Source organism: Lagopus muta, chromosome 5, assembly GCF_023343835.1.
Source record: "Lagopus muta isolate bLagMut1 chromosome 5, bLagMut1 primary, whole genome shotgun sequence".
Classification (NCBI taxonomy): Eukaryota; Metazoa; Chordata; class Aves; order Galliformes; family Phasianidae; genus Lagopus; species Lagopus muta.
Genome location: NC_064437.1, coordinates 50396029 through 50468117, shown reverse-complemented (window position 1 = coordinate 50468117; position 72089 = coordinate 50396029). Strand labels below are relative to the sequence as shown.

Below are 72089 nucleotides of genomic sequence, written 5' to 3'. Positions count from 1 at the left end.
TCTTTTTTTTTTTTTTTTTTTTTAAACCAGAGTTCAACATGTCTTGTTGTTCATATCAGATTCTGTGTTCCGTAATTTTATCTTATTTACTCATTCCCTGATGATGATACAAGTGAGCTAATTTTTAGATTTTATCACCTTAGAGGAGAACTAACAACCTGACATTCAAGTTTATATTTCTGTTGGATCAACCTACCTTTCTCTCCTATAGTTTATCACCTTTAGCTTCTTAGACAGCAGACCTGTACTTTAGTACTTCACACCTTCCAACTACACTGAACAACACATGCCCTCGCCCATACCCATTGCCCCATTTCAGATTTGAAATTAAGTATACCTGTGTGAATGAATACTGCAACAGATAATAAATCTCCTTTATTATAGCTGCTTGTTGTTGTCTCGTAGCATCTGATCCCACACAGCAGTTTGCCAGCAGGTTTGTATGGGTCTGAAGCCCCGGCGGGCGCGCCGCCTCGCCTCGCGAAGCCCCGGCGGGCGCGCCGCCTCGCCTCGCGAAGCCCCGGCGGGCGCGCCGCCTCGCCTCGCGAAGCCCCGGCGGGCGCGCCGCCTCGCCTCGCGAAGCCCCGGCGGGCGCGCCGCCTCGCCTCGCGAAGCCCCGGCGGGCGCGCCGCCTCGCCTCGCGAAGCCCCGGCGGGCGCGCCGCCTCGCCTCGCGAAGCCCCGGCGGGCGCGCCGCCTCGCCTCGCGAAGCCCCGGCGGGCGCGCCGCCTCGCCTCGCGAAGCCCCCCCGGGCGCGCCGCCTCGCCTCGCGAAGCCCCCCCGGGCGCGCCGCCTCGCCTCGCGAAGCCCCCCCGGGCGCGCCGCCTCGCCTCGCGAAGCCCCCCCGGGCGCGCCGCCTCGCCTCGCGAAGCCCCCCCGGGCGCGCCGCCTCGCCTCGCGAAGCCCCCCCCGGGCGCGCCGCCTCGCCTCGCGAAGCCCCCCCCGGGCGCGCCGCCTCGCCTCGCGAAGCCCCCCCGGGCGCGCCGCCTCGCCTCGCGAAGCCCCCCCGGGCGCGCCGCCTCGCCTCGCGAAGCCCCCCCGGGCGCGCCGCCTCGCCTCGCGAAGCCCCCCCGGGCGCGCCGCCTCGCCTCGCGAAGCCCCCCCGGGCGCGCCGCCTCGCCTCGCGAAGCCCCCCCGGGCGCGCCGCCTCGCCTCGCGAAGCCCCCCCGGGCGCGCCGCCTCGCCTCGCGAAGCCCCCCCGGGCGCGCCGCCTCGCCTCGCGAAGCCCCCCCGGGCGCGCCGCCTCGCCTCGCGAAGCCCCCCCGGGCGCGCCGCCTCGCCTCGCGAAGCCCCCCCGGGCGCGCCGCCTCGCCTCGCGAAGCCCCCCCGGGCGCGCCGCCTCGCCTCGCGAAGCCCCCCCGGGCGCGCCGCCTCGCCTCGCGAAGCCCCCCCGGGCGCGCCGCCTCGCCTCGCGAAGCCCCCCCGGGCGCGCCGCCTCGCCTCGCGAAGCCCCCCCGGGCGCGCCGCCTCGCCTCGCGAAGCCCCCCCGGGCGCGCCGCCTCGCCTCGCGAAGCCCCCCCGGGCGCGCCGCCTCGCCTCGCGAAGCCCCCCCGGGCGCGCCGCCTCGCCTCGCGAAGCCCCCCCGGGCGCGCCGCCTCGCCTCGCGAAGCCCCCCCGGGCGCGCCGCCTCGCCTCGCGAAGCCCCCCCGGGCGCGCCGCCTCGCCTCGCGAAGCCCCCCCGGGCGCGCCGCCTCGCCTCGCGAAGCCCCCCCGGGCGCGCCGCCTCGCCTCGCGAAGCCCCCCCGGGCGCGCCGCCTCGCCTCGCGAAGCCCCCCCCGGGCGCGCCGCCTCGCCTCGCGAAGCCCCCCCGGGCGCGCCGCCTCGCCTCGCGAAGCCCCCCCGGGCGCGCCGCCTCGCCTCGCGAAGCCCCCCCGGGCGCGCCGCCTCGCCTCGCGAAGCCCCCCCGGGCGCGCCGCCTCGCCTCGCGAAGCCCCCCCGGGCGCGCCGCCTCGCCTCGCGAAGCCCCCCCGGGCGCGCCGCCTCGCCTCGCGAAGCCCCCCCGGGCGCGCCGCCTCGCCTCGCGAAGCCCCCCCGGGCGCGCCGCCTCGCCTCGCGAAGCCCCCCCGGGCGCGCCGCCTCGCCTCGCGAAGCCCCCCCGGGCGCGCCGCCTCGCCTCGCGAAGCCCCCCCGGGCGCGCCGCCTCGCCTCGCGAAGCCCCCCCGGGCGCGCCGCCTCGCCTCGCGAAGCCCCCCCGGGCGCGCCGCCTCGCCTCGCGAAGCCCCCCCGGGCGCGCCGCCTCGCCTCGCGAAGCCCCCCCGGGCGCGCCGCCTCGCCTCGCGAAGCCCCCCCGGGCGCGCCGCCTCGCCTCGCGAAGCCCCCCCGGGCGCGCCGCCTCGCCTCGCGAAGCCCCCCCGGGCGCGCCGCCTCGCCTCGCGAAGCCCCCCCGGGCGCGCCGCCTCGCCTCGCGAAGCCCCCCCGGGCGCGCCGCCTCGCCTCGCGAAGCCCCCCCGGGCGCGCCGCCTCGCCTCGCGAAGCCCCCCCGGGCGCGCCGAAGCCCCCGCCTGTTGCACCTCAGTCCGGCCCCGACCCCATCACGCCTTAGCCCAAATTCGCCGCACCCCGTCCCCTCCGTACCTCTGCTCTGGAGACCGCTTGCCGCCGCCGCTTCTACGCTCTGCCTTTTCCTCACAGCACCCCTCTTCTTCTCACGCACTGTGGAGATTGCGTTTCTCACCTGTCCGCCCGCGCACCTTATATAGATGTCCGGGCTGCCGGCCAGCCAATAGCAGCCTAGAACGCCTCTGTCGTTTCCCGCCTTTGTCGTTTCCCGCCGCTTTCTCTTCTCACCTGAGCGTTCCCACCCTTCCTAGCTGAGGGCGGCAAGGCCGGGGTCACCCAAAGGTCACCGCCCTTCTCTCGGGCGTTGCTGCCCGGCCCCTCGGAGCAGAGCTGCCTCACAGGTGATTTCACCCCACAAACGGTCACCTGGCAGAGCTGCCTGTGGGGAGCTCATTTCTTCCATTTCAGTGTTTCTTTTAACAGTCGTCTACACATCAGGTGTTCCTTTCTGAGCTGTAGATACCCACGAAAGTAATTAAAAAATAAAATAGATGTATGTATTTTTAAAGGAATTCTTCAGTGTGACACCTGCCACCTCTGCCCCTATAGCAAAAATCCCTTCTGAGCTCTGGGATACTGTTATGGAGGAAAAACAGTGAAAAAAAGTGATACCTGATGTAGGAAAGATACAATTTATTTGTCAACTCAGGATATCCTTGTTCTGTAGACCTGCTATAGACTGTTTTATAACTCATTTACACACCGTGGTTGGAAACACTCACGTAATGGCTGTGCCCTGCAGTTTGTGTTTGCTAAATTCGTTTCATTCTGTCACTGGCTACGTTCTTTCTCATTGTAACAATGGTAGAAAAGGGGTCTATGAAGGCGACACATGATGGATACAGCACATAAGGTGCTTCCAGAGACGGGTGATGCCAAAACAGCCTGCAGCAGAAATGGCTCTCATCAGCTGCGAGGAAAAGGCCATTGACCCTTCATGTCAGCCAGGCAAAGGGACTGCCTGGAACAAGGCTCCCAGGACCTGAGCGAAGTGGCTGTGGTACAGATGGTGCGTAGCACAGGCGTCCAACCTGGAGATCAGAACACAGTAGGAAAATTAACATAGGATTTTACTATTTTTCAAGTGCTTTGTTTGAGCAGTCTATTCATAAAATGCAACTTCATTTAAGAGCCATGATAGGCAGTAGGTTTAGGCTGTGCTGAAGTTGCTTCTGGAAATGTGGGGAAAATTAATGTTTATGCGTTGGAAGACATAATTCAGGGCATTCATTTTCTAGTTTGAAGTTTACTTTTGTTTGTAGTTTGAAGTACTTTGAAAAATATGGTGTCATACAGTTGAGATTGAAAAGACATTAATATCATGTAAATTGATTTTGATGTGCATACAGTTCCTGCACGTTCTAATAGAACTGGCTACATAACATCAGAATAACAATACTAATGATCCAGTAAAGGGATTTTTCAGGCTAACACAACATCATCCCAGAGGTTCTCTTCATGATATTGTAAGACAGTAGTTTTGTCGTAGTATATAATACTGTACTAAGAAAAGTAGGGTTATAATCTGAGAAAAAAAGAATAACTTTTCCCGGGATATATAGTAAAATAGAACATCCATTGTTCCATTCATCTTTTCTTAGCAATAATCTCATTCCATTACTCATGGAATGCGTTTACTTATCAAAAGTGTAAATTGATTAAACCCACAAACACTTCCCAGAACTCCAAACTAAGTAAAAGATTCAGAAAAGGCAGCACCAACTGCTATCAACACTGGAATTCAGAAATGTTCTGTCAAATAGCGTACAAATTGCTCAGTAATAAATCCACTTTCCCTTATTACCAATATCCTATCCTGTTTTACTTCCCAGGAAAAAACAAATAAACAAACAAAAAACCAACAATACATCCCAAACCCGCAGAGTAAGGACATGGACAATGGTTTTTTTTGTGTGTGTTTTTGTTTTGTTTTGTTTTGTTTTTTAATCTCATTGTTAAAACAAATAAAAATAAAAACCAGAACCGAAGAAAATGCTTCTGGACTTTGTCAGTTCTATGGTCATTTACAGACTCTCATCAACACAGATACTTTGTTGAGAAGGGTGAAACATCCCCCTCTTGCAATTGTATCGCGTGTGAAAACAATATTCATTTCCAAATATTTTGCTAAGATTTTCAAAAACCTGGACCACCAAAGAAAAATGCTCTAAGACCCCAACATTACATCTAGCTGTCTAAAATATTAAAATAAGCTTTTCATGTATGCTACATTCAAGTACATTCTTCTCTAAATGCACTTTACAGTGCTCACCCCAAATTGGCAACAGTAGTTATGGCATACTGCTATGTACCAATCCCCACGAAAATGCCTGGAAGTATTCCATCTGAGGGTTTAGGTGACATCCGAAGTTACTGGACGCTTCAGCAGCTGAAATAGAAATGCTGTTCAGCTCCACAGCCATCTTCTCAGGACCATGCCTCTAACAAGAATACTTGCACACATTGTTGAACTACAGTAGGACAGGACAGGGATTAAAGTAACGAAGATTAGTGCAGTATCTCTCTTGTAACGTACATTAAATATGAAATGGAATACAAAAGGAAATGAGATTAACTTTGTACAGCTCGCCTTAACTAAGTCCCAATGGGGATCAATTTCAATATTAAAAACATGTATAAACGTTGTCTGAGCTTACTTTCAGCGCCTAGTTCAAGCCCAGACACACTGCCCTGGGTCTGCTAGTTCTGGGTGTTCACGTACGTTCTCCTTTTCATCCAGCTTGGCTGTCACGTTGTATCCAGTAAGTGTTTAACAGCACATTCTATCAACAGTAAGATTTACAGTTTAGCACTTTTACAAACATCTGCCTGCCACAATGTTTCAGTCCGACCAAAGGCTTTTGAATTTCATGCTCTTCGAGGGCATTCCACTGTGCTTTATTAAATTAAGAATGTGGAGCACCATGTTTTTGCTGGCCCTTTGTTCTACTTTGGTTTGCAATCCACCTGAGCAGTGAAGATTGGCATGTTTGTTCCAACAAGTCTCATTTTTCTTAAAAAAAAAAAAAAAAAAAAGTACTTGTGGATTTCACATAACATTCATAACATTGGTATTGACAATTGATGATTTTGTGATTTTATATCCTCTTGGGATATAAAATATCTATTCTGCTCAAACACTGCTCCTAAAAGGAGATGTGTATGTATTGTTGAAGTTGGTTGCGGCTTTGTTCACTTGACAGTTTTAGATTGTTTTGGATGGAGTCGATTCAGTGGACACCTACATATGACACAACCTGCTTCTTCTCCTGGAGAATGGCAGGATCTCTCACCTCACTCCACACATTCAGATCTCTCTTCTTTTCACATCTGAGAGAAAGAAGGGCTGAGGAAGGTGAGGGTCCTCTCAGTACCCACTTTAGGAGGGGGGTCCAGGCTAACAAAAGTTTTTCAACAGAGAAAAGGAGACTAGAGAATGTGTGGGCCTCTGCTTTACAAGGTGGAGGCCCTGGTAATGGGGATGTGTTTCTGCACTGAATGCCTTTTTGTCTTCAGTTGTTGCTGCGAGACTGCTTCTCGGGAACCCTGGATTCTGGAGGAAAGATAACTTCCTTTTGATTGTGGAGGAGCTGGTCAAAGGTAGTTTTGGCAAGATGGATGCCAGCAAATGCCTGAGTGTGCTGAGGGAGCTGGCAGAGGTGACTGCCAAATAGTGCTCTATCACGTTTCCTCTGCTCTTTCCTACAGAAAAGGTGCCTGAAGACTGGAGGATAGCTGACGTCACTGCAAGCCTTCAGAAAGGGTGAGAAGCATGGCCTCATCTCTGTTTCTGGAAAGGTGATTTAACAACTTGTTCCAGGCGTCATCTCCAAGTGACTGGAAGAGAAATTTCCAAGGAGCAGACAAGGTGGATTCACTGAGGGGAAATTGTGCTGGACCAAATGGTAGTTTTGTATGTTGTATTGATTGTCCAGGTAGATGAGAGAAGGGTGGTAGCATTGGGGGGGAAGCGTTCATTGTCTTGAACACCAGAAGGTCTATGCAAACAGAAAGGAGAATGAACAAAGTGGGAGGGATGGAATAGGCTGCTCAGCCCCCTTTGCTGGGGCTCATTCCAGTAGTCTGGATGCTTTCCTGGGTGATGTGTGGTAGGGAAGTGGGCCAGATGTTTTCTAGAGGGGTGTTTCCATTCTGTATGGCTCTGTGATGTTGCTCTTGTTGCAGGGTGAGGACTGGCTGTGAGTGATGTGAACCCTCCCACTAGAGGGTGGAACTGGTTCATGACTCTTCCTGCATGTTAAGGGCTGGAATGAGGAGCCCAGTGGTGCCTCTGTGGAGCAAGGTGAGCTGTATCTATTCATCCCTTACCTGTGTGCTGCCTCTGGGATAGAGCTTATGGCCGGGACTGAGTGTGGTGTGCTTTTCTTGCAGGCCTGAAGGAATGGAGTGAAGTGTGAGCAGCCCTTCCGTGCTGGAGTGTGGGGTCCTGATCTGGTGAAGGAGCAGAGGTAACAGGTAGGCATAAGATGTTGGCATGTGCCTGATTGGTTTTGTTGCCTTTGAGGTTTGTATTAGTTTCTGGAAGTGTCTTGTGTGTAGTTAGCACTTGGTGTGGCAGGTTGGTTGTCTCTGTGTTTTGGAGCTGTCTGGTTGGTGTGTGTTAGGTGGAGTTGGCTTTGAGGTTATTGATGACTAGCAGCCAAAAGCACAACACCCCACTTTGTGGGGGTTGTACTTTTAGCTGCTAGTTTGGGGCTGTTTGCTGGGATTTGCACTATCTTGAAAGAGATTATTTTTTGAGGGTGGGATGGTCAGTCTCAGAAATTTTTTGGCTAGAGAGGAGTGGCTGAGGGAGGCCCAGTTCTACTAGTGTTATACACTTTTTTTTTCTTTCTCTCCTTTTCAGCATCTCACTGGAAGAGCAGTAAATGGTTCTGTCACCAGTTTGGAAAACGCTGAGATGAAGCAGTGTTTCCCCTTGGGGGAGACTCAGGATCCCTCAAAAACATCACTAATGTGTTCCTTCAGGTCAGCCATGTCCCTAGCGCGTAGGTTTCTTGTCTGGAATCCCAGCAAAACAGACCTGAATGACTGCCTGAAGAAGGTTGATTTTGAGGGTCTCTCGTTTTCTTCATTAGGTGAGAAGTTGTGCATTAAATGAAGGAAAAGTTACCAGTTAAAGTTGTCTGAAAACATTCATTTTTACAAACTGAAAATAAAGAAGAAGAGAAAGGAGCAAAATAGTTTCAGTAGAACATTTTTCAGCAATGGTTTCTTATGAGGAAACATTTCCAATAATCTATAGTCTAAGTCTAAAGTTTGCTGTCCAAACCTCACACTAGAGGACCAAGATTCTGCTGGCTTTTGGAACATCTCTGAAGTCACGTATAATCTACAGTCACAGTGTTTTCATGAGAGAAAAAATTGCTGAACTTTATTTCCTATCTGTTTACCCAGGTGAAATTCAGGAACTGCTTCTTGGCAGAAAACGTTACCAAAATATCTTTATTTAAATTTGCACAATTCCTACAGTAATTGCACATGTATTACAAATAACAATGTAACTTACTGCCCTCACAAAAAATAACAATAAACTGATAAGATCCTGGAAACAGATTGTCAGTCAAATATCTTTCAACTGTATGAAAAGTTTATTATTGAATTCAAGGAATTCGGAGTTAAGCTCAGGTACAGCACGAACTGTGGGACAGAGTAACAGAACTTCAAGGAAGAAAGGTTATTGTCAAGCATATGAGGAAGACAACGTTTTCCTCTGAGTTGTGACTAGACAACCTCTATTAGATGGTGTGAACTATCATGAAATTTCTGCACCCCTTCTAATACAGCCACTTAAAATTGCTGGAGTAATCAAAACCCAAGAGCGATAACGCTGACACGCACCTTTGTCTCATCCACCTGGCAGCATATCTAAAATATACACTAATTACCATAGACTGTATGTTTATTCTCTTCAGCATCTTATATCATCATTCTTTTGTTTTCCACGTTTTCTCTTCTTAGCAGTCTTCAGTGTCCAAAAAAGCATTGCGAAGATCAGTTGCTTTGGTTTTATTCCCAGTCACAGTCATATATTTTACTGTTTATTCATTACTACACAACTTAAGAGCACAGTTGAACAAATGCTCTTCCTTGGCACATGATAAATTTTGCAATTTTTACTTTTCTAAAAACACAGGCAGTGGATGGTTCTGAAAAACTTTGTTTAAAAAAAAAAAAAAAAAAAGAAAAAAACATCCATTTTACAAAATCCAGTCTGTTGTGAACTTCATTCTTAGCATCTAACCACATAAGCAAAAAATTTATTACAATGCATAAAGCATGAAATTAATGTAAAGGCTGCTAAGTGACCAGAAGAAAGGGTGACCTTTGATGCTGGAAATCACCAGAGGCATAGGTATGTTATGGAATGTTTCACTCAAGACATTTTAAGCCATTGTTCGTTATGTATTTGTTTATTTTTAAAGGCAAATTTAGATGTGTTCTATATGTACGTATCACTATAAGACAAAGCAGAAGAGAGGTGAACTGCACTACGTATCATTGTGATCATTTTTCACAATAAAGAGTAATCACAAAAACAAAGTGTTGTATTTTATTAAATGGGCTGAGTACTGTTCTATTATTACTGTAAAGTAATTACAGTAATACTGTACGGTATTCTATTAATACTGTTCTATTGCTTTGTCAGTCCTCAGCAGAAAATTCCTTCTTCAGTGAAAACAAGATTTTCAGAGTTTCACTCTCATGGCAACAGTGTCAAAAAAAGACAGAAGGAAGACACTTTTCATGTGTATCATCAAGTATGTGGACTTTATTTGCTAAATACTTACTTTTTTTTTTTCCTCATTCTCACTCAATGTGAAATGGAACGTTTAATGTAAAACAATTTCCTTTACCTTTATTTCACAAAAAGAAGAGGATCTAAAATTGAAGTAACGTCACCTGTCGGTCTGCTGAGGTCGCTATTCCTTTAGACGTCAGTTTACCTCCAGCGAAGTCTCATTGCTTACTCGAGAAACCGAGACAGAACAGATCCCTCCATTTCCCCACTCCAAGAGGTGATACAATACATACAAGATGCTTATGCAATAAATACAAGACACCTATGGAAACCCCAGCTATGTAATGAGGCACACCTAGGATAGTACTGCATTTTGGCCTCAAATCGCAGTTTTGCAGGAACCCTCTCTGTTTCTATGAGCAATTCACTGGAGTAAATTCTGTAAATGAGCCTTTTTACATCATCCTCACAACAGAGGTATTTGAAGGACTTTCACAACACATCTCCAACTTTGACATGCCGCATAAGGAGATGCTGCATGCTAACATGCTTCTATTGTCAGTGGTACCACAGCTACTTCAGCAATCAAAATGTGCTTTATGAAATGCTAAGGTAAAAACAATATCAGTAAGGCTTCCTTAAAAATACAGGTGAGCCCTCCTAACTTTTACCCTGCTCATTCAAAGTCACAAAAAGCAGAGTTCAACACTTTGAGACAAGACAAGCAAAACGACGCTCATAAATTCTCGGGTCCAGCAAGGATGTCACAACAAACTGTGGGCAGTGCTGTAGGGCTGCGAATTAGCCTTTGGAAGAAGGAACACCTAAACGTGTTTCTTTACTTAGAGATGTTCTGCTGCCTTATTTGTGAGAAATCCAACAAACACAGAACTCTATCATCTTGGTTCTTTAAAACTGTCATTTTGATATATTTTTTTTTCTTTTCCATTCAAAGGCTTGGGTGACCTTGCTAATGCTGAACAAGAGTACAAAACCCGTGAATTAACTGGGTGTAATGAAACTACAGCCAGTGCATCTTAGAGAGCCAAGAGTCATGGCCTGATCTTTCATCTTTTACACAAAACAAGTCAGATCTTCAGCTTGCTGCCACGAGTAATTCACCTTCTCAAATTCCTTGTATGGAAAGAAGGTTTTCTTTTAAGGGATTATTCCAGTGTGTAAAATTGGCTAATTCACCTATACAGTAATTAAATACTTTCATAGCTTCACGCAAAACTTTCTTTCAACATGCAAACATAATAATAATAATAAAATAATAATAATCTGAGGCACAGGACCCAGAGAGATCTTTTCCTCACAGTTTCACGCAACAGTTCTCTCATCAGCTCTGAACCCATCTGCCTCTGTAACTCAGAAAGCTTTCTTTTTTTCTTTTCCTGTAAGTTCAAGGATATAATACCCATTTTCTTGGCAAGTTTATAACTTCAGATCTCTGTCCTGCCTACACAGATTCTTCTCTAAAGAAATGAATATCCCTTCAGTGAGACAGAACAAAACCTGAGCCCCTCTTTGGATTCCAAATCCAGAAGTATTTGAATCTGCGACTCTGCTGAGCAGTGTGAAACAACGTATTTGTACCCATCTCACGGCTCTCTTGCCCGAGCTTTTTTTCCTCCGCGTTAAGCATCAGTCTGCAATCTTCGGTAGTTTCGGTAGAGGGCAATACAATAAAGCCATTTATCGAAGGCTTTTCATGGCAGTTGCCCTAACCAGCTCCTACAGAGCGCCTTAGGCTTTCTTCTTGTTCTGGATTGGTGTTCTAATGCCAAATATTTACAATTAAATCTTTTTTTTTTTTTATCCTGGAAAAGCTTATATTGCTTATTTCTTTTCTGACTGCACAAATGCACAGGCACATTCTCAGTGCCTGAAAACATCTCTATGGAAAAAACAAGATATAACCCTCTTTGCTACCACTTTTTTTTTTCCCCTCATCCTCAGCCATCCGTTTGAATGTAAATGTTACATTGTCTCACATTTGTAAGGAATCTTTACATTCATATGTAGTTTCAAAAAGTCTCATAGGAATCTCTTGCAATAAATTAATGGGCACATCAGAAGTAAATCAATTGGAAGTACAGGATAAATGTTATTTAATTCTCCCTAGGGCTTTGCTATTCACACACTCCTGTATGCAGGTAGATATTCACGTGTGTGAGATGAAATGAGAACCCACCTTCAAAGTGTTACAAAGGGAAACCTGCACTGAGATCATTCATAGGCAAACATTTCACAGTACATAAGTTTATGGATCGTGAGAGACCAAGAAACATTTGTAAGGATGATCCCAACAATAAGGCTCTGTGGTTTTATTTACTGAAGTCTAAATACATTTAGTCAGTGATGGGCTCTTTGAAAGATAACCACATCTCCAAGGCAAGAACAGAAGAGCCACCTGGCAGATTTCACCCAAGCTCATCACAGTACCATGAACGTATGAGAGTTTCATAATTCATGAAGGAACAGTATTCCCTCCTGGGCATTAAAACCAGTCCAGATAACACCAAGAACAGCTGGTAAGTCTGATAGTGTGATTTCCCCTCTCCCAAGTGTAAAGAGACAAAAATTTGAAACAGCTGGAAAATATATTCAAAGTATGACAGGCACCATGTCACAGCAGAAGTGTCAGGTAAGCTCAGCACAAAACAGTACCTTTACTTCTTCCTTCCTTCCTTCCTTCCTTCCTTCCTTCCTTCCTTCCTTCCTTCCTTCCTTCCTCCCTCCCTCCCTCCCTCCCTTCCTTCCTTCCTTCCTTCCTTTCTTTCTTTCTTTCTTTCTTCTGTAACAAGATTCGTGAGTGGATGGAAATGCTTAAAACGATAATGAATCTCTCTGAATGTTTACATAGTTCCCATCAGTGCAAAGACTTGCCCTGTGCTAAAACTAATTTACTACAGTGTGTAAAAAATAAAATAAAATAAATTGACTTTGCTCTGTTGGTTGAAATTCCTATCCTACATGTACGTACTTTTTCATGCGCAGAGATATTTTGTCAGAAGATTCTCAGCTGACCTTGACTCTTTTAACCTCTGCTCAAGCATGTGAAGAAGAGTTCAGGAAAACTTAGTAGACAATAGAAGAAGGTTTTGTTAATTATGGAGATTAACTTCATAAATGCATACCATGTCCTCTCCACAAATAATTTACAATGAAAAATAAGAATCATTTTCAAGACAGAGTGTAAAATAACAATTACATATAGGTACTCAAACTATATGTAGTATTAATTTAAGTATGGAGCACAAATAGGGCAAATCTTATTTTCAAAATGGTTGCAGGGCAAAACAATGGGATACTTACACCTGCTGCTTCCCTTAAGTGCCTGCATACCATTGCGTGCAGCACAGGAAATTAACAGGATAGCTTCTCACTGCAAGCACAGATACCTGGTGGGACAGCTCATGTGACTGGAGTGCTGTCTGTGGAGGATTATGTTCTTTTTTGGAAAGTCAGGCTGAGGAAGCAAGGTGGAGGAGCTGCCCCTCTATGCGAGAGACCAACTAGAATGTAATGAGCTCCATCTGGGAGTAGGTGGGAAAAAGAAGGCTTATGAAATGCAGCACAAATTCTTGCCCTATAGGGAAGCATAGGGAGTGCTGTCAGGACATGCAGGGAAGTGAAGAGGAAGGCTAAAGCTCACCTGGAGCTGAAGCTGGAGAAGGAGTAAGGATAATAAGAAGGGGTTTTTAAATGTATGTTAATAGTAAAAGGAAGACTAGTGATAATGTGGGTCCCCTGCTGAATGAGGGAGGTGGCCAGGTAATGGGGGATGCTGAGAAGGTGGAGATGCTGAATGCCTCCTTTGCTTTGGTCTTCACTTCAAAGATTCCCCCTCAGGATGCCTGAAGGGAAGACAGTCCGGGAAATTGAGAGCTTCCCTCTGGTTGAAGAGGGGGTGGTTCAGGAGAGCTTAGGTGGGGTCAGTGTGCACAAATGGGCCCTGATGGGATGCATCCACACATGCTGAGGGAGCTGGCAGAGGTGAACGTTGAATCACTATCATCTTTGTCAGGTCTTGGAGAACAGAAGAGGTGCATGAAGACTGGAGGATAGCTAGTGTCAATCCAGTTTCAAAAAGGGAAAGGAGTATTCAGGAAACTCAAGGCCAGTCAGTCTCACCTCTGTCCCTTGAAAGGTGATGGAACAGCTTGTTCTAGATGTCATCTCCAAGCAATTGGAAGAGAAGTTAATCAGGAACTTCTGAAGTTCATTTTCAGCATGGATTCACCTAGGGAAAATCATGTTTGACAAACCCCATAGCCTTCTCTGGTGGCATCACCAGCTAGGTAGATGGGGGGAGAGCAGTGGATGTCATCTACCTTGACTTCAACAACGTTTTTGATACCATCTCACATGATCCCCTGATCTTGAAGCTGAGAAAGTGTGGGATAGATGAGTGGACTGTGAAATGGTTTGAGAATTGGCTGACTGGCTGAGCTCAGAGGTTGTGACTGGTGATGCAGAGTCTGGTTGGAGACCTGCGAGTAGTAGTGTTCCCCAAGGGTTGGTGCTGGGACCAGTCTTGTTCAATGTCTTCATCGACAGCCTTGATGAGGGGATAGCGCCCACCTTCAGCAAGTATGCCTATGATACAAAGTTGGGAGGAGTGGCTGACACAGCTGAAGGCTGTGCTGCCATTCAGCGAGACCTGCACAGATTGGAGAGCTGGGCAACAATAAACCAAATGAGGTTTAATAAAAGCAAGAGTGGAGTCTTGCACCTGGGAACAGGCTGAGGCATGAACTTAGAGAGGAGCTCTGTGGAGAAGAACCTGGGGGTCTTGTGGACAACAGGTTGGCCATGCAGTGTGCCCTAGTGGCCTAGAAGGCCAATGGGATTTCTGGGGTGCATTAAAAGGAACGTGCCAGCAGGTCAAGGGAGGTGATCCTCCCCCTCTACTCTGCCCTGGCCAGTCTGTATCCTGGTCTGGGCTCCCCAGTACAAAAAAGACAGGGGTCTCCTGGAAAGAGTACAGCAAAGGGCCTCAAAGATGATAAAGGGCCTGGAGTCCCTGTGAGGAGAGGCTGGGTGACCTGGGTCCGTTCAGCCTTGAGAAAAGATTGAGAGGTGATCTTATTAATGCACGTAAATATCTGTGTGGGAATCAAGGAGACATGGCCAACCTCTTTTCTCACGGTCTCTGGGGACAGGACAAGGGGAAACAGTCATGACTGAAGTATAAGAAGTTCCACATCAATATACAAAATAACTTCTTCAGAGTGAGGGTGACGGAGCACAGGAACAAGCTGCCCAGGCAGGTTGTGGATTCTGCTTCTCTGGAGATATTCAAGATCCACCTGGACACCTACCTGTGCAGCCTGCTGTAGGGGGCCAGCTTTGCAGGGCAGTTGAGCTTGATGATCTTCGGAGGTCCCTTCCAACCCCCACAACTCTGTGATCATCTTTTTTTGTCTGAAAACACAACTTTCCTCACTGGATAAGGACTGAAGAATCAGCTGTTCATATGGATGAAGGCAATTTGAGACATCATTTTGAACTGCTGCTACTGCACAAAAGAAAAGACAACATAAAATCAACACGAGAAGTTTGTAGAAGAGTCACTCTTCTGAACACAAAGTCTGTCAATCTTCACTGAGTGTCTCAAATACAGAAAAAAAAAAAAGATTTCAGAGGAAATTTTGTTTAACATTGGTCAGATGTGATTAAAGGTGCACAAAACAAGTGACAGAAGATAAAAGCATCAGAAATGTGAATTTCACAAAGTGAAGTGATATGAAGATATAAATTAATACGTTATCTAAGATTAATGGCAAAATGTGGCCACCTGAGCAAGACAAGTAATGAAAAGGGGAGAATAAAGACTTTATAAAAATAGACGGAGTGGTCAAAAATCAGAATATCCCAGTTAACCTTGCTTAATAACAGTGTTTTAAACCTCCTAGAACAAGAAGAAAATCAATATTTTAAAGGTAGAGTACAATGACCTAAAACTCAGACCAGAAGAGGTGAGTTTTAGACGCCATACTCAACTGAATTGCTTCTTTATAGAATTGCTTCCTTACTCAATTCAGTTTTTAAATTCTACATTGCAAGGATTTGCTATTATACATATAAATATCTTAGAGGAAAAAATGGTAGAAGATGTATAAAGAAGTGCTGGCAGCAGTATTAAAATCAGATATGAAAAAACTAAAATCCTTAGACTTCCTGTGAAGAATACAGTTATGCATATTCCAACTGAGTGGCAGAAACTAGGAAGTAGGTTCAAAAGCTTATAGGATTCAAACTCCAATTATCTTAAATTATTGGTTGAAAAAAAACAAACAACCAACAATAAAAAGAAATAGTCTATTTAAGAAAGGAAGACAATGAGAAGTGAACACAGTTATTTATATGTCCTCCTGAGCTTAAATTATCATGGAGTTAGGCCAGTACATAACAACTAGAAGCTTCTCCTTTGGGATTCTTGCCAACATGTTATCACTTACTGTGGCCAGAAGGATATTCTTGGAGGAAAAAAATCCGACCTATTAAAACAATTCTTACGTACCTGTAAGCCAGGTTTAACATCTGTATTCGAAGATAACCAGCTAAACATAATCACGTTCCTACCTGAATGCAGAGTAGGTAGCCACTCTGTATTTAAGGGACTAATTCTCACTTCCATTTAGTATGTTGGTCACATGAGTAAATTGAGGACAAAGTGAATAAATAATAATCAAACCTCTCAGATCAAGTAAAAGCAATGCAAGAGTTGGTTATGCATTCAATGCAGCATAGAACTGGAGCTAATGAAACATAGGAAACCCTGGGTGATTAATAAGTTAGAAACTAATTCTATGCTTGAGCTTTCTTGAAAGAAAACTGAATTGCAAATTGAAATAGAAGTCACAAATTTGGCTTCATTTTGAGACTTTGCAACATAGGCCTTTGTTTCTGCAGGCATAACATGGCTAAGTGTGTGCAAGAAAAATATCTTCCAACAGTTTCCTTGATGCAATACAAAAGATACGCTGAATTTTATGCTAGAGTATATCACTAGAAAGAGTCAATGAAAAGCAGAAAAAGGGGCACTGAAGGATGATAACAAACTAACTCCTTATCTATAGCAGATTTTTTTTTTTTTTAATTGTGGCTACATAGGCTGCAGAAAAAGTAATCTTTCCTGTTTTGCTTTCATTGACAGATTATTAATGTTATGTTGGAAAAGTCCTCTGTCAGCCGCAAATGATGATACATTACCAAAGTTCAAACTGTTTAAACTTGGTTTTTGTCTTTTCATTTGGATTACATTTTACATTCAGGTTCACAGAACTGTCAAGTGGACAAGGACTACTTCCTTTTCAGTTGCCTACTAAAAACTTGCCAAGAAACATATTTAGAAGTCAAAGGTCTTGGGAATCAGTGATACACACAAAAACCACATGTAATTCAACTATCAAATTGCTCTAAGTATTGAAAGAGATGATGATATATATTCACAAGCTTTGCTATTGCCAATATTATGCATTCAAAGGAGATATTAGCAAATTGAGTATTGTTGCTTTCTATTGTAGTTGATTAATGTTAACTAAGGGAAGTCATTCACTGAAGTACAAATAAAACCTTTTCTGATTTCTGTGAATTCCATCCAGAAAGAGAAGATTTTGAGAGCTTTATTAAAATAGTTTATTCTATGATTATTTCTGTGATCCACTTATTTCTGTAATTCCTCATGGAGACAGAGAAGTTTCTTCTGCATAGGTTATAAATAACTGCTATAAGGCTTTATATGTTTTTACTGGTGATGACTTTTTACTTAGACTGAACATACCTCGATTGTTGAGATGTTGCCTTACGGTTGCCCTCAACATCATGGTCACACAGAGAAATATCCCAGCTGCCTAAAAATAGTAAATTGTAGTGCTTGTATTTCACCTGAGACTCTGATTAGTTCACATGGCATGTACCCACTGTGCACTTGGCCAGTACACCCAGTGCCTAACACCTGATAAATTCCTCTTTAGATGACAACACTTTTGAGTGTATACTATAATCATAAATGTAGGTTTGGTTTTAGATATATTTCAGGAAATATATTTCAAAGTTATCTATTTTGGATTTTGGAGTTGATTGAATATGTTTCTACAAAAATACAAAATAGGCCCTTTTTATTTTACAGTTACCTAAATGTCAGCTATTGCTGTTAGGGTTAAGTTACACAGGATGTTATTTCAACATAACTTGGGGATAAAACTAAATATATCTCAGGGATAAAACTAAATATATCTGGAGTCCTTCCAGGAGAACAAGTGAACTTCTCCCTTTCCTTCTAGGTTTTTTTGCCTTGCCTGGCCAGGTTGTTTGGCCTTCAAGATGAGATCTCAAGGTGATGGCTGAAAGCATCTTTCACCTCATTTCTCCGCTCATGCAGTGTTACAGATGATGCCTGCCTCATAACCCAAGCAATTTCAAAACTAGAAAGTGAACAGCTGGAAAACTACACTGGTTGTGGAAGTAGTGGCCACAATTAAGATCTAAAATCCTTCAGACATCTGAAATGCAAACACACAAAATAAATGCTCCATAAGCACATAGTAGTGCAATACATAGTAGTGCAATATATAGTAGTGCAATATAGCTGTGGATTTTTCATCAGAAATGTCTTAACCGATGACCGTCTTTGTTGTCTTGGGCAAACAATGCAGCAGTGCTCATGTTCTCTTTGTTGATTCTGTCTGCACATGGAAACACTGCAGTATGCATCAGATAGTCCCTGCAGTGCGTACAACAACACCAGACCTAGCTGTGGCCCTCTTAACTTGTAAAAAAAATCCTATGCAGCAGATAAGCATATGACAAAAATTGGCCTCAATATTCCTTGAAAAAAAAAAAAAAACCTATGGAAAACATATAGGTTGCTAGGGATCTTTAACTTTTGGCAAACAAGGCATTTTTATAGGTTGCTATAGTTGGACACATCTAGCAAAGCCCCAGTGCCAGCTGTGCACTCAGTGGTGCAAAGCACAGTAGAAATTATAGCAGCGTGCACAGGAAAATACACAAATGCTTTGTTGCTTGCTTTATCATTCAGGCATTTTCAACTAGAAGAAGATCCAAGAATTTTATCAGAAATATCACTTTCCCATTTCATAGCTGATTAAGTGATCTGAAAGATGTCTGCTTGCTTTAGGAAACATCTAGGTAACATTTAGTACAGACTTTTTTTTTATGGTGGCTGGTTAGATATGGTGCAAGAATTAACACTGATGGAAGAGTTAACTCATCAATGAAAGAAGAGTTAAATGAAAGCAAATATGCTGCAGAGTAGTTATGGACTGCCATAACCATGCTGTTATTGGTGGTCTGAGCATCAGAAATTCAGGAACTCCAAACCATGCTCCCACACAGGCCAAGCTCATCGTGTTATTCAAGGTAGAGATTTGTATATGTGTAATGGGATATAATGGGATGGAAAGCACCACGCTAATAGCAGGGTGGTGAAGTCTTTGGCTACAGGAAATGAGAACAAGCCCAAATACAGCAGATACAGAAATTAAGGGAAAAATAAAAGCTGCTCATCTTTGGAAGGCCTTAGGCAAGCAGGGAACTCCAGCATGAAATGCCGTCACCTCCATTGCCAGCCCTTAAGTGAGGTCTGGCAAGGGGTGGATCCTAGCTCTACTCCTTCCAGTCACTCAGGTACACTGCATGCACCTGAGCTCCTCAGGGTTGGCCCTGCCTTCCCACCAGGTGCTCACCACTGAAGCTCAAACTTGGGGACAGAGGAGCCTAAATAGACAGATACATCCTTCAGTTACTGAACTACTTCAGAAATATATTTCTTCTTTAAAATATAACCAAAACCACACAAGATTGTTTTTGCATTTTGAAACTCCTCAGTTACTGATTTTTTTTAATCTCTAACCTACAAATTATCCAAGTACTTTAGAGGAAGGATTTATTGCCAGTTATTTTCTCTTAGGCTAAGTGCCAGTGTACTCTTTTAAACTCGTGCTTCTGCTCCAGCTGATCCCAGCAGAAATGCAAAGCCTTAGGTGACTTCATACACCCTAGACAGAGCTTCCAAACTCACAATGTGTAAAAGCTTTAAATAGCACCTCTGTGCCTATACTGAGAGTTGTGTAAAGCACCTAAGATACATGGTTACTGTGAATACTGGAAAATTCAACTCCTTTTTTTTATTACTGATGCCAGTCAGTCGAATACCTCTTGGAGTGGTCTGTGCCATTTGGAAATACTGCCTTCTATTCACTGTTGAAAGCTGAGTGAAGAGCAAGTAGCACAGACACAATGTGCAGTCTGTGTCCACAAGCTGTGAAAGACCTTGAAGTTTCAGGCCAAAACTGTACTTGTTTTGATAACATATACCTGAAATATAGTGTTAAGAAATGATCTTTTAATGCTCTCTGCCAACTATTTTGTATCTTATGCCAAACACTGGAACACATTAAATTAATAAATACTAAACTATTAGTATAAATGTTAACTACTCTCCCCTCCAACAACAACAAAACAATGAATAATTAAAAAAAAAAAAAGTATTGTCAGGATGGGGAAATATTTCACAGGCATGTAACAATTATCTGCACTTTGCACTAGATAACGAAATCTGTGTTGCTTCTCTTACAGGAGAAAGTATGTTTGTAAAAAGACAAACAATAATACATCTTCCTGGGTTTGATCACACAGAAGGGAAAGACCTTTCATAATTTTCTGGTATCTTATCTGGCGTTCTTTTTCACATCTTGCTTTTCAGTTCAGAGATATTTAAGCTGCTTTCTCACTGGCTATTTTTCCATAAGCTACTGGAAGACTTTAAACTGCCGAGTGATTAAATGGAAAAATTACACAGAGATGGGGGAGCTGCCTTTTATGTTTGCAGCTTAGGTTGGGCAGGCTGTGCTTTGTCTGCAAATCCACAATTCAGACCAACTTGAAATGAGTACTGACACTCTAGGCTGAATTCAGAATGACCAAAGTGACCTGCAGGGACTTACACTTGGCATTATTTGTATGTTCTTTTCCTATTTTATGTGTTTTGCTATCTTTTATCACTTCATACATTTGTCAATATGAAGATAATGTCTTCTTGTTTTTAAATTGCTCCTAAGTTTGATCAAGGTCCTTTCTTCTTAAAGATATGTTCACAACTGTGCATTTGAGCTCCTGAATTGGAGCTCATTCTCAGCAGACCCACTGACATGCAAACTTTGTTTTTGCATCTGACATGTTAGCATATGCTGAGTCTAATTGCACAGTTGCAGTTTGGCACTGCTTTGGTGCTGACAGGCTGATAACTTTTTAGCTGCTGCTCAGCTGCAGCTGAGAACATGACTACTTTTAGTTGTTTGTTTTCATGGCAAAGAAGTTCATCTGAACTCCTGCGTTTTCAGCAAAACTCTTTGACATGACCTAGAACAAAGTAGGAAGACTCACCGACCAGTTAACAACAGGTGAGAAGTACGGATGAATTTGATCCCTTCTCCCCTTGAACACATGCTAAGGATGGCAGGGTGTCTGTTTGTAAGTTTTCCCATTGAGGGGTATTGTACTGGCACGCACAGCAGCTAGACATATGACTGGCATAGCTCCCCTAACTGGGGACAAAAAAAAAAAAGAGCAGAAGGAGGACGAATGGAACAGCTTGAAAATGTGCCTCTTAAAATGTCACGACCATTTTAGCTCTCACCCTCTTGTAACATGACTATTACGCTACTTTAGGCACAAGCTGAAGGGATTGGTGTGAACAAAGGGGAGTAGCTAGCATCACCTCTGAATTAAGATCCTTGAGATTAGCACTGCTCAAGGAGAATGACTTCCATTTTTTAATGAAAACCAACTGGGAATTTCTGCTAGAGTAGTGATGGTTGGGTATAATCCAAGTGTGCCTGCAAAACATTGTGCTGTAGTGAAACCACAATTTTTGAAGACACAAAATTTTTCTTCATATTTTGATAGCATATCTAAATAAAAAGGTTTTTGCATACATCTTTCTTGGCACATATTACATTTAAATTACAAATTAAATAGCCTTAGATTATTGATAGATAACTCTAGACATACTTATTCAAAAATGCCCCATTTTTCAGATTAAAAACAAAGCACACTGAGCATTTCTCAGAATATATGCCCATACCTCTCTTACCCACTCTAAATCCTTACATATGCTTTTGGCATCAGTCAACTTGCCATCTGAGCCAGCCTACCACAGACAAACTTAAGGTGGATGAATAGTCAATTACCTGCAAGAATGAAGTCTTGGAGCATAACTGAACTAATCTGCTCACGACTTTAAAAGGAAGAAAACTGGTTTAGGTATGATGCCGTGTATCAGCAATGCAGTCACAATGTGTTTCGGTACTCTTACCATGCTGAAAGTATGCTGACTCAACAGTTAAAACATTGTACAACACAGCAGTGGCTCAAAGAATTTTATAGCACTCTGGCATTTATGTGCATATCTGTGACTCTCCTTTCCTTCTTCTTGCTAGTAAGTCTTCCTCTAGTTCCAGGTTTCAGAACAAATGTAAAAAATCTGAGTTCAGAAAGTTCCCTGCTTTGGACAGAATGACTTTTACCTTCAAGAGGGACTAATTTGCCTTCATTTTTGTGTATGACTGTACTAATAACAGCAACAAACAAGGCACATACAAGAGTCTGGAATACGGTTGACAAAGATGTAACATATTATGTATTTTTAAAGTTCTACATGCCATTTAGAAAAACAAAAAGTAAAACTAATTTTTTTATTACCTGTAAGTTTTGTATTACCTGTAAAACATTTGACAGAGGAGACCAGAACCAGGCAGACTAGAAAAAACTCTACACATCAATGAGTCTTAGGCTGATCTGGACCTTTTGATTTAGAACAAGATTAATAACAGAAGGCACAGGCACACTCCTGTACATAGCATTATTTTTTCTGAACAGATTTTCCAGTAGTCAAGAATATGTTCAGAATTGAGAAATTTTAGGATGTAGCATATGAATCAGCATCTACTTTTCTGGATGAACAGATAATGAATCATCACCTTCCATTCTCTATCTATACCTACGACATGTTGCATAAAAAGGGACAGGCATGCTATTTCATTTTCTAGTATACCTGCAGGGTGTTCACAACCTGATTTTGGAGGTAACACCCCAGATGATAAGGTGTCTTTCTTAAGATAGTGACATTCCATTGACCAACACCCTATCCTGCTCTCAACATTGCATGCTATGACTAGCTTAGAAGTTTCTCCTTAAATACCTTCTTCCTGTTCAAATGCAAACAGCAAGTAGGGCTATTATCTGGAGAAATGAAACATGCAGTGTATAATGACGGTAATAAAATGAATACAGCATTTCTACTCTACCACTCTTATACAGAGATAGAATTTATTTTCTCTCATACTTACCATGAGAAAAAAACTACAAATGGCATGATGTTCCCTTTCCCTTGGGAACAGAGAGTTTTTAAAAGTTAGCATTGGATGGAAACAGACTTATTAAGCTTTACTGTTCAATATTTTACTTCCCATCTTTGTTCCTAAAGAACATAATCACAACTTCCTCACCTGTAACAGGTCAGTGTGGCTGGGCAATTGTTCATTCAGGGATAATCTCTTCTTGTCTACTACAGTGAAACACACCTATACAAGAACATGTATATCTCTTAGCAACTGCTAAGAGATTTAAGAATGGGTTTTCTATAGTCCAGGAGAATAACATGAGTGCTATACCAGCCATACTGTGTTTTATTCTGTACCCTCTCTCATTGTCTAAGAAAGGATCCTTGGTAGAACTCCCTGCTAAAGAGAAAGAAGAAGTTTTTAAAAAACTCATTAACAAAGAATTGCTAAAAGAACTTTCCAGAAGGGATGTGTGTGTGTTAGACTAGCGTTCGAGCAACCTTAAGTGATCTCAAGCAAACATTTGTTGGCATATGAGCAGCAAGGTTCAGAAAGAGCTTCAGAGAGAAAAACTGAAATGTTGTCAGCCAGAATTTTTAAGTGAGGTGAGGTAAAGTAGTACTGAAAATCTTAGTAGCTTCTAAGCTACTAAGTGTAACAAACCAAAGGGCCCTGAAGAAATTACACAAATATTAAAGTACCAAATTTCAAATTTAGAGTCTGCCACAGCAAACAAAGCTTTGCCTTTGTTCTGCTGAGAGAACACCATTAATTTTACTTAAAATCCTGAAATGAATGCTAAGTGAATTGATTACCCCCCTTCACTGGGTATTTCTGAAGTTGCTTCTGCAGTACTGAGTCCAATTTTGGTTCCCTCAGTAAAAAAGCCTCGTGAGGCACAAGGAGGGGTGAAACCAGTGGAGGGTCACCGAGAGGGTTAGGGGACTGAAACATGCTACAGACAGCAGGACTGCCCTGCTGTACGAAGCTGCTGTGGGAACAGTTTCCTTGTTTTGCAGAGGAAAAGGCTGAGTAATGATGGATCCGAGCATAGCTTTCACCTACTGAAGGAGGGACAATGGAGAAAATGGAGCCTTACTGTTCCCCAGGAGTGTGTAGCAGAAGATGAAAAAGGCAAGTCAGATATTGCAGCAAAGACATTCCAGTTATAAATGGAAAAATATTACAAGAGTGGTTAAGCACTGGCAGAAGTTGTCTATAGAGAAGCTGTTGGACAAGCAACCTGAGCTCAGCTGGACAAGCAACTTAAGCAGCCAGATCTAACTTTGAAGCTAGCCTTGTTTTGAAGACAAGACTGGAACAGATGACCTCCAGAAATCCCTGCCTGTCCCAGTCATTCTATGACTGTAGTTCTCCAGGGAAATATGCAAGATTTTTCTCACTGATTAAATACATTTTAAAGATTGCAAAATATACTGTAAGCATTATTGCATATGTGGGGCAAGCACATTTTGACAGCAAACTCACTGTGTTCTGGGAAGCAGTATCCAAGAATAACCCAAGGCAACTAATTTATTGCAAATATGTTATTTAAGCTGTAGATCTTTCTATGCTCAGGGGCTCAGTGTCCCAACCCGTTGTGGGATGAAACAAGACTGATGCTGTTACAGTCTTTGGATTTGAGAGGTTTCATTCTTTCCAGTAAATCTTAAGATGAAACTAATCTCTGCATGAAGTTTGATCCCTGTGAAACTGAACAAATATTTGTATATGTGTGTTTATATCATGCATCCAAAAAGAATGCTGAAATAACTAGGTCAGATCCTAGGACACTCCTATTTTAAGGCTGAAGTGATTAGAAGTCAGACTAAACCTTAAAGAAAAAAGGTTCATTCATCCCTCAGTCCTGTGCCATAGGGGAGATTTTTCCCCCAACAGAGCAAATCCAAGAAAAACTCAACACAGAATTTCACTGTATTAATTTTCATGCACTGCTCTTCCCTTGTGATACACAAGACAAAAAGGACCTTATAAGAGAACCTACAATATAGAAAGAGATAATTTCAGTGGCAGAATAAGAAAAGGAGCATTATTCAAAGACTTCCGAACACTACATGAACATACTGCAGATGTCAGCTGGACTGCTATTAAATACAGCAATGCTTACTCAGGATGAGGGTTTTCATGAAATTGTTTACCATAAGTCTTACAAGAATGGAAATCATACTGAAAAATCATGTGTCTCATGCAAGGTTGTAAGGGATTTTTCACATCTGGATAAAGAGGCCACCTATCTGCTTGAAAGACTTTGAAGAACAAAAGTCTTCCCATGTAACTGCCAAGAAGTGTCTATTCAATCAGTGTTTGCTTGGTCACACAGAGTCACACAGAAACCAAATTGCACAAAGCACAACTTCACTTGCTGGGCAAAAGATTGATATTCAGCACAGTTATTTTCTCCACCTGGCTCACTGAAAAAAGAATAAATTCTGACTACCTATACACAGCAATGTGATTTATATGTATGAAATGTTCGACAACAGAATCACAGAATCTTTTTGGATGTGTGGTTACAAATTAAAAGAAATTTTGTTTCAAAAAATACTGAAATACTAATAAAGGAATGCTGTATTTCTTTCAGACATCTAGGACCATCTTTATGTTCTCAAAAACTTGTAAGCCAGACATATATGTATTTTAATTTGTACCTACCTATACAATATATGAAAGTTTCCTTTCAGATACACCTTACAACATGAAAACAAGGCAATTACACTTTCAAAAGACAACACATTTATAAATACTATGTAAGGAAATCTTGCTGGAAATATCCTGAATTTAACATAATCACATTAAGCAAACTTTTAATTAGTTTATGATATTCCCTTGCCTTTCTATGACAGTTGTTTCAGATAACAATGCACTTCTGTAGAGTGATTCATTTGTGGTCAGTGCAGTACTTTTTCTAGACTTTCTGTGATTCATGCCATGAGATACGGGGTAATAAAGACTGCAAAAAGATAAAACCTTAATTATTCCTTTTGCAGACAGTGCCAGCACTAAACAAATCCCTAAAACAACAGTGGAGTTTCCCAGGAATAGTTTTCTTGGTCCACATTTGTAACCATAAAACATTCTCAAAGTTCAATGAAAGGCTTTCAGAAGTAAGTAAAGAAAATAAGATTCTGCTAAGGCTAAACCAAGCTTTTAACTGTATTTCATCTGATAAATCACTGATTTTATGTTTCAAAAGGTCCACAAGCTCAACTCAGTTTGGACTTCCCTAGCCTTGATGCATACCTGAGTAATTATTTGCATCACAAACATGGTTGTAGAAACCGGCTGCCCAACTCCATATATAATAGCCATTTACAAAGATTATTCTTGATAGCAGAGAGTAGATATTGAACATAAGAGCTCAATTTAATAAATGGCCAGTGGAAGCTTTGTGTGACTGCAGTGTCCCCCAAGCTGATGGGCCATGACTATGCTACCACAGATACTCCTTTATTAAAGCCCTTCTTTATTAATGTGTGTTGAGTAATGCTGCAGGAGCCACGTATGTGCCAACTAAAATCCGATGGATATTTTCTGTTTTCTAGCAACCACAGTATTGTGCCTTGGATTAGCAATTGATTTTAGCCTCAAGCCTAAAATCAAATCAAGAACGTCCCTGTTAAATTGTATAGTATTATTGCACTGAGCTAGCATTACCCTCTGACCCTGCAAACAGCAGCAATTTTTCAAGGGATATGTTGTTATGCAAGTAAATGGAGATGTATAATTTTTCCTCTCTGGGGTTTATTCTACAAATGCAGTTATGATCAAACTATGCTCTCAGGAAATGCTTTCTTATCTTTGCTTACAGAGGCTTCAATTATACACTAAAGTCCATCCAACTTCTTCCATACTCACAACTGCAATATATCTCCTTCCTTCCCTCCTGAAGCTCTGCAGGAAGATAACAATATAGCAACCTAAAGTAGCAAAACCAAATAGTAAACCACTGAAACTTGCTTAATTACTGGGTTTTGAAAAATGGTTTGAGAGAAGCAGCTTTTCCATTCTCCTCTGACATGAAATGAACAGAGCCAACAAACAAATGACCAGGCTTGTTGGATAGTTGACAGAAACCGAATCACTTTTTACCTACTCTAAAAGCCACTCACTGAAAAAGGAGCTGGCTGGTTTAGGCAGGTGAAGAACAAACAGCAGACCTGCAGTGCTGTTTGCATAAACAAGCACTCACAGGAGAGCTAATGCTGTTGATCTTTGAGCAGAACACCTCGAACCTGCCTGCCTGCCACACAGCAACCTCCATGGGCCCACTGGGGAGCCAGCCCACGTGCTACCTAGTCTAGGAATAGCGGGAATAATTTTGACTGCAAACTATTTTGAAAAAGCATACATTTACCATTTTCTGAAACTACAATGACAATTTACAGCAGTTCATTTATTGCAATTAGGCTTTTACACTTAAAATGCAGCATTTTCAGAAAAAGGGCCAGAAGTAGTACAAGAGAGGTCAGTTTTGGTTTACTTGCTATAGAGTCAGTGAGGTACAGCCGCCTGTTATGTGACCCCCTTCCCTCTCCCAGCAGTGCTTTTCTTCTGTGTGCTCCTACAAGTGTCAGGAAAGTGGCTATGACACAGAGCACTGTCAAACACAAGTGAGACAATGATTTTTTTCCTCTGGAGATGCTCCTATTTTAGCAGCCCTGTTTGAAAGGGGAGATGGGCAGACAAACCTACATTTTTAAGCTTCCGATGACAGGAGAGCTGCTGAACCAAAATAACCAGAAACCTGAGTCCGCTATAAAAAGTGCAGATAGAAGACCATCACTGAAGTGCAAACTGTTCTACTACCTCAGGTAACCCCAGCAGTGTGCCTCAGTGCAGGGACATCTCTACAGGTGAGGAAAGAACAGTTCTGGCTCTGCACAGCCCTCTCGCAGCCAGAAACCGGAGCAGCACACTGTGGCCATGAACGGGGCTTCGGGTCACCGAGTAGCCACTGAGCTGCTGTGTGCAGTCCATATTTACTAACTTGGGCAACAGCATGTCCATGAAAAGCTCTGCATCTCACTACTATTGGGTTGGCTGTTTGTTTTGTTTTGTTTTCTTTTCTTTTCTAAGCGTATCACTTTAAATAATCTTTGATGAAGTTTTCTAAGCCAGGAAAAAATGATTATTTAAACCCAACAGGAACAAAACACTTTATAGTGGCAAAAAAATACAGCAAGCAGTAGAAACATGTGCAGAAAGGGGTACTTGGTGCAACCACTTGTGTGCAGGCTTCAAGCATGAATCAGCCTGGAATAAAACAGCTGCCCAGGTCCTATCTGTGGCGTGCACATGGAAAGCACAGCCCACCTGTGGGCTGTGCAGGTGGATGTGGTTCCACATGGCCTGGTGGTTCTATGGGACAACAACTTCAGTAGCACAGGCTCACTACACCTCTCTTGAGTTGCTCACTCATGCTTTAAAATGTGTAAATACAGAACATTTAGTAAGTACCAGCCATTTATGCCCTTGGGGGTCGTGGGCTTCAATTTCAACCCCTGGCAGAAGCATTTGTAGCACAAAAGACAAAAAAAAGAAACCTAGACACTCTGCAAGCAGTAAGGCTTGAAGAGCAGTTTTCTGGCACATTCCCTAAGCAAACAATGAGGAAATATCACCTGCCACTGAGAGGAAGCCAGCAGTCATCAGGAGATAAGGAAATGGAGAGGAGGGATGTGACATGGGGAGCAGAGGATCAGGGAAGGTCATCCTGAATAGATGGCACCAGGGAGCAGGCCAGAACCTTCCCAGTCCTTGCCTGCACTGCCAGGTAGTGCCTCAGACTCCATCTGGGTGACATCTAGTGTCACATACTGGCACAAAGGGCAGGAACTTCAGTCACCAAGAGTCCTGCTAAGGAACTGAAGCCTTTCTGTCCTATGAATGCCCTCATTGTACACACAGAGGCAGTGTACAGGTCTGCGTGCCATGCTTCAGTCACTAGAAGAGACTTCTCCCTCCAGCACTTTCAAGGCTGTTAGTTTCTCTGCTTCCATGCAGCCTGAATCCAAAATGAAGGCATCACTGTCACTTGCCATGCCTCGGCCTGTGCTGATGTGCTGTCTCCTAACAACCTCACACACAGCAGTAGAGCCTTTCATTCACAAACCATGTAAAGAAAAATAATTTGGATGAGCCAGAAAAATCTTGTTATTTTCTATTCTTTTTTACTGTAAGCCCCCTTCACTTCATGTAGAGCACGGTGCTTCCTGCTATTCATTGTGCACAGACTCATCTACTGATTAAAGCTCAAAATAGCTCACAGACTCATTATCTCATTGTACAGCATGAGTGCAGGTCTGCCCCTGGGGGAGAGCGAGCAGGAAGGTGACAGTGAAACCACGCAGCCACAGCAGGCTCACACAGCCGTGGGGGCAGGCAGTGATGGTGTGGCTGTGGTCATGCTGCAGAGGCCACGTGCTACTGCTTTCTGTTCCTTTGCTCTTGAAATAGCTAACAGCTACAACATGGGAAGTACAGCAGGACCTCCAGCACCCTCACACTGCTGTGTGCGGGAGGTGAACAGCCAATAGCACCATTCAAATGAAACCTCTGGTTTTGTCACTTTAGACAAAGACAGGTGTAGCCCAGGATGACAGACTTCAGACCCTGACAACATAGGTTTCCAGCTCCTTTTCATCAAATCTGACAGTTTGCAGTTTCAAGCTGGTGTTACTCTTGTTCTGCTAGCTAGTGTCCTGCTAAAGCAGCAACAGGAAGAAGCTCCACATCGACACATTAAGCAATATTCACTTGGAAGTCCCATACAGCAAACCTATTTGCTTTCCTAGTTCTGGGAAAGGCCTGCTACGAGTGAGTGCCATATGAAGCTCCAGCCGCCCCGAGGCGTGCTGAGGCTATGTCACCCCCTCTCCTTTCCAAGGGATGCAAGGGATGCAGGTAGTCTGAGTGGGTCACAGAGCTCCCCATTCCAAACACTGCTGTGAGACACGCATCCTCCAACGCAGCCAGCGCCCTCGACCGTACAGAGCCAACACAGCAGGGCTCGGGCTCTTAGAGGCAAAAATATCGAAGTTATTTCCAGCACAGCAGTTTTGGAAACGACTTTGTGGGATGGGAGTGGGGAGAGAAGAGCCCTCGATGTACCAGGAAGCAACGGCACGCCAATACCTCGCGGCTACCATCACACCGCGCAAACAATAACAACCGCCGAAGCCCCAGGAGGCGGCACGCGGCGCCGCCCGCCCCGCAGCCCCGGCTACGTGGAGCGACTGCGGCTTCCCCCCCCCCCCCCCCCGCCTCGGCACGCACAGCCCCGCCGCGCCGCGCCCCGGGGCCGGGCCGAGCCCGGCGCATAAAGGCAGCGGCGCGAGGAGGCTCGGGAGGAACGGCACCGCACTGCCCGTGCGTTGCCGCAGGTGAGCGCCGCCGGCCCGGGACCCCGCTGGCTCCGCTGCCCCGCCCCGCCCCGCGCTGCGCCTGCTCTCCCTCGGTGCAGTTCTAGCGTGCGCTTCGAGCCCCGCAGAAGGAAGTAAGTAAAGGGGAGGGGGGAATAAAATCGATTTTCATCCTTTTGGGGAATGAAACCTCAAAGCTTGCACTATGCTCCTATCAGGCTTGCAGAAGGACTTAACATTTGCCTTCTGAACGCTGCTGAACCCCATCATCTTTTGCTGGCAGATTTTTGCCTCTCCTAGCAGCATAGCTGTTCCATTATGCTGCTTTTTTTTTTTTTATTATTATTTTTTAATGTTGTATAACCTTAGGAGCAGCAGCCTATGGAGCTGGTCATGGAAACTGGAGAGAATACAATCCTGTTTCTGCTAAAAGCCAAACAAAACTTGATAAATCTGATGCTGGTACTCCACTACCTATTATGGTAAATGCTGCCACGGTTTAAGACAGGGAAAAAAAAAAAAAAAGCAAGAAGAAGAATGAAGAGGTCAATGCAGATTCTGCTTTTTTGGCAGTGCTCTGGAATACCAGTGAGAACACTGGGAAGGAGAATGCCATTTATTTAAGTGACAAAGCAAGTGCTCTTGTTTCCCATGACTCAACAGAAATCCATATTTCCTATAAGGATTGGGTCCTTACCAGAAGAGATGCACTGCAGTAGGAGCCCCTTCTGCAAATACTCCTGCTAACTGACCTTGGTTTTAGCATCACAGAATCACAGAGTATCCCAAGTTGGAAGTGACCTGCAAGGACCCCAGAGTCCAACTGCTGGCTCCATGTAGGACCATCCAAAACTCAAATCATATTTGAGAGCATTTTGTAAAATAAATGTGGTTTTCATCATCTGAGAGAGAGGTTTAGGAATAAATCTTAAAGAAAGCTGTAGCGGTCTTATCAAATGCTTGCAGCAGCTGTTAGGCATGGACTTTGGGGGATATAAGGGCTGTTTTTAATACAGTAGTCAGAACATAAATGAAGAAAAAGTTCTCCTTCAGCTCCTTTATTCTTTCCCCCATTTACTCAGCAGTGTTCACAGTGCAAACCAGCTTTCTTAACTAGACCTCGATTAATAGCTCATATCTGATTTAACTAAAAGCCAAATTGCCTAACAAATTCACTTCTGATTATTCAGAGTTCTAGGGTGATGTGGTATGTAGCATTCTAGCTGTTGATCTTATGGGATAGGTAACTTGATTAATGTAGTGCTGTCTGCTCAAATGCAGCAGCTGATCCAGTCTGTTAGAATTTGAAGACTCAGCTCAGAGTCTCTGAAAGAAATTGAAGTGAATGAGCACTTTCACTGTAACTTGATCTATATGGACTACACACTAGAATGTTCTTTTATGTGCTTTCAGGAAGATGTGTTTAATTAGCTGTTACTAAAGTCCATGTTTCAGAGGTTTGGAAAAAGCAAATGAGATTCAATTTGTATTGAAAAATTGCAGAATTGTAAAGAAATGACAATATATTCACTCTGTTTCCTATCTTGAACTGTCAATATTAATTTAGGCTGCATTAGTTAAAGGTGTGCAAAGAGAAGGTCATGAATAATTAAGACAGCAGATGAAGCAAAAATGCATTCTCAACAAGCTTTTCCCTGATGGAACAAACAATAACACGGTGTCTTTCTGCTCATTTCAGAATGATTCAGATCTTAGATCCGAGACCCTTGCCAAACTCCATCATGCCTGTGGACGTGGCCATGAGAATCTGCCTAGCCCATTCACCACCTCTGAAGAGCTTCCTCAGCCCCCTTGAGAGCTGCCAGAGAAATAACTTTGTGAACAGATTCAAACCTCTCAGACCATGTCTCCATGTGAGACGTGACTCTGAGGCACAGAACAGTGACTGGAACCACTCGTCAGCCCGAGCCAAAAAGCGAGTTGTGTTTGCAGATTCAAAGGGGCTCTCCCTGACAGCAATACACACTTTCTCAGAGGTCCAGGAGCACCCTAGCTGGGATCTCCAGTTTGATCTTATAGGTCTTGAAAGCATAACCTCTAACCTGAAGCTTCATGAGGAGAAAAACTTGATTCTGGATTTCCCACGTCCCTCTGCTGACTACCTGGACTTCAGGAACCGCCTGCAGAAGAACTTGGTCTGTCTGGAGAACTGCAGCCTACAAGAGAAGGTGCTGTCAGGCACTGTGAAAGTAAAAAATGTGAGCTTTGAGAAGAAGGTTCATGTTCGAATCACCTTTGATACGTGGAAGACTTACACGGACATGGCGTGTGTATACATGAACAATATTTATGGTGATTCTGAAAATGATACCTTCTCATTTACTATTGACTTGCCTCCTGCCATTCCTTCTCAAGAGAAAATAGAGTTCTGCATTTCCTACCAAAGTGGAGAGCGTACCTTCTGGGACAATAATGAGGGGCAGAATTATAAGATTCTCCATGCAGAGTGGAAATCTGATGGTGTTCGGATACCATCTGCCACAAAAGACTGTTTTGATGTTCCAACTCCAAGGAGAGGGCAGGAGAGAGAGCCCGATCATCTCGGCAGTCCAAGGCTGTCCAGTGGCCTCTTTCCCCAGTGGCAGAGCTCAGGTGGGATTGAAAATTCATCACCATATTGGTGACAGACACTATCTTGGAAGTGTTCTTACACTTGGCAACAAATCAGTGTTAGCTTTCTGGTTCACATAACTATATAACAAAACCACCGGCAGCTGTGGCTGCCTTTGCAACTCCAAATTCAGCAGTCTGTTGGGACTCGTTAAGCCATATTATGTTATTGAAGTTCTTAGCCAAAACTCAACCTTGGAAAGAAAGGCAAACAAGATAAAACCCATGCATATACCACCGACTAGAAATAGCATGCCTGTATCTTAAGTATATGCGACTTGCTTTCTGCTGTTATCTCTCCTGAGTCATTAGGCAGGAGACTCTGTTAGGAGCTATGGAAGGTGACAGTATCTTAGCAAGCTGTAGCAGCTGTATGTGTGTGAATGCATGTGCACAGAGGTGTCACAGAAGCAGAACATCACAGTCCATTTTGTGCCTGTTAGCGCAGCAAAGCTGAGGCAGTGCTCTCAGGACTGAGGCTTGCAATGACCTACATGCTTGTAGCAGTGGCAGGTAGGACTGCATGGCTAGGATTTGTGGCTTCAATAAAGATTAGGAAACTTGGAGCGGATAATGGAAAAGTGGGAGAAGGAGAAGAGGTAAGATGTGCTGCCTAACTTGGAGATGGACAATGTGTTGATGTCTTCAAAGCTGGCTTTCTAAATAAAGGAAAAATTTATGAAATTAAAAAGGAAAACACAGAAAATGATGCAAAGTGAGTGGTGGAAGTGTCTTTGGGAAGACATCTCTGACCTCACTGGCCTTGGGAATAATGGATATCTTGCATTTAAGATCAAATCGAACCTTGATTTCTACCTTCATCATTCTACTCGCTTGACAGGCTGATGGTTACCTTCTAATGTTAAAAGAAAAATGTGCCTTTAAAAAAACAGTCACTATACATGCCAAAAGTAAAGGCTGAAGCCAAGGTTAGTGTATAGACTTAGACTGAATGATTTGTAAATGTCTTAGCCTGTGGCAGCATTAGGTGATTTCACTCATTTCCTGATCTAGTCTTATAGCACCTAATGGTTGAGTATCCTGCTCCCTATTGCAGTCAGAGATAACTTTTGAAAAGTGTGTAATATAGGAAAGGTCCTTCATATTGAAGACAGTGAATTAGCTGCAGTTGGTGAAAGCTAATTTCTTTTAAAGAGCAGAATTGCTGCTAGTTTTTCTAGAATGAATATAGGCTTGCACATAAATAGAAAACTGCTCAGTTTTATTGTACCTCATTTTAGAAGTTTTTTTCTTTTTAAACAAGCGTATATTTTATATCACATGCTTGTAATTTAGCTTCCTGAGCCGTCAAACTGTAAACATGGTCTGTATTTCATGCAAGATTTGTGTGGGAAATTGTCCAGCATATACTCAGCAGTTGTAAATGCTGGCACACCTTTTAACTGTAAAGAAGTGTTGTTAACATCAAAATACATGTGACTTGTGAAATAGCCCCAGTCTGAAGCTACTTGCAGTGTAATGAGAAGATAAATGCTAAAATGAAGTAAGTCTCTTCCACTGATTGCACTTTTTTTTTTTTAATGTAACCCATGCTGTTAAGTGTCTACTAGCTATTTTAAGAATAAATTGTGTTTTGATACATCTGGTTCTTATTGAGTCAACTCAATGTGCTAATTCCATTCCTTCTTTAAACAACTACAGTTCCAACAGGAGCATGAGGCATAGCAGGTTTGCTCTGTGCCACCAGCTATTGGTAAAGTTGACTATAGTATGGTATCTCAGCACAACATCTGATGTCATCCTGAAGATGAAATCCAAACTCTTCACTGAATAAGAGGTTATCAAGAGTGTTAGCCTTACATTATTGTCATTTAAAACAAACAAACAAAAAAACTGTCTGTCTCACTCATGTTTTGGTTTTGACACATTTCTCTAGTGCTTCTCCTGTTACAGGGGTACTTCCATCCCAGTCCAGTGGCCTGAGTTTCCTGCTGAGCTGTAGCATATGTGATGCATGCCTGGGTGCACCTAGACAATAGTCCTTAATGTCTTCTGGCTCACTTTCACCTGGTACTTAGCTTGTTATGCTGTCTTTGCAGCTATTGCTGCTATTCAGGGGAGGGGGAGGTTTTGTTTCTCCTTATGCTTAGGAGCCAGCTCAACTGCCATCAGTAGTACCAAACACTCACCAAAGAAAAATTTCTCCCTTTGAGCCAGTCTTTCACTGTTGACACTGTTCTGTGGACCCATCCTTTCAAGTATTTGGGGTGGAGAAAACACTAAATAACTATGCAGTGTCCAAGTCTGCAGAGAACAGAAGGGTCTGACGCATTCCTGCTTCTGCTAGATGCCAATTTAGACCAGCACAGAGCAGGAACAGCCTAGCCAGCACTGGTTGTACACCAGATACATGGGATTTCCCAACTTATTAAGAAAATTCAGTGACAAGATGCAATCTAGTTCAATCTGTTGCATGCAAAGTCAGCAAGAGAGGTGGTTTTAATTATGAAAAAGAAATTCCAAAAAGACAAGACACAACATAGCTTTAATAGCAAGTTTCTGAACTAGGTAGTGAACATAGGGTTTCCACTTTACAAAGCCTGGTTGGTCCACCTACCAACCTCAAACTGTACTAAGGCAAAATTGTACTTTGTAAATAACTCAGTGTCTTTCTGTGCTAGAGCTCTGGGGCCATGACACATACTGCACCACCCTGCTCTAGGAAGTGAACTGAACAGAGATTTGTAACAAGTGGCTTGAAGGCTCCTCTGTCTCGATGTGAGACTTCACTTAAGCAAAACAAAAGCAAAGCTTCTTGGGTAGAGCCAAAGCCTTTCGCAATGAGGAAAAGCAGCACTTCTTGTCCTCCAGCCAAGTTCTGGGAACAGCCATCAGGACTCAAAATGCTTACTTGTTCTTCTCTTGACTGAGACGTAAATCACTTAAAATACCAAAAACCAGCTTATTTTTAACAAGTTTTAGCTTTAAGACAACTTCTGTGCAAAAATGCCTTGCAAGATCACGTTTGCCCAGTAAACAGGCAGTGCTTTTGCTGTGTTTCAGCATTTCCTGAGAACATAATTAGAATTCACACAGGCAATTAATGAATATTAACTTCTTTAATTGTACATAAATGAATTACCATAATTTATATGGTATATTTGGTAAATTAATGGCTATATGGTACATTTTAAGGTAATTATATATATACAAAGCATAAGCTTTTATCCCTTTCAGACAGTTATAAGCTTTAAAATGAAACATAATAAAGAGCAAAAGGTTTCAGTGAGGCCAAAATAAGGTAAGGCTGCCTTCAATCTTCTCTTGAGATCTCTTCCTTCTCCTCCTATACCAAGAATCAGCTGTACTGACTGGCATTTGCTTAATCTGCTCTTACATCCCTCTAATGATGGAGGGTTCACATCTTTCCAATTACTCTTTTCTCTTCTTACCTTAAAAGAGGCTCCTGAGGCCATAGCCTAACTAAAATTAAGCTCCCAATTAGCCGTATTCTGCATAGACAGGAAGAGGAAACTATTGCTGTCTTTTTGCAGTAGCCTGTAAGTTCTTGAGAATGAGTAACAGCTTTTTTGCCTCTCCCTACATCCCTTCTCTAGAATCTGTAATGCTTCATTTCATGAAAAAAATGAGTATTTCAGCTTATAACGCACTTGTGGATAGGAGCCTGTCTGACCTTTGGAACTTCCTTAAGGCAGAAATACCTTTTTCAGCCAGCTCTGATTAAAGTCTGGCTGCGTGGTCCTCAATTTCAGCAGTGAAAACATTGTGCTGCCTGGAACCCGTCTGTTCATTGTTCAACTGACTTCACAAATCCTGTGCAGTAAGGCTTGGGAACATACATCACTTCTGAGGTGCTTGACAGACCGTCTCTGAAGCCTACAACAACTAGGCAGATTGAATCAATGATACAGTTCACTGGGCATTTAATTTAAGGATGTTATCACCCCCATTAAGAACATTCATCTTTTTGTGCACCTCCTCCTTGTGTTACATACTTCTAACTCTCTAGCCTTTGCTCATCTCCCTTCTGGATCAGTCACCAAGATGGTAAGCCTTCATGTTTTCTGTGCCAAGAATGGAGTTGTCTGCTTTAGGGATAAAGTTCATGCCAGATAGGTAGACTGACTTCTGTTTATGCAGTGTTTGCTGCAAATGGCCCAATGCTGATTTCAGTGAGTGCATCTTTTGAAGTGTAAGGTAGAAAATACCTTAATTATGCTAATTAATTATGCTAGTTAATTATGCTGAGGCAAAGCAAGAATGCAGCACTAGGGTCCAACTCAGTTCTGGATAACTTTGCAACATGCTGTGCATTAAATCCTCAGCTTACTTTGATCATAGGGGAATGAGGCTCAGAACTGGGCTTTCTAACAGCACTGTCAGGAAGGTTATGGTTACAAGAAGTTAGCAACCAGAGCTGATTCAAGGGAAAGTAACCAGTGCTTAAACAAAAACCAGAAAGCAGAAGTCAGAAAAAGTTGGTCTACAGTTTACTATATTATGATAGAAATAAATGAGGAAGAGTAAAACCCCTTGAGAAGCTAAATTATTTGCTTCAAAAGGGTTCCTGGAGAAATGCTTTTGCTTTCTCTTCATAGTTCGCCATCATAGCATTTCAGATGCCATCGGCACTGAAGCATTTTGCACCTTGCACTGGAGCATGATAGTGGTACTTCTACACTCTCAGTTGGTGGCAATAGGACCGACACAGCAATTCCCCTCTCCTGCTGCTGCGCACTGCACAACTCCTGCCATAGGCAAGCTCCTCTTTCCCCAGTTACAGCCACAGTTAACCATGAGGTCAAATCTGGGAAATAGCCATGTCAAGAGCAAACAGCTGCATTTTTTAAAATAACATGTCTTACTGGTCCTCCTTTGAGAAAAAATCTTTTCAAAAGAGAGGAAGAATTCATAATGCACAGCAAACATCATCAACTAGAATAAAGGAAAATTCAAGAGTGAGGACTTTTTATTTTTAAATTTTAGTTTTAAAGGCTTTTCTTTGCAAGATCCTTTTGTCTCCTGCCTTCCCATTGTCAATCTCCCTACAGTTTCCTTGGCCTCAGAAGAGAAAGCCAATGTGCCTGGAACTAATTCAGTATATAAGGAGACAGGCTCTGAAGGCATCCAGCTGTTCCACAGTTAGAAAAAAAAAAAAAATAAATGTAGATTTAAAAAAACAACAAAGCCAAAACAAACAAACAAAAAACCAAACAGCTCTATTCCTCAACTAATTACATACCTCATTACAGTTGGATCAGCTCAGGTCAAGATACATTACACAGACCTCTTTGACTTTGCTCTGACCCCTGAAGTGAACCACTGACCTCAGGAAAGTAGCTCAGCCCATCACTACTCTGCACAGCCATAGCCAGTGATTGGTCCATTCCATAAAATGTTAAGGCCACACACTACAAGAACAGGCAGGAACTGCAAAGTTCAGTGGTTACAACTAAAAATTCTGTGTTCAGGTGACAATCAGATATTGAATATCAATACCCTTCAAACACTCCATCTAGCACAGCAAAGGTTTGAGAGACAAAAGCTTGTCAAATATTCCACCCACCTTCATTCTTCCTTTAGAAGAATTCCAGCCTCCTTTTGCCCTCAAAGATGGATAATCGAAACCAGCACACAATCTCCCTATCTCTAGCTACTACCTCTGCTACCACAGCCGTAAAACTGTTTACGTTTTGCTCTGCATAGGAAAGTCAGGAACCACTAACTTCCAAGCCATTTTCCCTAGCCCTTGAGTTTCAGGCTATAGTCTTTCTTACCTGGTGTTGTCTTCTGGAAGACTGTGAGCATCCAAATTGCTGGACTGTGTCATTTTCAGAGGTCTATCATCATTTTCCTCAGGAAGGATAGAAGGGCAGATGTGTAATACCACCACAGGGGAACCATCTGCTGGTTGAAAGGAGACCCAGAAATTGAGATTACACAAGTTAGGACTCCCCATAGGTCTTTAGAACAAGAGCCAAGAGCCACTTCCGCTAGTAGATGAAAATGATGCATAAGGGATAGGTGTTACTGCTGAAGTTAGTCTTCTGTGGGCCTTCTGTCAACCTAGGAATGATAGGTTAGTGCTGAGTGCTGCATTAGCAGCAGCTGAGAAAATGGGAGTAGCAAATGCTGATTGTATGGCACACATGGTAATTATTTGCTGAATAACTGAATGGCGCTTCTCATCCTCCAAATCAAGCCTCTCCCCTGCGGAGTAAAATAGAAGGGAGGTTTCATAGGCCCTTATCTTAGCACCCTAGCTGTACTGGGACCATTGAAACCATAAGCCCAGAGCACCAGTAGAGAAATCAGCAGAGAAAATGCTGGGTATTTTGATCCATGGGTGTCTTAGAGATGTTCTTGGAGCACTTGCTGCCCTTGCTTGTAGAAAATGAACAAGGTAGATGAAGGTTTACCCATCCTCTAAAAAAAAAATTCTTAATTTGCACCTATGTTTGCAGAGACTGGCAGAGTAATATTCACTTCCCACTCATGGTAGCTTGGATGTTAACAGGCAAGAGCTTGTAGGAAATTCCTGGGCAACACTGAGAGCAGCACAGATCTTGTTAGAGGAAGCAAGAATCAGTGCAGGTGTGAGGTGTTTCTGGCTACCTATAGAGCCCACTCTGTTGGAGGAGAGAGTGATGGGGCACCATGCATGGCAATAAAAGCCTCTGTTCCAAGTTCCACATGCAGCTTGACCAAAGAGCCTAACTTGGTCAATTTGTAGCTAGGGCTACTAACTAGAATGAAAAATTCTCATTGCCTTGTTTTATCTGGCACGGAAGCCTGCTGGACCATTTCAGGAGAAAAGGGGAAAGTACTTTTATCTGTAGCCCTTTTGGCCAGAAAAAAGACTGGATTATAGATTGATGGTTAACTGCAGTTTTTAGCAGTCAAAACAGTTTGACAAAAAAAACAAAAAACCACCAAAAACTAAAGTAAGAGGTATTCACTTACTTGATCATTCTGATGCACAAAGCTGAGTTTCTTAAAAATTGTGGAAAGAATGGGAAGTGAATTTTCTCTGCTCCTAAAGCAACATCATTAACAGCTCCTGCTGTCACTTTCTGAATGGCCAATGGATGATTTCCAGACACCATTCTAACCCTTTTCCATTTCTTCTTTTTTACCAAGGTTTTTTAAATCCTCCAGGAAAAGCTGTTACTTACAGAAATGCTCTCCTGTCCCACTTTTGGAGCTCTGCTCAGACAGCAGGGTTACCACCTGTCCTGTGAGACTGAAAACCAGAATAAATTCCTAATATCCTACCTTTATTTTTATATTGTTCTCTTGCGAATTAGAGTAGTGTCATTCACAGGCACAGAACCCATGGTTTAGGTACCACAAGGACAATTGCCACAGGTTTAAAATAATTTTGAGACAGCAGTGGCTGTACTTTCATTGATGGTTTCAGTTTTTGTCAGAGCTACTTGCTTTTCCTCCTCTGATACACAAGTTGGGCACGACAGCAAGGGATCCTCTGCAGCATTTTGTGTATTTGTGTTCCTTTATAGAGACAACTGTGCGCAGTTGTTTGCAACATATTCTTTTCAATTGTTTTTTTAAAATCACAGCCTCTTGCAGCTCATCATTTTTGTTGCTTTAGTCTGCCTGTTGTGGGTCTACATAGGAGGCTTGGTCTGACGCTGCTGCTGGAGAGCTCTCTGCAGGATGGTTCCTCTTAAACCACTGCCAGTCCTGCAGGAGGGATTCCAGCCATTCTGTTCAAGCATCTTCCATAAGCTGTTGTTCTCCAAAGGGCACTCCTTTTCAACACTATAAACACATGGTTTCCCTGGACAGTGTGGATCCCATCACATAATGGTTCAAATTAAGTGTTTCCATCCTGCAGTAAATTGGGGACGTGTGTGACTGCCTCCCAAAGTGGCAAGCAGTACAAAAGGGAAAAAGAATGTGGACTGGAGTCCCTGGATGTTTTCCACCATCCGGTCCTTAATGCTTGCCATGAGTTCCTTGCTTCCCACGCTGGCTGCCAAACACCAGACAAGAATTAGGGGATGGCTGGGTCAGCAAGGGCTGTGCTGCAGCCCAGTCTGGTGAAGGAAATGTTCCTCTGCTCTAAGGAGACACTGAAATAGTTGTGCTGACAGCATTTGCTTCCTCTTAAACAGCTATTTTACTCCTACATTTGACAGATGGACCAGTGACAGGGAGATGAGTGCTGAAAGCCTCCGGCTAATTTTACTGATTTGAAAACATAACTGAGAAATATATGTATTTTTATCCCTCCCAATTTTCACAGAGTTTTTACTCTTTTCATTCAGCAAATGCCAGAGCTACAAATGATATTTAAATTTAATTTAGCAAGAAATGGAGTGGAAGGTAGAGATGTGAAGGTTTGGCTGATCTGAAACAACTGTTTGGCCATCCTAAACCATTTCACCCATCTTCATGTTTTTGCAGGCCAGGTGAGCATTTCAAACATAATTAGCAAATGTACTTTCAGTACAGAGACTGCTTCTGGAGCAGGAGGACCCACTTTTGATTTTCATGCCTGCACTAACCAGCTGGATTGCCTACCCTACTTCAAACATGCTCCAAATACAGAGGCTGCTCTGAAAGTAATGCTTCCTATTTTATTGTGTTGGCCCATGATGTTAGAGGTGGATGTTGGTGTTATGACAGTAGAGGTGAACCTTCCTGATGTTATTCCATTACATGTTGCCATGTGACAGATGGCAGCAGATGAGGAGTCTGACACAATAGCAGATGACATGGAAGTGTGTGTGAAACAAAGGAGTGTCATTGAATTCCTCCATCCAGAACAAAAAGGGCAACCATTGACATTCATTCATGCTTGTTGAATATTTCTGGAGTCTAAACAGTGGATGTGAGCGCAGTGAGGTAGTGGGTGGTGCGTTTCAGCAGTGGTGATGGAGACAGTGGGTCACCTCTGCTGGTGCAGCATGCAGGCTCTTGTTCATCATTGGTGAAAATGCATAGCTAACAGTTACAATTTTGAAAAAGTGTTTTGTAACTGAGTTACTGAGTTAACTGTTAACTGTTGTAGCTTCTGTGGAAATTAATAGGAGGCATTATTTTCAGAGCAACCTACGTAGTACATTTCTCTCAAATAGTTCCATTCTTTTATGACCAGATCAGGCTTTCTTCCATTCTTCAGCACTGTGCAGTATTTCCCTCACACTTCCTGAATTCTCAAACTTGCAATGGAGCTGTTCTCACCTTATATCCTGCTTGAAATGCATAGGCTGTATGTGCTGCTGTGAGTCACCAGTAATTACACTCCCATCTGTTGGAAAGACACTGGGGATGGAGTTGAAGGTGATTCAGCAAAACATTTCATTATCAATATCATACTGGCAGTCATCACGCCTGAGTCATCATCTTCACTCTGCACAATCACAGGCTATCGTGTAATGGAACTGTCCCTAAAGGCTTTCTGTAGTAGCCTGAAATATGCTGTGCCATTATACTTGCAGACTGCAAATCAAAGCACTAAAAAAGGGCAGAGTTGGTGCCTAAATGCTGTGAGCAATTTCACATTTGCCTATCCTGTCAACCATTTGTCTCTCAGTTCTCAAAAAACATAGCACTGAAGTCAGAAATCAGTTTATTCTGATGAGTCAGTGCTCATGGTATTATCTTGGCACACTGAAACACTAGCAATTAAACCTTATTTTCCAGTTGTTCTGCATTTCTAATCACTGCCAGTTCTTATGTATTTCTGGATTATTACTTGCTGTGAAGGAGATGGAGGCAGATGGCCAAGAAGGTATCAGTCGTGCCATGCTCATGTCAGTCTAATTGCAGTTAAAATCTGCCATCTGAACAAAACACCCTGAAAGTATATAGTGAGTCCACTGTGAGGTTAAGCTGCCACATCTATTAAAACAATAGCAAAACAGCACTGGATAATATGGTAAAAGGAACCAGTGTAGTTAATTGTGTGGTTGGCTTAGTTAATATTTGTTATAAATTACAGTAATTAGCAATGTAAACTGAAGTCAAAGACATTTATTCCAAGATTTAACTGCTTTTAATTTCTTTTTAAACTGGTATGGAGGTGGGTAGCTATTTATGAGCCTGAGGGTAGAACACTGCTGTGGGCACAGGGAGGCCATTCTGCTGTACATGGGCTCACTGACCTGCCCTGCCCATGCCTTCCCTTGGCCCATCTTCCACAACAAAGCCTACTGGTTGTGCAATATTTTATATGGGCAAGTCAGTTAAGGGCCAGCATGAAACCAGGAAACCCATTCCAGTTTGTGGTCTGTTAAGAATGAGATGCTCAACATCTTTTGCCTATCAAGCATATTACAGCAATGACATGCTGTCCTCTCAATGCTTTATAAGGCCAAGTGGATAATCTTTCCTTATCTCCTAAATATGTTTGATGTAACACCCTGAACAGCACTTGCAGAGCTAATAAGGACAGTATTTTTTATGGATGTTCTAATTTTTCAGAATTGCAATTTATTATTTGTTTACCTAGTATAAAGATGATATATTCTGCAAATATTTTCTTTAATGCTGACAATTTTGTGAAGGCATGTCAGAAAGGAAGTGCTGGATTTTTAGTGTAAACTGAAGAGACCACCTGAATGCTGAACAGGGAAAGAATAGAGCACAGTGACTGCAGTGACTGTGCTGAGGAAGTTGAATGTAACAGCAGATCTGATGCCTCCTAAGCTTGTTTCTGCATCTCAGTCATACAATTTTTTCCTAAATTCAAAATAGAGTCAGTTTGTGCTTTTTAAAGGCATTTCAAATCTGTCTCTGTAAAATCTACATGGTTATGGAAACCATTCAAGTTATCCAGTGTGGAAGTATGTCAAACTTTGCTCCTCTCAGTAATTTACTTAGCACTTTACTTAATTGTACTTTAAAAAAAATCACTCAGTGCAACACTGCCAAATGCCTCTATGCTTTTGTTTAAGTTTTCACCTCGCTAGCCTCATCCTATGAACACATATATTTTATCTTAAATTGTCACTGGATAAGATGCAAAAGCAATTCCTGAAGCAGTCCGAGGCTATTGTATTCCTCCATTCAACTGGAATAGAATTGAGTTTGAAGTAGGTATGTGGTTGCTAGAATTTTTCACAACTGATGTATTTCTGGACACTTATAGTCCCATAATTCTAAACAATTGAGAAATATTAACAATGAAACTGCAGCTGCTGTATATTATGCCTGCCTGCAGGACTAAGCAATAGCTAAATGAAGTTAGGGGCAGAGAGATTTTGATGCTAAAACTCCTCTCTGGATCTGGAACTCAGTGCAATGAAGCTCCCACTAGATTTCAACAATGCATCTGTCATTTGACCTGTGGTCGAACCTCTTCATTTTCAAATGAAAGGTGAATTCGTAATAAGATTAGAGTACACCTCTGATAATACTTGACAAAGAGGTAAAGGTGATTCATAGATAACTTGTATGTATTCAATGGATATTGATTTCCATGGAGAAAATGGCAAAATTGCTCTCTGAAATGCAAGCAGCATTTGTATTTTCCATAAGAAAATACATCTAATTTCTTTAAACAGTTCTACAGAGATCTTAAATAGCTGTTCAATGTAAAATGATGTTTTGTTCAAGTATATATAGTTTCAGGGACTATTTAACAGTGACCAGAAATAGACTTCACAGTGTAACACTTATTGAAAGTCAAATATCTTGTTATAAATATAGTCAAGATACCACAAAAGTATCTTCCCTAATAAGAAGCAAAACATAGCCATATATTATCCTGATTTTGGGGATACAGATGTAGCAAAATACTGATTCATAAACTTGCTTCCCCGAGCAGTACCATAAGAACACACCTATCAAGTTTCCAGGAGGATCCCACAGGAGCCCTACACTTCCTTATGAAGCAATATTCCAGCTTCATTTTCAATGAATGGTGTCTGCTTTTTAATGTAAAAATAGGGCATCATCTGACAGGTACATACACTCACCCAGCTCTGGGGTTGCTTTCATCTAATGCCTGTATTATAGAATAGAAAATGCTTTATGCTCACCTCAGACAGCTCTACTTACCTTGATTTAAAGCTCTTCCTCTTTTCTTTAGGAAGCTGATAGCAAACGTGAACACACTCAGGATCTTCTTGTAGGCAAATAGAAGTGTTTTCTATTGTGATTCTTTTACTTTCTCTATGTTATCCCCACCTCATCCTTATCCTGGATAATTAAGCAGCAAAATTACAAGAACGTGACATAATGAGGAAGAAATATCTCTATCAGATGACTGTACCCCACAGAGCTTCCCAGGAATTTTCAGGGAGGCTGAAGAGAGACAGATATAGACTGTATCAGCTTTGTGCCTTCCAGTTTTATCCCCAGTATAAGAACTCAGGTAGGTGAGGAGCTGCTTTGAGCAGCAGAGTGGGCTGCTCTGAAGTTACAGGGCAGTTGGTGTATAGACTACTCTGGGGATGTTTCTGACCATCTAGCTTGTCTTTTAGCCCTTTCCTGAGCTCAGCTGGAGCCCCAGCCTTACTCAGGCCTACACAGTAGAGCACATAAAGTGAAACCATTAGGCACCATTGCTATGTGAGGCTGCCCAGAGCTCACAAAGAGAGAAGGAAGTGGGGTGCAGGCCTTTTGCCAGGTCCCTTTATGGCACAAAAATCACAAGTGCCTAAAATACATCGGGTCGGGTTGTGGGTTTGAAAGTAGAGATACAAAGAGCATGAGGAGCAAATACAATCTGCAGAGTTAGAAGGCAAATGTATTTCTAGCCTTAAATTTTGGAAAAATGATGGGCCTGAGGCTTTGCCAGCCTGCCCTCTGTGCTCTGGGTGCTTCTGGAATCTGGGAGTCACGTCTAATCTCTCAGAACTGCTGAAAAGAGTTTTCCACAACCCAAACCCAAAACCACCACCAACACAGTTTAAGAGCTGAGATGAATTATCAGAGGTGTCAGACACCTTGCCTACCTCCAGCCCAAGAGATGTGTTCAATGGGAGGTTTCTGTGCTGGAGATGCATTAGAAACACTCTGTCTTCAGCTTCACTTCCATGAGGAGAAGGACTCCACGTTATCCATGTCAGAGCTCAACATCACAATCCCATTTCTAGTGCTAGAAGGTATGGTTTTTTTTCAGTTAACAGATGACTTGATTTCTACCTGCAAAGCATCTTGGGATATGCTAGTTGGAAGACCATAGAGGGCAGAACCTGCTGTAAATGGGCTAGCTTGCCATCTCTCTTCACCACATCAAGCCTAGCTGCATATAGACTACCCACCCTACGTAACAATGTCATCATCATGAGTTAGCATTGCACAGTTCAGATGAAAAGGCTGTCAAATTAAGCAGACTTAGTCTAGGAATAAGTTGTCAGTGAAAGTCACAGACCAAAAGCTTGCCAAAGCTTTTTTGCAGAAGACTGCAACACATACAAGTCATTAGTATATTTCTGTGGGAAGGCAGAATTTTGGAACCCACCATAGACAGTGTGTGAGCTCTGGTTCTCCTTTATGCCCCCCTTCTGAAAAATTGCCCTGAGTATCCCTAATGTCTACTACACAAAACTCCAATCTCTGCATTCACTGAATCCCAGATGCACTGTTAGGTTGTTCTGCTTTTTTGCTTTTATTAAGGGAGTGAATTCCTGTGAATTCTACTAATAAAAACACTTATATGCTACTTCACTAGAAACATTTATTCTCTGGAGAGAAACTCAAGAATTGTGCTGTGAGACAGCAGCATTCAGTGAATTGCTTTGATATGACTTGTTTCTTGAGAAACATTAATCTGGATAGTTCCCTTAAGAATTCATTATTGTCATGTCCCACTTGTAGACGGAGGGAAGGGGTGAACAGGTTCCACCACTGGCTTGAATTTATCCTGTATAGACCAGATATATTTAAAAAAAGTCACAGTAGGGAGGATACAATTCCATCATTGATTTATGTGCATAGCAGTAGCAAATGAGCAATGAAGTGAAAAAGTATTAAGAGCCGTCTAGCCAATGGGAAAAGTACCAAAATAAACATTTTAATAAAAACACGGATTCAGCAAACCAGCAAACCCAACACATTCTCAGGAATTTGGGTTTATTTAAGCTAAGTAAATTTGCTAAGACTGTTGTTAAATTGTTATAGAGGCACAGAACATGACCAAGGACAGTTCAGCTTAATTTGGACGTCAGAATATCAGGAAGAAAACCCCAGTCTTAGTGTAGATCAATCACTGCCCTCATCACAGAATAGTGAAAGTCCTAAAAGAGCTGCTCTTTCCCACAGACTGTGTCACTAAAGCTAGATGCAGTTGTATTTAAACATATATAAAACTAGACGTAGTGGTATTTGGGTATTCAGAGCCCAAATACCATTTACCATCAGCTGCTATACCCAAATACCATCAGCTGCTAGTCCTCACACTGTGCTTTGTCATTCTCTGTGAAATTGCTTCAAGCATCAGGAAGTTTTTTGGGGGAAAAAAAAAAAAAAAGTAGAGTAATGCAAGTGTATAAAATGTTCTGCCATCTTAACATGGTATGGCAAGTAACTTCTCATTAACAAGATTTTTGGTCAACTTGATTCCCATCTTCTGCTACAGGACAGGAAACGTTAGATAAATAATACTGGTGCTTACGGGAACTTACAAGCAGATTTAGTTAGGAACAAATGATGTGTGCTGTACAAACGGGGTGAGTTTGGAGAGTGTACAGCAGTTCTCTCAAATATATATTTACTGCTTAGGGCTGTCTCAGTCTATCAAATTAATATTTTCTAAGATGTGTTTATATAAAGTGAACCTAGCCTCTAGGGTACTTTTTATGTTCTATTTGGTATAAATACTTATTGTAACTTATTAGTGTACTTATTAGTGATTTATATAAACTGCACTATTATTTAATATAGCTCCCAAGAGCTTCAATGATAAATATTCAGGTTTGTTTTTTAAGAGAAACAGATGCAACCCAATTGAAACCCATTGTAAACAGTACTACAATGCTGGCTAATCAACAGAAGGCAAGATGTTCTCATTTAATTCTGAATCTGCTTCTTAAACTTTGCCTATTTGCATTCAATTGCAAGGAGAAGACATCACAATGAATATGGTAAGTGTTCCAAAACCTTTGGAGAAACAATAAACTTCCACAGGACGTGTTATAGTTAAAGAGCATCTGTTATGGCATAGATGTCTCTGAAAATACAGGCAAATAATTAAATAATACACTTAGGTGTGAACAATTTTCCTGCACAGAGCCTTCTTTAAGCTCAGTGATCAGCTCTAAAACTGTCTGGGTTTTTTGTTTGTTTGTTTTTAATTTAAAATCTTACAATTCATCATTCTGTAATTTTTAGAACAGGGCAGTCCTGAGACAGATCGTAACATCACTTATGACTAGGCTTGCTTACCATTGGCAGTGCTAGTGCTTCTGCAGCTGAACTTGCTGGCATTTTTTGCTTGGGCATTATCTGGAGCTGGGAAAGGAGATAATACCTTCTGTTCTCCCAGTCCAGGCTTCTTGCATCAACACTGCAGGTATAAAACAAAGCAGATACTTCATTTTCCTTAGAATTAAAAAGTTTCCATGTCATACATCTACTGAATATATTCCAACAAACATCTCCTTGATACAGGCTCTTTGCTTCCAGCAGTATATACCATACCTTCCTTCTAAAGTTTTAATGTGTGTAAGGCAAAAGGAACACTAGCAGATCAGTAACAGGGAAAAGAGGGGCATGGGTTTTCTCTAGAGGATTTTGAAATACTGAGTTCATTTTGCATTTCCCTCTGCTTCAAAATATTGTTGTTTCTGGATCTTTCTGAATTTTCTGACAGGAGACTGCATGGTGCAGGGATTAATAGCCTGCCTGAAATTATCTGTACTCACGTCAGAACGTATGAAGTACTGCAGTTTGTTTTTCTCTCTAGTCTGTTTTTAAATGCCTTATTAAGAATACACTCCAGATAGTCAGCAATAGCTTGTATGCTCTTATGGACATGATTACATATACACATGAATATGTCAAAACAGAAAAATATGGAATTGCTGCCGTATGTGTGCAGCACTTGCAAACTACTCAGTTCAGTGCTTGTGTGGTAAAATTATGCAGAAATGTCAGCTGTCCCTTCTGCTCAATAAGGTCACCTTCATGTAAACACAGTTTGTAAACACATAAGTTTCACTATATGGGAAACACACCCTTCTTTATTCTCAGTTTATTAACTATACATTCATAAAGCACGCTTTAATTATCTGAAATTATGTATATTAAGCCATGATGGGTAGGGCACCTCCAGGTCTGAAATTATGTATATTAAGCCATGATGGGTAGGGCACCTCCAGGTAATGTAAGCACTGTAGTTTCTACAGCCCAAAAGTTGAAATTTGCCTAGAAGCAGCCATGACCATTAACTGGATGGAAGACGGTGAGGGTTTCACAGAGCTGCCATAGAAAATGCTTTGCTCAGCCATGCCCAGAGTGCCTAGCTCTTAATAAGTAATCCAGGATTGCTAAAATTAGCCTGGCAAATCTTTTCTTGTCTTTCTGCCTGGTGGATTTTTTTTTTTTTCTTCCCAAAAAGTAAATTACTTTTGGCATTTTAATTCTTACTCTCATCATATTAGTAATGAGAAGGTGACTGCAGATCCTAACTTACTTGAAATGTTACCAGCAACATGCATGGCTATTTTTCGCAGGTCTGCTTCTCTGTGTATTGCTCATTATTTCTAAAGAAAGTTTGTTCCGGGATGTTTGGAAAAGCTATGAGCACTTTGCCTAATTGCCTTTAACAAAATGACTGAGAAATGAGTTGTGTGTTTTGCCGGAGTTGTGTAAAAGGTGCATCTTTAATTACAGTTCAAACACTAAATCAAATGATTGGACTATAAATAAAAGACCCTGCAGCCATCAAGATTCCAGTCTGCTATCATTTACCAACCGTTTTCTCAAAGCCAAATGAATCCCACGTGCTTCAGGTTCCTGAGATTCACTTTTTGCCATTTTCTGCAGATGGCAGTTACTAACCACACAGAGAATGTTGCTGAGCCTCTTAAGTCTCAGCAATAAAATGAGTTCCTACTCATCATGCAGTATTCTCTTTGCAGCCACTGGATCTAGTCCAGTTTTTTAGTCCAGTTAATTTCTTTATCCATGTGTGCTGCTGCAATACTATTCTAGACTGAATCTGACCAGAAAGAACACTGCATTCTGGTCTTCCACCTCTGGCAGAGGCTTTGTGTACACAGTTAATTTGGCACACTCTTTGCTAACTTGCTGGTTATTTGGACTGCCTTTTCCCCTTCTTGCCTCCCTTTTTAGATTTTTCTCCTTTTTATAATGTTCATACAGTTTCCATGTATTTCTGACTACATTAAACTTCTGCTTTTTTCCCTCTGATTTCCTGCAGCTTCTCTCACCACAAGCTGCATTTCGTATATTTCTCTCTCTTTGCTTAGTAGTTGACCTTGCCAAGAATTGCTGGTGTCACTGTGCTGCTCCACAGCTCTCTGTGAGGCTGCTTGTTATTAAGTGGATATTAGTCAGCTCTGGAGAGAAGGGCTGCATTGTGCTGCAGGTGAAGTTGAACCTTGACCAAATAAATAAAGCTCAATTTTGCCTTCTTTCAGTGATCAATTTATTTTTCTGCAGCCTGCAGCAGAACTAAATGAATCGAGTCTCAAAGCTGCCAGAAGGCATGGAGATTTCTGGATATTTTTTTTTGTACATGGAGTGGTTCAGATTATTTACTTAAGGTGGGACAAATATCAGCAAATCTCTTATGAACAGCAGCAGAAAACTGTGCAGCAACAGAGAAAACACAACTAAGAAGCAGCTGTTAGTGAGCTGACTGCATGAGGCTGACCATGGCCAGCACTGACAGCAGGATTGAAATCTCTCTCCTGTGGCATCACAAAAGCAATTATGAAAGGAAAAGCTGGTGGCTACTCAGGGAAATGGTAAGAAAGGCATAGAAATCATTCAGGCTTGAATAAGACCCTTCTGTTTTCTAGAGATCAGTTCTTGCTGTTTCCTTGCACTTGGTCATATTCAGTCACTACTACCCAAATGTCTCTGGGTGTAGTGCATTTTCTTTTTGCTCTTCTTTCATTTTATCCCTGCTACCAAATGTCACCCAAAGATGTTACATAGAGGAATTGACTATCTCGGTGTTTCCTGCAGGCTTTGAGGAAATAAATTAGTGAGATAGGATGCAGATACTGAGCACCTCCTAACAACATGGGGATTTTGTTCAGTGACAGTGAATATACCATGAGTCTGCTGCCCTTCTCCCAGGCCAGAGCCATAAAAGCTCTCTGAAATGTTCTTTGCTGTTGTCACACTACTTTTATTACCTTCTGAGTTACCATCCTTTCAGTAATTATTGCAAAGAAAAATTTATGCTATTTCTTGTATGCCTGGTTAAAACATAGCAACAAGAGCTGCCCCTTAACTTGCGAGAACCAGCCCTGTATTCTGAAGAACACTTCTTTTGCTGAGATGGGCTTCTAATTGAAGTACATCACAGCTGATAATAAGGGCTTCCCTGACAGCTGGCTGAGTACTGTTGCAGCACGTTGTATGAAGCCTTTATACTGACTTCCAAGAAGGTTTTAGTTCCTTCATTTGCTCAACATATAGTTGCCAGCACAGAAACAAGCCACACACTGCTGCTTTCTGGACAGGAAAAAGAATTGTCCTGTTCCTTTCCATCAAATTCTACTAGGGAATAAAAGCACACGACAAGGCACTAACTACAGAACTGCAATATCAGACAGCCAGTCCCAATCCCCAGTGAGCAGGCTTCAAGTTGCCAATGGATCCTCCATGGCACAAAGGAAGCACCAAGGAAGCCAACCCTTGACTCTGTAGAACTGTAATCAAACTCAGTCAGACACTCAGAATGGCTGGAAGCAGTATCAGCCCATTATTTGTGTCTGAATGAGATTTCTATCTGTAAAGTCTCTCTCCTGTTTATGTCTGAATCAAAATATTCCATATTTTTGGGATCCATATACTGCAACTTATGTATAATAGTCCACATACAACTCATTCAATTTTTTCAGGTAATACTTGCAAGCTTTGCTCAACTGTGAATCCGCATGGACTCTCTACTCTCTGGAAGTAATTCACCTCTAAGCACTTATTCTCAAGTGACATGATCCTTTCCTCACATGACCACGATGGCCTTTGCAAGGATGTTATCCATGCCATGCAGTGATATATATAGGAACAGACAGATATACTGAGAGGAAGTGCTGAAGTCTACGTCTGCCTCCTGCAATAGAAGCAGTGTGATCACATGGAGTGCATCTACTTACTCAGATCCAGTGTCAGAAGGATAATTCATGTCATCTCTGCAGAAGTAAAAATAAATAAGGTTCAGGTGGAGTTCAATGACCTAAGGTTGCATATTAGCAGCTCACAGTGTAGATGAGAGATACCTAAACTTTTCCTGGGATACAAGGCCCTTTAAAGTTGACTACAAGGCCCTTTAAAGTTGACACTGATAGAAAATCACAGTCAGGTAAAAGTGCAGTGCATGGATGAAGAGCGTGGTGCTCACACTTCAGTGACTCATGCTTTGGTCGTGACTTTTAGTGGGCTTTTGTGAGCCACAACTATAGCTTCAATCTTCTAGTAGGATTGCCTTGAGTCACTGGCCTGATTATTCAAAGTCTACAGAGTGATGGAACCTGAACAAGTTTATACAATAAACTATTCCTGTTCATGTACTACATTAGGGACTGCAAAGTGCAACTGTGGGTAGACTGTCAATTTACTTCTATCTTAATCTCTCATTTGAATAAGGGAGCTCTATTAATAAGCAGTAACCAACCCTTTGCCAGATCTTGCAAGTAAAATCTACTCTTACCTCAGTGTTAGACAGAGAAGTAAAAAATAAGAATAGTAATCAACTGCAAATTGCTATGAACTTCCAAATCTGACCCAATTAGGATATTCAAACAGTACCTCTTCCTGTCTGCCTCTTCCACGTCCTTTGTTCTCCCTTGTTATACTGTGTGGAAATACTGCCTTCAGAGCAAAAGCCTTCCACATACACGAGTTATCTAAAGTTACTAAGAAAATCTACAGCGAAGGCTGAGAACCGATATACTGTAAAGTGTCCAATCTACTGTTACAAATTAACCTGTATGAACTGGCAAGTTGAATGATTAATGTAATGCACATTTGCAAATGAAATAATTTTTCCAAAATGGAAGCAGACAGTCTGTAGCCACTTAGGAGGGAAAAAATGGGTTCTATAAATAATATGAGACCGTTAGGAGTAATGAACATGAATGTTTAAAGATACCTGGTGATGGTCAGGGGGAGCAAAAGAAAGTAAACCAGACTCTCTCTGTGGTGACTGGACACTGACAGGACAAGAAGCAAAGGGCAAAACCTAGAATACATAAAATTCCCTTTAAACAATAATAATAATAATAATAATAATTAAAAAAAAAACCAAAACAATCCAAGACGCAAGTTTTTCACCACATGGTAATCAAACACTGGCCCTGAGAATTTTGGAGTCTCCATCCTTGGAGACATTCAAATCCAGACTGGACATAGTCCTTGGCAACCTTCTTGGAGTGGTCCTGCTTTGAGCACAGGACTTGGGTGAGGTCCCACTGCTCCCATCTGCCTGTGATCCCATGGTACAGTGACTGCAGCCTGTCAGTACCCACATGGGAGAACAGGGGGACCATAAGCTTATCTGTGTGGCAAGATCTTTGACAGTCTGAATTGCTGAGACAATTTGCTAGAGCAAACTCCCCATGAGCGTCAATTTTAAAATGAAATTAGGTGATATTCTAAACAACATCATGTCATTGAAGTAGGAACTAATTCAGGAAAGCATCTAGTCTCAGCTGCAATATTTTTAGATTAGTTTTCTTTTAACAAATGGTCTCTATTTCGTATCGCTGAACAAGGGCTATCTTCTGGTGAATTGAAGCACCTTGGTGCATCTTTTAGCTGCACTTTTCATTACTTCATTCTAGCCTCAGAAAATTGAAAAAATATATATTTAAATAGCATTGTCAACGTGTGGGAGAACCCACAGTGAGAAGACCAGCTGATATAATAACTCCACAAATTTGCTTTTTAAGAAATAAAAATAGTTTTGAAAATGAAAATGCATCACAGGAGAGGCCAGTACATCCCATATTTCTTCCTGGGGTGCCCTGCAGTATAGCTCTTCATAGGGAAAAGATCTCAGCTGATGCAACATTTAGGCTGTGGCTTTAAGAACTTTTTAAGAATGAAGAAATTATTTCATCTCATAAAGTGTAACTATAACAGTGTGGCCAAACTTCAATAACATTTGTAAGTTTATGGAGAATATGCATGATCTCCCACCCCTTTTGACTACAGGGGATGTCCAGTTATCATGGACAGGTTACCAAAACCTTCAGAATGTTGAGCCAGCCCAGAACACAAGGGCATGTACATCTGAACAACATATTTTCCTTGTTCACTGTGTCACTGGGACAGCAGTCAGAGCATGTAGCATGCTACACATGAACAGAGTCCCTTGAGAAACCTGTGTCGGCTCAAATATTTGTTTTGTAGATTGTACAAAGATAGGCTGTTTAAGGTCTGTGCAGCCTTTTTTTCCCCAGCTATAGCATGCTGGCAGAAGCCACTCACGTGATGGTGCTCAGGAATACGCATGTTCTAGTTTTTTGTTGTTTTTTTTTTTTTTTGAAAAGTTGAATATTCCATCCATTCCTCCCTTTGAGGCTGGTAGTTTTAAGGAATGAGGGCACTGCAGCTCCTGTGATGCACCTGGGCAGTGGCAGCCACATAGTACATCAAAGGCAGGGGCCACTAGCCACAGCCAGGCCAAATCCCTTCTGACACAAAGAGGACACATTTAGAATAACTAACCTTCCTCTAGCAACAGAGTGGTATGTTTCAGAAAATTACTGCTCAGGAAGAAAGACTGGAGATGTGAGGGAAAGAAGATCCTCAGCTGTCACCTTTTAGGAGAGTCACCTCTTCCCCTCCCTGGAAGCATTCAAGGCCAGGCTGGATGGGGCTCTAAGCAACTTGCTCTAGAGGGAGGTTTCCCTCCCTGTAGCAAAGGGGCTGGAACTAAATGATCTCAAAGGTCCATTTCGACTCAAACCATACTGCGATTCTGTGAAATATATGCCATATTATTCTAAAATGAAGGAAAATTAATTGGCTAAACACATCAAGAACTTTTGACCCTTTTTTTCCTATCAGCAGAATCTTAGACCTGAGTTGAAGTGTCTTTCATGACAATATATTTTTATTTTAATATATTTTAGTATATTTTTAATATATTATATTTTATAATATATTCCTTTTAAGGAACATGGAAGGTGACACCTGTATTGTACCCAATACTGCCCTTCCACTTGATCACCCTGTCCAGAAAACCACACCCAGACAGACTGCAGACCTTCAGGGCAGATCCATCTCCCCAGGAGGGGTAGAAGGGGTAGATGCCAATAGGAACAACCCCTGCATTGCTAATTTATGGACTAAAAGAAGAAAAAACTTATTTCAAAAGTTGATCAGCTGAATCAACTTTTGCCGATTTGCTAAAATTCAACTGAAAAATCCTTAGTGAGCAGTGGCACAAAACCTCTTATAGTCCAAGGATTAAATAATTCCAGTTTATTTAGTTAGCTATTCTATAAAAAAGCTGCACTCAAAACCCAAAGTACTGAGACTTTCTTGATCAATCTCAATCAATTTACTACCATGCAGATGGCTAAATACATGTATTTACCAATCATGGGTTATGTGAGTTTAATATAGCAGAAAGAAACTTAAATGCTAGTTAAAATGTAATAGCTGCCTTTCTCCTTGTGTTACTACAAACCCTGAAGCCACTCCAAAATAAAGTAGGAGTTCTCTGTGCAAGTAACCTGATTTGAGCACCGGCAGAAAGTACCCCTTGAAGGACTGCCAAGACAAATGATCCTGTTTGATAATGTCTGCCTTGAGCATGATGAAATACGCCTCTTGAATCTGAATTGCTACACGTTTCTGTCCTGTTTTAAAAAAAAAATCACAGAATTTCAGCCAGTTTACCCTAATGATAAGTCTGGAGTGTTGACACAGAGCAGGGGTTGCCTAATCCCTTTTTATGTTTTACTAAATAAAGATATTTACTCTAGTGTGATGTTAATGAACAACTATCTGAAGTTGGAAACCGCAAGATGGGAGGGAGCTATCAAAAGCAAAATCTTTTCTCATTTAGTTTGTACTTCATGCTAAAATCAGTCTTTTATTATCACTGCTCCAGCACTCCTATGATAAACTTATTGCTGTGAAGATTGTTTGCAAGAAATGATCAGATGTGCTTCCTGGAGCTGAGGCCCCTTTTCTCCTTCCCTCCTCAGTAAATAGTACAGTTGCTCACATATGCATCTTACACTAAAAGCACTGCATAGCCCAGATGTAGGCAGACATACGACTCTGCAGAGAACGTTAGTCCATGCTGAGCTGCAGATATCTGCTTTAGGCCTGGCTGTGCACTGTACACTCTTTTCTTTACAGCTGGCAAGGTGAAAGCCAACACCAGGTAAATCTTTTCTATCCACTCAGTTTAGCTTCTATCCACTCCCAGCACACAGATTAGGGAAGGATTTGTCTTGAAGCCCAGGATAGCCACTTCTCCTTGGCTGTAGCAGGGCTTCCTAAATTGTGAAGGCTGCTCCTTCTGCTTAAGGAAATGAGCAGTTCATGCTGCATGCATGTCCCACACGTTTCCTCACCATTCCTGACCACCTTGGGTAACTCTGGGATATATCACTGCTGTTTTGTACTTCGCTTTTGGAAGATACTGTCTCCAACTGGCTTTCTGGAAATGGAAGCCCCTGGCAGTTTTTTTTCAGTGCCAAAACTGTAAAAGGTTACTGATTGCTGGTGCTAATATCAGGCCTGTCCTGATCCGCATACACTGTACATGACACACATTTCTCCTGCTATCCTATTAGCAAAGTATTACCACATTTAAATCCAATTATCATTAAATTCAGAGGACAGCCAACAGCAGATAGCTGTGCTATTAATTTTTTTAATGCATTATAAGGATTTGCAGGTTCAACAATGTGCTTCTTCTTAGGTTAAACAAATGCTCACTTCATTTCCAGAACAAACCCTTTCCTCCAGCTTGGGAACTTGCATGGGTCGCTGCACATCACTGAAATGTTCTGGGGCTCTCTGAAGTGCTGCAGTGAATTCAGCCTCTGCTCCTGGTCTGGAGGTGCCACAATGCACAATTCCAGCACGCTGAGAAGACTGCTTGCAGTAAAATGGTCCATATCAGCAATCATACTGTTTCAATTCTATCTGCCCTGTTCAGGAGCATGTGTAAACTTTGATTTTGTAATGTGATACTTAACCAAGTAATGTAGGCATGTGAGGAAATGGTGATAAAACCACAAGCCTTTGTTGTGGCCTCTGCAGCATCAGTGTTGCTGTAGTAAGAAGCAGAGATCACTTTCCTGGTTTTGTGAGAAACATCACTCCTGCCAAAGTTGTGTGTCACTTATGAACAATATAAAAGCTGTTACAAAAGGTGGTATCCACCCCCCAGCTTCATACTTTTTTTTCCCTTTAATTTAAAATTTATTCTGCAGCTAATGTCTTCCAGAAACATACAAAACAAATTTGTAGCAGCAGAAAAAAAACATCCTTTTGCTCTGCTTATCCATTTATTTTGTATTTCAACACATTTTCCCAGATGCCACTATCAGCTGAGATAGGTGTGCTATTCCTACATTTAACAAGCAACAGTGTAAACACTCTGCAGTTTAATAAGCTAAAACAGCAACATGAATCAGAGACCTTCCCTTGCTCTCCTGCCTCTCCAAGCAAGTGTACTGTTGTGCCTCTAAGCAAATATTAAACTTGGTCAAAAGGAAGATTGTCAAAAAGAAAATCACTGTGGCTTTCATTCCCTCCCCATATCTACTAAGAATGATGGAAATATCCTAGGACTCGTTATCTGAAAAAAAGCTGCATACTCCTTTCCGTTTCATGAGAATTTGCTTAGTTTTCCAGTCTCAAAACAGAAAAAAAGATTTTGCTCGCCAAAAATATGTGTATGTTGTTTAAAACATTTTTAGCGACTGTAGGAAAGCACATAGTCCTCCCAGCTGATATATTAATGTTCTTTTGCAAAAAGCAATGAGGTCAGGTGGCTGGAGTTTTCCAGAAAGCCACTATGTTAGCAAACAGATGCACTTTGTGGGGACAGAAAGCCCAGAATCACACAGTAGATAGGCAGCTGTGTTACAAGCTCATACATAGAGAGGATCCACAGTACTGCAAATTCAAAGCACAGAAGCTGAGATTGACGTGGTTATCCCAAATGCAGCCTGCCTCTGTACTGCTGAGATCTGAAGGATGCCAGCCAACCTCAGTGCTGACTTTGAGTTTGTTCCTCCCAGTTCATTGAACAGATGCATCTGTTCAAGAGTAATTGCCCACCTGAGTCTGCCTGTAGGGTTTGAAACCAAAGCAACAAGGAGACCCTTGTGGCTGGTGTTTACTACAGACAACCTGATCAAGCACAGCCTGTTGATGAAGCCTTCTTCCTCCAGCTACAGGAGAAATCATGATCCCAGGCTCTCATCCTGCCTGGGGGACTTCAACCAACTTGACATCAGCTGGAAAAGCAGTAAAATAAGCTGTAGGCAATCCAGGAGGCTCCTAGAATGTATCAAGGATAACTTCCTGAGCTAAGTAATAGATGGCCCCACCAAGGGGGGATGCAGGGAGAACTGGGGGAACATCGCTTCTCCTGCTGTAAGCAAACATCAGGTTTGCAACCACCTGAGAAACGTGAACATCCACAAGTCCACGGGTCCCAGTGAGATACATCCCAGAGTCCTGAGGCAATTGGCTGATGTAGTTGCCAAGCCACTCAAAGATATCTGAAAAGTTGTGGCAGTCAGGTAAAGTTCCCAGGTGACTGGAAAAAGGCAGTGTCACACCCATTTTAAAAAGAATGACTCAGGGAACTACCGGCCTGTCAGCCTCACCTCTGAGCTGGGAAGGTCATGCAGCAGATCCTCCTGGAAGCTATGGTAAGACACAAACAAGAAAGGGAGGTGATAGGGGATAACCAAGGGCAGGTCCTGTCTGATCAACCTTGTTTCTTTTCCTGATGGTAAAACTGCATCAGTGGACATGGAAAGAGTGGCTGCTGTTATCTATCTGGACTTCAGTAAGGCCTTTGACAGACCCCCATAATATCATTCTCTCCAAATTGGGAAGATATGGATTTGGTAGATGGACTGTTCAATGAATGAGAAACTGGTTGCAAGATTGCACCCAGAGAGTGGTGGTCAATGGCTCAATGTCCAGATGGAGATCAGTGATGAGTGCTCAGGGATTGGTACTGAGACTGGTACTCTTTAACATCTTCATCAATAACACGGACAGTGGGATAGAGTGCTCCTTCAGCAAGTTTGTAGATGACACCAAGCTGTGTGGTACAGTTGACACCCAGGGGACAGGACGCCATTCAGAGAGACCTAGACAGGCTGAGCAGTGGATCCAGGTGAACCTCACATGGTTCAACAAATCTAAGTGCGAGGTCTTCCACCTGGGTCACTGCGATCTCCATTATCAGTACAAGCAGAAGGATATAAGGATAGAGCACAATCCTGTTGAAAAGGTCCTTGGGGTACTGGCGGATAGTGAGCTGGACATGAGCCAGCAATGTGCCCTCACAGCCCAGAAAGCCAACTGTATCCTTGGCTGCAACAAAAAAAAGTGTAGCCAGCAGCGTGAGTACAGGAGAGACATGGACCTTCTGGAGCACATCCAGAGGAAGGCCACAAAAATGATCCAAGAGATGGAATACCTCCCTATGAGGACAGGCTTAGAGAGCTGGGGCTGTTCACCTGGAGAAGAGAGGGGTCAAAAAGAGACATTCAAGGTCAGGCTGGATAGGGCTCTGAGCAACGTGATTGAGCTGCAGGTGTCCCTGTTCATTGCAGGGGAGTTAGACTAGATGATATTTAAAGGGCCCCTTTTAACTCAAATGATTCTAGAACAAGAAGGTTGTATGAGGTAATTTTATTTCAGAGGCCAAAATCCTTATCTGGTATAATGCCGCTCTGGAATTAATTTATCATGTTGAAAAGATAACATGTTGATTTTTGCAATATTTTGTAATAAGAAACTGCAATAAGAAATTAGTGGTAGACAAAAGGCAAATGAGTAAAAAGGAATGACAGCAACACTCCTGGCACACCAACACTTAGATCTGACACAGGAATAAGGAAGTTTGAAGCTGGTTAGAAAACTTCAAGTATTACAGTGCTGGCTATTACAGATTCAGGACATCGTGCTACTAACTCTCCACATATGCTTCCTATGGAAAAATAAAATAATCTCCTGAGATAAATCTGGTTTACAGCAGAAAACCACCATAAAAAAAATACAGAGACATTGGCATCGCTTTCCTACTATGCACACAATGTACTTGCTTGTTGTACTCTCCAAAATAAAACAGGGCAAGGTAGAGCTTACCATGAAAGGAAGTTTTCTCAATCCAGAGAATGTTAATTATTTTCTTTGGCCAGTAAATCATTTTCCTTCTTTTCCCAACTAATTTATCTTGAGTTTAAAAAATGATTGTGAGCTACAGGAATGCGTCCAGGTTTTCAGTGGAATTCAGCTTACGTAATATGATCTGAAACATACCTGAAAAAGGAAAATAACAACAAAAATTTTTCTAAAATAACTAAGATAGGTCAATGAGATTTGAAGATTAAAAGCATATCATCAGTGCTATCAGTGCTAGTTAACCACTTGTATCCTAATTTTGGAAATCTCTGTAGTGTTTAGAGCATTTAAAATAGAAAATCCAACAAATGCCAGAGAGATACATGCATACATCTTTCTCGTCTATCATGGCTTGGATTCATTCTGGGCAGGGACTACAGTGATATGGTCAGGGGAAAGTAACTGAACCAATTACTGCCAGCAGAATCTGCTGGTGACAACCACTAGCACTGCTCACATTATGCTAATATTCCCTCATGCTTTCTTGCCTGGCTTTGTTTCCTTTTCTCCATGACTGTTCTTCCCCTTCCCTCTGTTGCACTGGCCAGAGACAAAATATGCACTGAGCTTCTGACAGTCCCAGCCCTGGAGAAAAAAAGTAAAGTTCAGTGGTAACTGCCCAGAGGGGAAATGCAGGTCATTAGAAGTCATTGTATAGCCTAATAGTCACTCGCCATCTTGGACATTCTTTGGTCCTAGGTAAAGAGAAGTCAGTAAAGCAGAGATGCACATGGAGCAGCTTCCTGAGCTGTGCTGCTAATGCAGTGCTAACTGAGCATGACCTGGAGAAACCCCTTTTCTTTTGGGAATATAAACACCTCCTGCTTAAATATGATGTGGATTTGGACGAAGATTTATCCCAAGTAAAAGGAAACTGCTGCCCATTTAAGAACAAGTTTTTTTTGAAAGCTGAGTGTGCATCAGCCTTAGGGAACAATGACTAAGAACAACATTTCTCAGGCTGCTTTAATCCTATTTCAGAATCATTCTTTGCTGATGCTGTCAGGTTTCAGCAGTAGACAAAAAGTTGTGAGTTTTGTACCCTTTAAGCATTTAAAAGTACCACACTACTTTTATTTAAGTGTGTCCCTGTGAGACACAAAACTTGTTTCTTAATCTGTGAAGAGATTGTTAGGAATAAGTCGAGCTAGATGCAGAGAAATGTGAAACAGTCATATAAACACAAAGAAAGTCTATTGTAATCACTGACTGAATTCTATCTGCATTTGTAAGAAGCATGTGAATTCAGCCAGCAGAAGATGGCAGTTGTGTGTGTGCAGCCAGTTTTGCTGAAGGAAAACAAGTGTTTTTCTTCTGGCACCAAAACACTCTCACTCTAGCTGAAAGCTCAGCTGTATTTGCTCTAAATCCAGAATTCAGTTCGTTTAGCTGAAACTATAATCATTCCTTTCAGATACATATGCTTCTGAAAACCAATTGTAATCTACAGCCAGAAGTAATGTTTTTAAGGAAGGTTAATTCCAGCGAGGTTACCTGACCACTCCGCAAGCAACAGAGCACCTCTGCAACTCTCTTCTCACTGGGGCCCTCCAGTGTTCAGACCTCTTGCATAGCTCCCACTGCCTTGTATAGGGAAATTGAAGTCCTGGAGAGCTGACCTCATTTACTTTAGGATCGATAACTTCTGATCTTGTTGCAGGCAGCATCATTTGAGGGGAAAAACGACAACATACCATTATTCTCAGGAAAAGCTATCAGTTTTCAAAGCAGAGCTGTAAACATCAGTTTGTTGCATTACAGAAGGAATGCCACACACAAGCGATGCAGCTCGGGGAATCGACTGGTGATGCCAAACACAGAAGCAGTGGAAAGGAGCCTCGTAGCCCAGCACAAAGGCACTTCTCAGGAATTCTGCTGCCCATGCCCTCAGGTCTGTGCATGGCTGCAGAATTCAACAGAAATTAATGCCAAAGAAATTATAGCTAAAAGTCTATGGATTTTTTTCCAAGAATTTAATTTCTTATTTTCATCTGAACATATATATTCCTGCTATAGAATTTATAGAAAGCTTAAGAAAGCATTTGGGTCCTACATAAAGATTACTAGGGAAATTGCTGCTTTCTGCAAATTAGGAGTTTCATACTCAAATGAGAGAGAGCACACCTGAAACAGAATTGATTGTTATCTTTATAATTGAATATTTTTAGTTCATCCTTTTTAGTGAAGTATTGCAAGGTGGCAAAGGCATTTTTGTGTATGTCTATTAATAATGCCTTAAATCAATTAATTTACAGGATACACAAGAGCTACATATGACATGAATATACAATGTCATACTGTTAAAGCTCCCACAAACATGTTTTTTACTCATAGTGGGGAAGGTCTTAAATTCCAAGCTAGATTTGTGTCTCTGTTCCTGTAGGTGCCAGCTGCTACTGGAAGTATTAGAGACATCAGTAACCAGCTGTAGGTGCCAAAATACCAGGGGACTTAATAGCCTGCTAGGTCAGTTTTAAATAAAATGCTTTAGCAGCATTAGTTGACATACCTGCATCCAGCATGTGGTTGCTGGAAAAAAGGACTTGGCAGCAGCCCAAGAGAACTCCACACCCAGAACAGCAAAAGGTATGAAATCCTGAGTCTGAAGTGGGGTATCATTTTGCAAATCATTTTATCCTGACTTATCATACATATGTCAGTTCCAAATTTAGTCTTGCATGAACTTATTTTCCCTCAGAGCAGATGGGAGCAGATCTCAGAAAGATGGATTTTCATTACCCCACTATGTGATTTTTCTAACACTAATCCTGAAGAAAGCCTGAAAATTAGGAAAGAGATTAGATCCCTGTCTGGGCTATACAGGACATTTGTGAAGCTTAGAAAAGGCCTAAGGAAACAGAAGTTCAGCATCAGGCACACAGCTGTCAGACCAGCTGGATTAGCAAGCCTGGTGCAGTGGGTGGCCTTAGGGAAATAGGGCAGGTCTTGCTGATGAAATCTTGCGCACTTAATGCTATACCTGAGACCTTACAGTTTGCATGAAATGCTGCCTCAGCTCAAGGGGCTGACACATCACTTGTCATCCATAAACCAGCAAATGAGGGATGAGCAGGCATTTACCACGTGTTGGTGCTGATGTGGCAGATGGGCTGTTTCCAGTTGGTGAATTTTTTCGTTTGTTGTTTCCCTCAGCATCTGATAGATGATGCGGCTTTTTTATTATGATGAGTACTTTCATCACATCTTGCAGAACCAGGAATGATGCAGGACTTGGGAACAGACAGAGAGAGAAAAGGCTGTTTCACATTGTCTGCCTTTCTCTTCCTCTTCGGCCTATACCTGATGCTTGGATCTGATGATCTTAGTTGTCTTTTTGAGCTTCCATGATTCTGTGGGATTACAAAGCCCAGTGCCTGCAAGAACAAGATGTGAATGCTGCTGAGTGGCCTTGGAGAAGTGTGCTTTTCACATGGGATGCTCAGGGCTGTCACTGTCAGTCAGGCCTAACACAAGTCTAAATTCACAGAGCTAGATATTTTAAGAAAAAAGAACCTAAAAACTGGCTTGTTTCACTTAATTTTCCATATCTGTAGGCTGCCACACAAGCCTTTAAGATAAACTTCTGCAATAAGCCATGACAGTGGGAATATTATCCCTGGAAACACATTCAAGTGAAGTCCAAAATAGCCCTTTGACTTGCAGCACACTGTGTGACTGCCAAGCAGCCCTGGCCCACTGCTCTAGAGTCATCCAGCCTCAAGGGCAGGCTGACATGCCCAGCACAGGAGGTTCTTCTTCCAGTTGCCAATCCCACCCAGAGTATGAGCCAGCTCCGGCCTGGTCAAAACATGAAGGGAAGGTGCTGAGGGTTGTGGCAGAGCTGCCAAAGGAGTGATTCGTGGGGTGGTGCACTGGAGGCATGGCCATCTGCTGGGAGAAAGCCCTTGTGATGGACCTGGCCACCTGTGGTGGGCACAGGGCATAAATCCATCTGTATGGGGTGCAAGTGCACTCTGGGGACATTTTATCAGCAGTCTGGTGTCTGTCCACACACAAAATCTCAGAGTTAAGAAAAATTTCTACAGGGCTCCAAAAATTCATGAATTGCAATTCAGAGGTGAAATAATTAGGTGGTGATTTGGTCTTAGATAATAGAAGACATTCAACAGTGCTCAAGGAATTTACAAGATAAGACTTATGCCATGAGAAATTAAAGTGAAGATAAAGGCATAGAACAGATTCTTACCTAGTGTGAACCTTTGGGAGGGAGGACGGCTCTGCTTGTTTAAATAGCTGCAAGTGCTGTGAATCATCTTTATTGGTGCTGACAAAGTACGTGACCTGAGCAAGCTCCGCAAATGAACTACATGTCAACTGAAGAACACCAGTTCTTGGCTTGGACAGCATCAACATTCTTCATTAAGTCTAGAGGACAACTGGCAAACACCTTCTCTCCTGTGTAAAATAAATAAATAGAGCCAGAGGGAGTGACAAAGTGATCAGTGGACAACAAAGTAACCATTCTGGAACAAATCCAAACCAACCAACAACCCTAGAGTGGAAAAGTCTTTTTTTTTTTTTTTTTAAATATTAGAAGTATTCACAAAACATGATCTTGATGAAGCTACAGGTGATTAGCTGTTACACTGAGATCCCAGTGCAAACACGTATCTGCAGAAACTGCAGAGACACTGACTTATTTCATTAATCAAGTCTGTCTGTTAAAACAACAACAACAAACAAAACAAAGCAAAAAAAAACTTTAAAGATTCAGAGGCAGTCAATATTTTTGGAAGATGGTATTCCTATGCAAGTTTTTGCCTCCAGGGTAGGCTTCTACAATCTGCAGCAGCTTCATTGTCAGAATAATTACACAGAAGACAGTGATGGAAAGTGTTATAAATGGATGAAATCAGCTCAGGGAGAATCTCACCAGGAACTAGCAGAATCAGAAAGTGATTAGGCACAACGGATTCCAAACATAGAACTATAGCAGCGATGTAATGGGACAATTAATTATTAATGGATAGCACAGATTAAATAAGTACATGTTGTAAAAATACCAGGGGAAATGGACACACAGTTGCTCATAGTTTTTTTTATTCCTGTTTTGATTATTTTTCTCCTTGCTGAATTCAGAGCCACTGTGTACCTGAAGCTATTCTCTCTCCCCTCAGACGGGAGAGTTACAAGAGCATTTCAATCTATTTTACTTCTGTTTACAAAATCATTTCATTAAGGAACAAGAGGTCCCTTGACAAAAAAACAAACATAATACAAATAATATATAAAGGCAAGGGGAAAAACCTACAGAACACTATTTATCTTCTGGCATCAGAAAACAAACAGCTCCTCAATTTGAACTCTCTTCTTGTGCTTTAAGGGTATTCTAAGAAGTAACTTACTAACAAAACAATTTAGGAATATTCAGTCAAAATTGCTTTTTGTGTTTCTGGCATGCTCCCAGCTTTGGGTATAATGCTTGCAAAACATTCAAGTTAGATACAGGGAAAAATACTGGGAATCACAGCCTTGAAAACACCTTCTCACTATTCAGACTACAGTTGTATACAAAAAGTTAGGATTTTCATAAATAAGTAACAAATGATCAAATTGTTGAGTTTGGGGAACACATTTTGTAAATCAGCAAGTGCATAGACAGTTGTATTAAAGACTTTGCCAATCGAGTTGTCAAAATGAAATTTCTGCAGTCAAAACTTAAATTCCATATTGACAGCATTTTTACAAGTTGGCAAATATGGGACTCATCCAGAGGCTGCTGCAATGAATGGCAGTTTCTCTGTGGCTTTAATAAGGACTCTATGCTTCAAAATGCAGGCAACAGAGTGTTCTCAACATCTATCTCTGCAGAGCTGCTTTATAATCAAAGTGGATTACTTTCAGCTAACGAAACATGTTAAAAATACTACATTTCACAAAAATTCCAAATGTTTTTTCTTTCCTTCCAACCCAGTACTTTTCTAAGCCGTCTCTATTTCATTTATATGCATGAGAAAAGCAGTTAATAATTAGAACAGTGAACCATGAGTCAGGAAATTCAGTTTGGCTTTTATATTGCATATGATTTCAAGCAAAATTCTCTGTTCTTGTGATGAAAATAATTCCAGAATTCCATAGGCATGCCCTCCTCTAGCACTTGAAGGACAAAGATTTTTCTCCTAACAAGCAATAAATACATACCACAGAGAATTAAGCTTCTTTCTGTAATTAGAAGCAATCCAGAACAGGGTTTTTCAGAAGAAACGTCCCAAAAAACATTCATAAGCACCAACTGGTTTGTGCAGCTTTTGCAAGCACCCACTAAAAAAGTTACATTTATAAATCTCTCCGTATGTTATAGAAGCAGAAATTTTTGAATGCCCTAAATTGCACCTCTTCACACAAAATTGCTACCCAATGGATGGGATGCTGATCGAAATACTGAAAAGCAGCAGTAAATTATTGGTGATAAAGTCTCTTGTTCTCACACAAAAAATCATTTGCAAATAAAATGGGCATCAAGAAATAAACCACACCTGATGGGAAAGGCAGTTGTGTCTGGGATATTGAAAGCTCTCATCTTGTTCTGTCCAGATTGTGGTTCAGCCCCTGACCTCCCCAGAGAGAAGACAGTTTCCCTGTAGAAAATAATCTCTTTAATGGTTCAGAGTCCAGACGAGCCCTTGTCTGGGGTTTAGAATGCTATGTTAGCAGCTAAACACAGCTGGAAGAATATTGCATTGACAGTACAACAAAACACATGTCATTTTCTGAGTCCAGTAATAAAAAAGAAATTGGTGCTAAGTAATATCTGGAACAATTTACCACAGTGACTTTTACAGCATTCTGTGTATTTTCAGCCAGCAATAACTTTCTGGCTTATTGTTTTTCTTATTTTTTCACATTGCTCAATAGGATTTCACACCGAGACATGAACAATAATGGTACTTTAGTAATTAGAGTTATCACAATTTGCTTAATGATTTCCCATTTCCAGACTCCTCCTGCCCTCTGCTTAGGTTACACCTCTCTTGCAAGCAAAGGAGAAGGCTTCAGGCAGGACCCCTTAGCAGGGTATTTTGGTGTAGCCAATTAGACAATTTTTATAAAACAAAGATAGAGATCAAATCCAGCTAAAAGTGCAGCATATATTGCTTTATTTCCCTGAGGTGAGGGGAGAGAAGGCTCTGACTCACTCTGAAGCAGAAAGAAAGCTTGTGTTCCATTTGAATACCTTTAACCCACAGCAAAATTAAGAGCTAAACCTCAAACACCATTCATAACAGTGAGGATTCATAACAGGATCAGAGCTGGCTTTGACTGCTTTATTTTTCTCACCTCCAATGTGCGAGGCCCAGGCTTCCTCTGCCCAATGCAAAACCTAGACTTTAGAGCTCATGGTCCATGGACAATTCAAGCTCTGCCCTCAGGAAACCTGAATGGCATTTCACTAGCAAATGCCACAGCCACTTGAGTGTTGAATGGACAGGCATGGCACTACTCTCTTTGCAAATCATGCTGTGGAAGGATATTATTAGTTGAAATCAACCATTCTATCAGGAACTTTGTAACACGTCTTGACAATCTCCGGTAGATTCTGAAGGTATCAGGGAGAACTGGCAAAGTTTTGAATAGCTGTAAGTATGCAAAACACAGATAAAATTTATGGATAATCTCTTTATCAAATGTATTTTCTGAAGTACATTCATATATCTTGCAAAAAAAAAAAAAAAATTTGCTGTAAAACTAAGTTGTGAGTGAAATAAGCATTAAGCTGCTGGCTAGATCTAATATTGAAGGTAAGGGCTGGTTACAAACTAGAACATTGTCCTTTAGTTCTTGTTTTCTAATTTGCTTCAGCCAAAGCCATTCCACGCTTGGGAACATGGCCAACAAATAAATCAACCAGCCCAAATAAACCCAATACACACACACACACACCACAAAAAACAACAACAACAACAACAACAACAACAAAAACCTACCCACACCAAAATGAAATAAACTTTTTTTTCATTGCATTCAAGTTGCCAACATATATTTTTGTTTTCTTCACAAGCCACCTATTCGAAAAGGCAGTAGATGGAGAAAAGAAAGCCTGTTCCTCAGTGTTACTAGGTGTAATGGACATTCTATACGATGCCCAGCATGTATCAGCAGATGATAATACGAGATATCTTTATTTGTATGCTTTGCTCAAGTAATATTCAATAATTGTAACGAAGCTCTGATCTAAGTAATACTTCTCCAGTACTTTCATAGCACTACTTTTAGGTTTGATAAGCTATGGGAAAAAATCTCTGCTAGCTACTATTGACAAAAAGCTCTAAGGCAGCGTTTGTGGGATATCAACATGTTCATACACTAAAGACCATGAACAAGTGAAACCTATAAAAGGAAGATAATAGGAGGGAAAAAATGACTCACAGTTGACCAACTACCACCATCGCTTTGGTAATAAATGTGCATTCTATGCTTTTTGTTCACTTCCACTTACCAATTTCTAGCAGACCTTATTAAACAAGGACAGGAAATCAAACACAATACAGAGGCACCACATTCAGAGCACTGCAGCTGGTATATAACCTTCACCGTCTGGCTGATGTAAGTGCCAGTGATTCCAGAGCAAAAATCTAAGAAGCACTTGGAAAGCACAAGGGAAGAGCTGCAGCCTCTTGAGATTGGCAGCCAGCTCAATTCAGCCCTGGCATAGTGCTGCTGAGTAAAGCATACTGCCAGCTCTCATGGCAGCCTTAGTAGTGTCTGGTATGGCAGCAGGCTGTGCCATGGCTGAACAAACACCAAGCCACACTCAAATCAGCCTCAGTTTAAAAAAAAATATCAATTTAGACAGACTTGAGGCATATTGTTAAACTATTGTTAACATATTTTAATCTGGATTCTGAAAATCCAAAAGCACGTGAAACCCATTACCAAAAGATGATAGGTAAGCATGGGATTTGAGAAGATGAACAGGAAAACAAGCAAACATCTGCAAGTAATTCAATTAATAAGATAATCACAAAAATAGTAAGGAGAGGTTAAATAATAATGACTTAACGACTGGTCTGGAACTCAAAGATTTACCCCCGTGCGAATTTTTCTTAAACAGATCTCAGAAACAAGAGGTGAAGAACAGTGCCCTACTCATTCCTTCAAATTCCCTGATCCATTCTTCTTTAATAAAAACAAAAAATAATAAATAAAAACAACCTTCTAAAACAAGGCAAAAACATTTACAAGACTGAGTGTTCCTCATTAATATGAGAATCACTCTGAATTATGAAGACATACTGCAAATAGAGGCTTGACATTGTAGGTAGTGAGGATAAGGACTGACAGGAGAACAGCCACGTAACTCATGTACACAAATGAAAACTCTGTTCTAAAAAGTCTGTTAAATTACCCTATGTCATAAAAAGTACCAAGTGAAACCTGAGTTCTAGACAAAAAAAAAAAAAGGAGAGAAAATCTGAATATGTCACGAATAGCCTAAAGGGATTGATTCTGTAGGGAAATTCAAAGTGAAAGGTTCAATTTCTTTATCATTCTACAATTACATCTTTGTTGCATTATGAAAGACAGTAGATCTTGAAGACAGCAACCGCAGCAGCAGTGTGAAAAGAACATGGGTTGTTGCTCTAAGTGATGACAGGAGGGATTAGCCAGGGATTGGTTCTGCTGTATGAAAGTAGTAATTTCTTCTTCATGGTACACCTACAGGTAGGAAAATTTCTGCTGAGCGCATGATTAAGTATAGAATCTGTGCTTCTGGCATATAATTAATAATCTCTGCTAATAAAGTCAGCAGTAAATAAATTGAGAGAAAAGATAAATTAAGAATACCTTTGCACTGTAAGAAATAGATCTGATGCACCAGTTGGTGCATCGGAGATGGGGAAGGGAAAAACATTAAGTCAATTTCTTCTTTTGAAAGAAGTGTGGTATGAAAAATGACACAATTACAGAGTCAGATTCATAAACACAGTGTATACGAAGTATTCCTACAAATGAAATGAACCCCCAAATACAGCTAGTGCGCGGTGAAGGAAAAATCAAGAAAGCTCAGAAAAATCCAATAATATCAGGTTAATTTAAAACATTACTCCTATGGCATCCTTCATAATTGGTTACTGCCATTGCCAATGCCAAATCCACAGAATGAGGAAGAGGATACACCACTTAAAGCTGAGTTGATGCTGTCCAACAGCTTTGATCACAGGATGATGTTTAACTTTTAAAAGCAGCACAGGAAAATAAAGCCTTGTCTTCTAAACCCATTTTATTCAGATTTTGGTCCTGTGCCTGAGATGTTGACCAATATTGAATATTTCAGAGTAAGAAATACCTTTTAAAACTCTGTAGGTATATGAAGGCCATTGCCAATGGAAATCAGGTGAGCACAGGTTATGAGATGATCAACAGAACAAAAGCAAACAGCCTCTCAGAAATTCAAACACAGCTTTATCATAATACCCTGGGAGACTGCAGCCCCTATCTGGCAACTACTGGACCAAAGTAATTATTAACGTGGAATCCTTTCCACAGATTTACAGTAATCTCCAGTAGCACACGCCACTCTAAGCAGAATTTTCACCTCCTAGAATGCTTGATTTGAGATAACAGCTTAATGCATTCAAATCAATACACAGAGATACGCTACTGAACAGATTCTGAGTCCTGAAACAAAACCACCCAAACCAAAATGCAATTAGGTTTTTCAATAGCGACACACTCAAACTAACATTATTACCTTAAAAGCTTCAGTTTGCATGAATATCAAATGCTTCCAATGCTTGGGAAAGCTTTTCTTCCACTGCAAAACAATTACCACACAAGTTAGAGTTCTGAGGTAACAGTGAGGCAGAACATTGCACTGATGTCAGTGTAAGCAGACAGTTCTGTAAAGCACTGTGCATTTGCACACACAGAAAAGCCCTCCCTCCCTCTTCTGGCTTTTACTTTGTTATTTATTTCAAAGTCACTTTTTTTTTTTCCTTTTTTTTTTTTTTTTTTGCCAGCTACCCTACTCTTAATAGAGGTAAAATATTATAGACCATAGAATTCCTCTGCAGTTCTCTCAAAGCCAGTAAATGGCTACAAAGAAACAAGCCTCAAAATGTGTGAAATGACTTTCTAGGAAAAATCCCAGCAGCATTAAGAGATAAACTAACCTGTCTGAAATTTAACATGCTAAACAGCATATTGAAAAAGCAAAAAAGTGAAATGTATTCTTAGTTTTATGATGGCTTGATAGAAATACAGATCATTTAGAAGGAAGAGAGGGTCACTGCTCATTTAAAATTGGAAGATAACTGGCTTCACCCAACTATTTCTATTTCCTCTTGTGAGAATCCTAGGGGAGTCTGAGACTCTGTGCTTGCTTTCTTATGTAAGAATCTCTAATTTGCAGAGGTAGTGTTTACATCCCATAATCAGTTGTTTTTTGCATGAATTTCTCCCACCCTTCCAGATTTACTGGACAACCACCCCACCATCTCTTCAGACACACAATCTCTCCATCTTCCTTGATTTCAAAGTTCTTTCCTATGTAAGCTGTTCCAAAAATAATGACTCATATTTTTTTCCGTAGAAGCTACAGCAGATAGATACAAAGACCACAATAACACCATTTAGATAGAGCAAATTCCCAGCTACAAAGGACTCTTTTTCAACACAGTCACCACCATTAGTTCTGCATTTTTGCCAGTGATGAGCCAGAGCTGCATGCTGCACCCATGAACATTTGCACCAGTGGAGGTGACCCACTGTCTCTGTCACCACTGCTGAAACATATCACCCACTGCCTCACTGTACTCACATCCACAGTTTAGGCTCCATATTCAGCAAGCATCAATGAGTGCCATTTTTTCTGCATGGAGGAATTCAGTAACACATCTTTGTTTCACATATG

At 41.8% G+C, this 72089-nt stretch overlaps 2 protein-coding genes and 1 long non-coding RNA gene across 5 annotated transcripts; 2 read left to right on the top strand and 1 right to left on the bottom strand.

The window, feature by feature from the left end:
* Nucleotides 1-442: 442 nt before the first annotated feature.
* On the top strand, nt 443-2698 carry LOC125693687 (basic proline-rich protein-like). Its single transcript, XM_048945881.1, has one exon. The coding sequence runs from the start codon at nt 443-445 to the stop codon at nt 2696-2698; it is 2256 nt and encodes a 751-aa protein (XP_048801838.1).
* Nucleotides 2699-12098: 9400 nt separating this feature from the next.
* LOC125693780 (uncharacterized) lies at nt 12099-67806 on the bottom strand. 3 transcript variants are annotated; one of them, XR_007377246.1, is made up of 13 exons: nt 67514-67806; nt 64422-64630; nt 63296-63588; nt 61709-61864; nt 60179-60352; nt 52962-53051; nt 51967-52002; nt 48056-48176; nt 45625-45767; nt 44726-44866; nt 38473-38599; nt 14652-14848; nt 12099-13570 (listed from the first exon to the last, which is right to left on the bottom strand). It is a non-coding gene; the product is annotated as an uncharacterized LOC125693780 (long non-coding RNA). The 3 variants fall into 3 exon arrangements; XR_007377245.1 differs by having other exon boundaries at nt 12099-14848; XR_007377247.1 differs by lacking the exons at nt 52962-53051; nt 60179-60352; nt 61709-61864; ... (1 more) ...; nt 64422-64630; nt 67514-67806 and adding an exon at nt 52619-52906 and having other exon boundaries at nt 12099-14848.
* PPP1R3C (protein phosphatase 1 regulatory subunit 3C) lies at nt 30066-34315 on the top strand. The gene is made up of 2 exons (XM_048946085.1): nt 30066-30216; nt 31782-34315. Exon 2 carries the CDS (start codon nt 31783-31785, stop codon nt 32725-32727), a length of 945 nt encoding a protein of 314 aa, XP_048802042.1. The 5' UTR covers nt 30066-30216; nt 31782; the 3' UTR covers nt 32728-34315.
* Nucleotides 67807-72089: the final 4283 nt, after the last annotated feature.

Coding starts and splice junctions, on each gene's coding strand:
- LOC125693687 (XM_048945881.1), top strand. CDS start 443: ATGGGTCTGAAGCCCCGGCGGGCGCGCCGCCTCGCCTCGCGAAGCCCC.
- PPP1R3C (XM_048946085.1), top strand. CDS start 31,783: ATGATTCAGATCTTAGATCCGAGACCCTTGCCAAACTCCATCATGCCT.